The 72,089-nt window shown below is 38.3% G+C and overlaps 2 protein-coding genes across 2 annotated transcripts; one reads left to right on the forward strand and one right to left on the reverse strand.

Annotated features, from left to right (window-relative positions):
* Positions 1-19,105: 19,105 nt before the first annotated feature.
* LOC141500315 (UDP-GalNAc:beta-1,3-N-acetylgalactosaminyltransferase 1-like) lies at positions 19,106-57,427 on the reverse strand. The gene is made up of 3 exons (XM_074203394.1): positions 57,342-57,427; positions 55,769-56,365; positions 19,106-21,886 (listed from the first exon to the last, which is right to left on the reverse strand). The coding sequence occupies exons 2-3, from the start codon at positions 56,348-56,350 to the stop codon at positions 20,846-20,848; spliced, it is 1,623 nt and encodes a 540-aa protein (XP_074059495.1). The 5' UTR covers positions 56,351-56,365; positions 57,342-57,427; the 3' UTR covers positions 19,106-20,845.
* On the forward strand, positions 30,054-30,224 carry LOC141497006 (small ribosomal subunit protein uS14-like). The gene has a single exon (XM_074199585.1). It carries the CDS (start codon positions 30,054-30,056, stop codon positions 30,222-30,224), a length of 171 nt encoding a protein of 56 aa, XP_074055686.1.
* Positions 57,428-72,089: the final 14,662 nt, after the last annotated feature.

Genomic DNA, 72,089 nt, shown 5'->3' on the forward strand with positions numbered 1-72,089 from the left:
GCCAAGGGGTGGCTAGGTGGCACAGTGGATAGAGCACTGGCCCTGGAGTCAGGAGTACCTGAGTTCAAAATCTGACCTTAGACACTTAATAATTACTTAGCTGTGTGGCCTTGGGCAAGCCACTTAACCCCATTTGCCTTGCAAAAAAACTAAAAAAAAATAGAAATAAAAATTAAAAAAAATTTTAAAAAATAATGAAGGCCAAGAAACAACCAACAAGCCAATCACTACTGCTGCCATTACTGCCATTGCTGCTGCTGCTGCTGCTGCTGCTGCTGCTGCTGCTGCTGCTGCTGCTGCTGCTGCTGCTGCTGCTACTACTACTTCTGCGACAGCACTGGAAGTATATCTACTTCCTTAAATATTGTCCATCTAGAGATTAGGATCAGATTCCATTTAATTTTTGATTGCTTTGTTATTTGGGGTGAGGAAAGGGAAAATAAGATTTCAAGCTCTATATCCAAGACTTGACCCCATCCCCATCTACCATATTTCCCCACATATAAGAAGCACTCTTTTCCAAAAAATTTGGGGTCTAAAAACTGGAAGCGTCTTATACAGTGGTTGTAGATATTTTTACTTGTATTTCCCAGTTTTTCACACTTGTCTTTTAGTTCATTGTTTCACATTTGTTACCACTATATTAGGTGATGTTTTGCCATGTTCTGCCCAGAAATGGCTCAGAAAAGATTTTCATACAGTACTGAATTCAAGTTCAAAGTGATCCAGTTTGCAAAAGTGAGTGGAAATTGTGCTGCTGAACATAAGTTTGGTCCTCCTCCAACTGAGAAAACAATCTGAGACTGACTATGGGAAGAAGGAAACCTTACTGAAAATGTCATGGCAGAAGAAGGCCATGAGAGGCAAATCAGCCAAATGGCCTGATTTAGAGAGGGAATTAAAGATCTGGATTGAAGAGCAAGGGCCATTGGAATTCCTGTGTCCACAAATACTGTTCATCATGAAGCAAGAAGAATTGCTGATGAAAAAGAAGTGACTGATTTCAAAGGAGGACACAATTGGTGCTTCAGGTTCATGAAATGGAATGGACCATACATGTGTCCATGCACCAGACTTGCCCAAAAGATGCTTAAAAGCTATGAGCAGAAGGACCTTGAATTTCATGATGAATAAAACTTGAATTCAATAACTTTATGTAAAATTTTTTTTTCAAATTTCAGGCCCCAAAATTAAGTTGTATCTTTTACATGGTGAAATATGGTAATGCCCATCTACAGTGAACACATAGTAAATAGCAAAGAAACCCATTCATCCAAATTATATCAAAACAGAAATCAGAGAAGATATACAGAGGAGGATATACACCAAACAATAAAAAGTGAGGGAACTCTCCCTTTAGGAGAGATTATTCAACTCAACCAAGAGAAAGACCTGGATCTCATCCAAAGGGAAAATTCCCAACTTCTCAAGAGCAGTAAATTAATGGAGCATGGAAAAAATTACTATCAGATCTACAGTTAGGGGAAGAGTTCATGACCAAACAAGAGATGTAGAGCTTCACTAACAAATCAGTACAGCTAAAATTGGAAGAAAAAGCAAGAAACTGGGAAAAATCTTATAGTCCCAGTACCAGGAACCATGGCTATTTCTGTTACTTTACAAAATGAGGTTGTATGGTCACCAAAGGTAACAAATTGTACATAATAAATTTTTTATTGCAATCTATACTTGGAAAAGAAAAAGTTAAATGCTATGCTAGGGATTTTTTTCCCATTTATTTATTTATTTATTTATTCTTATTTTGTACAAATAATGTTTTTTATACATTACTAAAATATTCTTGTTTAAGAGTAAACATAATACCCCCTCCCCCCAAAAAATATAGACCCACATGAGCAATAAGTAAAGGGGAGAGAAAAAAATTAAAATTAGAATTAAATAATAATAATAATAATAATAATTTTAGGTATGGCCAGGTGGTGCAGTGGATGGAGCACCAGCCCTGGAGCCAGGAGCACCTGAGCCCAAATCCCGCCCCAGGCACCCAACAATCACCCAGCTGTATGACCCCATGCAAGCCACCCCAACCCCATTGCTCTGCAAAAACAAAAAAAACCCAAATAAAATAGTAATAATAATAGTAGGGGCAGCTGGGTGGCAGAGCACCCGGGTCCAAATCCGGCCTCAGACACCCAACAATCTACCCTGCTATGTGGCCCCAGGCAAGCCACCCAGCCCCATTTGCCCTGCAACCCCCCCCCAAAAAAATAATAACAATAAAAAATGTGCTTCAGTCTGTGTTTCAACACCACCAACTCTGTCACTGGTTGATCATATTCTTTAGGATAAGTCCATCACAAAAATTACTTCCATATTTTTCCACTGTTGCCATTGCTGATTGCCACTCCCTCCATTTGTACTTCTCTACTACCATGTACTATATTTTCTCTCTCCTTTCATTCTGTCTCTGCTGTAGGGTAGCTGAGTGGTACAGCAAACAGATCCCCGGCTCTGGGGCCAAAAGGACCCAAGCCCACATCCCACCCCTTAGGCCCAGCATCCACCCAGCACTATGGTCCTGGACAGGCCGTCCAATCCCAGCCCCTTGCAAGAAGTAAAAAAGAAAATGTGTTATATCTGACCACTCTCCCCCCATGGTCCATCCTCTCCTCCATCACTCACCTCCCCCCCTTCCCCATCCCCCCTCCTTCTTATTCCAGAGGTCTATACCCCATTGAGTATATATGCTGTTTCCTCTCCTAGCTATGCTAGGGATTTTTAAAGTGATCGTGTAAGAACCTGTTGTCTCCCTGTGCACTAAGACTTTGGCTGTCTGATTGGCACAACTTGTCTGCACAAATGGACTCTAGTTGAATTTGAGTCCTTACTATCTAGGAGAAGTGATTTTGACTCAAAACCATCACTACCATTTTAATCTGGATTATACATAATGACCTAGAAAGAGATCAATGGTTAATTCAATTGGAAAAGCCACTGTCCTTTTTATAAAAACCTATTAAACTTCCAGCTGAATTTGGGAGATTGTGTCACATCATTTTTTAAATTTATTTTTTCACATGACTACAATAGTCTTGTTGTGAAAGTAAACATAATCCATCCCCACACACATACACACAAAGAAAGAGCAGCCTCAAGAAAAATAAAATGAGAGAAAAAAATGTGTTTCAGTCTGTATTCAGATACCATCAGCTCTGTCTCTGAAATGGATAACATTCTTTATCATAAGTCCATCAGAGAAATTGTTTCAATATTTGTTTCCCCACACTTGCTACTATTAGCTATATTTCCCTCCATCCTATTCCTCCCCATCCCCAATTATTCTATTCTCTCTCTCTCTCCTTTCACTCTGTCCCTCCACAAGTGTTGTATCCGACTACACTCTCCCATGGTCTTGCCTTTCTTCTATAACCTATGCCCCCTTCCCTACCCCCTCTCTCTCACATCCCTTTCCTCTTCTAGTTTCCTCTACCATATTAAAAATTCCCAGCTCCTTATTAATGAGGGAAATTATCCAACAGGGAGAAGGAATATATATAAAGTCTTACATGTGGGTTTGAAAAAATCAGCTTTGCAAGCAAAGGACAGGGAAGGCATGATGAAGCAGCAGTTTGTCTGAAAAAGAGCTGAGGACTTTAGTAGAAGGCCAGATTTTATGCTAAATACTTTATAATTATTATATAATTTGATGCTCACAAAAAATCTAGGAGGTAGGTGCCATTATTATCCATTTTAAAAATGAGGAAACCAGGACCAAGAAAGGTTAAGTAACCTGCCCAGGTTCTTAGCTAGTAGCTAATAACTGAGAGACTGAATTTGAACTCAAGTCTTCCTGATTCCAGGTTCATTGATCCATCCATTATGCCATCTGGTTCTTGTCCTTCATTATCAAAGAAGACCAAAATAGGGGCAGCTAGGCAGCACAGTGGATAGAACACCGGCCCTGGAGTCAGGAGTACCTGAGTTCAAATCCAGCTTCAGACACTTAATAATCACCTATCTGTGTGACCTTGGGCAAGCCACTTAACCCCATTGCCTTGGGAAAAAAAACCTTAAAAAAAAAGAAGACCAAAATGACATCACCATGTTTAAGACAAATTGCAGTGTGTCTGACTGTGGCTGATCAAACCAATATGAGCTCAGAATGCACTATCACAGGTCAGGTTCAAATAGTCCTTGTGAACACCTGGGGTGAGTACTCTAAACTTAGGTATTTTGCGTTTCCTTTGAGCTACTACAATTCTACCTTCTCATATAGCACAGCACCCTTTCTGCTGTGGGTGCACCATGGGAAGTCCTGTACCAATGTCTCCCATGCTACACAATCAATTCCAAAGTTCTTAAGAGAAACCTTCAGAGTATCCTCATATCAATTTTCAGATTCCACTGTGTGAGTTCTTCAAAAAAATCAAAAATCGTCTTTTTGGCAAGTGTACATGACCAGTTCATCAGAATTGCACTCTCTTTAGTAGAGTTTAAATGCTTAGCAATTTTAGTTCAAGGAAAAAAATCCAGTTTCTAGTATCTTCTGCCAGGTGATCTTCAGAATCTTCCCAAGATAATTCAATCGAAGGGATTCAGCTTCCTGATACAGCACTGGGAGAGTGTCTGGGTTTCACAGGCATACATCGATGAGGTCAGCTCAATGGCTCTATCTTTCCTGCACTCCTTCCCCATTCTATCAACTGAAATTCAGATCCTTTTTTGTAACAAGCTAAATATCCCTGCTCCCTTCAAACAATCTCTACTCCAGTTATGTATTTAGCCTTTCTTTCACTTCTAACTTTGAGCTGTACGAGATGTCATTTTTTTTAACACAATTTACATCTTGGCCTAATTGTATTTAGTGTAGTCATAGTTTCCTCATCTAATTTTATATTGTCAAAGCCACATCACTATCTTTTCCATAAAAGTAATGAGAGTTCATCACTCCAAGTCCTTGCTCCATCCAGATCATAAAGCCTTCTCAAGACAAGTAGAGAGACTTTGGCCAAGATGGCGGAGAGAAGACAGGCACAGTTCTAAAGTCTCCTGATCTCTTCCCCATGTATCACATGAAACAAACCTCTTAAAAGAATTCCAAACCAGGAAACCCAGAAAGAAAAGCCAGGAGAGGAAAATCTACCTCAAGATTTGTCTCCTGCAGCAGCCTTGGCTGAGTACCGGCAGGTGAGTCTGGGCTCCGAGGGAAGATCAGCCCAGGATCAGCCAGATTAACAGCTGAATTGAAACCAGGAGTCTGAGGGCCAAAGACCCAGACCTGCTGGATCAGCAGGAGGTTGAAGAGGCACATGAAAAGGTAAAAAAAAGGGGGGGGGGGCGGTAAAAGGAAAAAAATGCATTCCAGTAAGTTGAAACTGGCTATATTCCAGCATGGGGGTGGGGTGGGGGAAGAGACTCTCATAAATCCTGAGAAATGTAACTCTAACAGAGAGAATACACCTATCCAGAAATGATGGACATCCATGACCTATCCATGAGACTGCTATCTAATGGGATGTAACTGGCTTTAACCCCACTTGGGAGAAAGACTCTAATAACTCTCAGGAATTTTGACTCTATCCAATAGAATATACTGAACTAGAAGGGACAGACACTCAGAATTTTCTATGACCTAGATAGAATGATCTAAAAAAATACACTACCTCCCTAAAAAGGGGGACAGGAAAGAGATGGGAGGAGGGAGGGGATTGAATGGGACAAATCTCATTACACTAAGAGGTACAAAAAACCTATGGTAATAGAGGGGAAGAAGGGAGCAGAGGAGAAACACCTGAATCTTCTTCTCATCAGACTTGGCTTAAAGTCAACCTACACATACTCAGTTAACTTATAAAACATCTAACCTTTCAAGTATTAAAAGGGAAAAAGGAGAGGGGGGACGGAGAAAGGGAAGGGGAGTGGGGGAAATAAGGGGAAATAACAAAAGAAAGGGAAGGGAAAAGGGAAAAAGGGAAAGGGGAAAGAAAGGGGAGGGTGTGATATAGGAGGGCAAACATACTAAAGGGGGTGGTATTCAAAAACAAAATACTGGGGAATATGGATAAGGGGGGGAAGGGGAAAAATACAAACAGAGGGAAGATAGCACAGAGGGCAATAAAGAATTAGTAATCATAACCTTGAATGTTAATGGGATGAACTCTCCCTTCAAACGTAAGCAAATAGCACAGTGGATTAAAAACCAGAATCTGACAATATGCTGCTTACAAGAAACTCATTTGAAGCAGAGAGATACATATGGAGTAAAGGTAAAAGGTTGGAACAAAATATATTTTGCTTCAGCTGATGTAAAAAAAGCAGGGGTAGCAATCCTTATCTCAGACAAAGCAGCAGCAAAAATAGATAGCATTAAAAGAGATAAGGAAGGAAACTTTATCCTCCTAAAAGGTACCATAGACAATAAAGTCATTTCAATATTGAATGTATATGCACCCAGTGGGACAACACCCAAATTCTTAGAGGAGAAGCTGAAAGAATTACAGGAAGACATAGACAGCAAAACTCTACTAGTGGGAGACCTCAACCTCCCACTATCAGATCTAGATAAATCGAATTATAAAACAAACAAGAAAGAAATTAGGGAGGTAAATAGATTGTTAGAAAAATTAGATATTGTAGATTTATGGAGGAAACTGAATGGGGATAGAAAGGAATATACCTTTTTCTCTGCAGTACATGGAACTTATACAAAAATTGACCATGTACTAGGACATAAAAACCTAATGATCAACTGCAGAAAGGCAGAAATAGTGAATACATCTTTCTCAGATCACAATGCAATAAAAGTCATATGTAATACTGGGCCAAGGAGATATAGACCCAGAGCAAATTGGAAACTGAATAACCTCATTTTAAAAAATGAGTGGACCAAAAAACAAATTATAGAAAGCATTAAACATTTTATCCTAGATAATGATAATAATGAAACAACATACCAAAACCTTTGGGATTCATTCAAAGCAACTCTCAGGGGATATATTATAGCTCTAAATGCTTATATGAATAAATTGGAGAAAGAGGAAATCAATGAACTAAACATGCGACTAAAAAAATTAGAGAAAGAACAAATCAAAAATCCCCAATCAAATACCAAATTAGAAATTCTAAAAATTAAAGAAGAAATTAATAAAATCAAAAGCAAAAAAACTATTGAATTAATAAATAAAACCAAAAGTTGGTATTATGAAAAAACCAATAAAATTGATAAACCTCTGGTAAATTTGATTAAAAAAAAGAAAGAAGAAAACCAAATTGCTAGTATTATAAATGAAAAAGGTGAACTCACCACCAATGAGGAGGAAATTAAAGTAATAATTCAAAATTATTTTGCCGAACTCTATGCCAATAAATTTGATAATCTAAGTGGAATGGATGAATATTTACAAAAATATAAGTTGCCCAGGTTAAATGAAGAAGAGATTAAATACCTAAACAACCCTATCTCAGAAAAAGAAATTCAACAAGCCATTATTGAACTCCCTAAAAAAAAATCTCCAGGGCCTGATGGAATCACAAGTGAATTCTACCAAACATTTAAGGAACAATTGGTTCCAATCCTATATAAACTCTTTGGAAAAATAGGGAAAGATGGAACTCTGCCTAACTCTTTCTATGAGACCAATATGTTACTGTTACCTAAACCAGGAAGAGTTAAAACAGAGAAAGAAAATTATAGACCTATTTCCCTGATGAATATAGATGCAAAAATCCTGAATAAAATCTTAGCAAAATGACTACAACAAGTCATCACTAGAATAATACATTATGATCAAGTAGGATTTATTCCAGGAATGCAGGGTTGGTTCAATATTAGGAAAACTGTTAGTATACTCAATTATATCAATAACAAACCTATCAGAAATCATATGATCATATCAATAGATGCTGAAAAAGCTTTTGACAAAATACAGCATCCATTCCTATTAAAAACACTAGAGAGAGTGTAGGAATAAATGGACTGTTCCTTAAAATAATTAGCAGTATCTATCTGAAACCATCAACAAGCATTATATTCAATGGGGAGAGGCTAGAGGCATTCCCAATAAGATCAGGGGTCAAACAAGGGTGCCCATTATCACCACTACTATTCATTATTGTATTAGAAATGTTAGCATCAGCAATTAGAGAAGAAAAAGAAATTTAAGGAATTAGAATTGGGAAGGAAGAGACAAAACGCTCACTCTTCGCAGATGACATGATGGTCTACCTAGAGAATCCCAAGAAATCATCTAAAAAACTACTGGAAACAATTAGCAATTTTAGCAAAGTTGCAGGTTATAAAATAAACCCTCATAAATTCTCAACTTTTCTATATATGTCTAGCAAGAAACAGCAGGAACAGCTAGAAAGAGAAATCCCATTCAAAGTAACCTCAGACAATATAAAATATTTGGGGGTCTATTTGCCAAGACAGACTCAGAATCTTTTTGAAAACAATTATAAAACACTTCTCACACAAATTAAATTAGATTTAAACAACTGGGCAAATATCAACTGCTCATGGATAGGTAGAGCTAATATAATAAAAATGATGATTCTACCAAAACTAAACTATCTGTTTAGTGCCCTACCAATCAAAATTCCAAAAAATTACTTTAATGAGTTAGAAAAAATTGTAAGTAAATTCATATGGAGAAATAAAAAGTCAAGAATTGCCAGGAGATTAATGAAAAAAAATGCAAACGTAGGTGACTTAGCACTACCCGATCTAAAATTATATTATACAGCATCAGTCATCAAAACTGTTTGGTATTGGCTAAGAAATAGAGTGGTGGACCAGTGGAATAGACTATGTGTAAAAGCAGGAGAGGAGTATAGTAATCTGCTGTTTGATAAACCCAAAGAGTCCGGCCACTGGGATAAAAACTCCCTCTTTGATAAAAACTACTGGGATAATTGGAAGTTAGTATGGAAGAAGCTTAGATTAGACCGACACCTCACACCCTTTACCAAGATAAGATCCAAATGGTTACAGGACATAGAAATAAAAAACCATACTATAAGCAAATTAGAAGATCAAGGACTAGTCTACCTGCCAGATCTATGGAAAGGGGAACAGTTTATGACTAAGGAAGAGTTGGAGAACATCACTAAAAACCAATTAGATGATTTCGATTACATTAAATTAAAAAACTTTTGTACAGATAAAACCAATGTAATCAAGATCAAAAGAAAAGTAGTAAATTGGGAAACAATCTTTACAATTAATGATTCTGACAAAGGGCTCATTTCTAAAATATACAGAGAACTGAGTCATATTTTTAAAACAAAAAGCCATTCCCCAATTGACAAATGGTCAAAGGATATGCAAAGACAATTTACAGATGAGGAGATCAAAGCAATCCATAGCCATATGAAAAAATGCTCTAAATCATTAATTATTAGAGAAATTCAAATTAAAGCTTCTCTGAGGTACCACCTCACACCTCTCAGATTGGCCAGTATGATCAGGAAGGATAATGATCATTGTTGGAAGGGATGTGGGAAATCTGAGACATTATTACACTGTTGGTGGAGCTGTGAACTCATCCAACCCTTCTGGAGAGCTATTTGGAACTATGCCCAAAGGGCAACAAAAATGTGCATACCCTTTGACCCAGCAATACCACTACTGGGTCTATACCCTGAAGAGATGAGGAAAAAGGGTAAAAACATGACTTGTACAAAAATATTTATAGCATCCCTGTTTGCGGTGGCAAAGAATTGGAAATCCAGTAAATGTCCTTCAATTGGGGAATGGTTTAGCAAACTGTGGTATATGTATGTCATGGAACACTATTGTTCTATTAGAAACCAGGAGGGACAGGATTTCAGGGAAACCTGGAGGGATTTGCATGAACTGATGCTGAGTGAGATGAGCAAAACCAGAAAAACACTGTACACACTAACAGCAACATGGCAGTGATGTTCAACCTTGAAGGACTTGCTCATTCCATCAGTGCAACAATCGGGAACAATTTTGGGCTGTCTGCAAAGGAGAGTACCATCTGTATCCAGATAAGGAGCTGTGGAGTTTAATTAATTCCCTTTAATTTGGGAAAAAAAAGCCAGATATCTTATTGTCTGATCTTGTTACCTCTGAGAATTCTGTTCTCTTTAAGGATATGATTTCTCTCTCATCACACCAAATTTGGATCAAGGTACAACATGGAAACAAAGTAAAGACTGACGGAGTGCAATCTGTGGGGTGGGGGTGGGGGGAGGGAAGCAAGATTGGGAGAAAATTGTAAAACTCAAATAATATCTTTAATAAAAAAAAGACAAGTAGAAAGACAAGAACTGCTCCCATGGATATTATTTTGCCATTGGAAAGTCTGTTCAGTCTTGGCCATGTGAGTGTGACCCAGCTTCAGAAGATACCATAAGTCCAATAGCATGCACCATTAGATCCTTACCAGAACTTTCTGGCACTGTTTTAACCATCCTCTGGGAGCAGGGGGAGAACTTTTGCAATGTTTCAAAGTGGAGAAGGGAACCAAAAAAAAAGTGGAGAAGGGAAAACTTTTTGCCAACCTGTCCAGTCTGATAAATAAATAGAATTAATTGCAGTTAGCAGTAGTGTCTGGGTGGCTTTTGTAACTATGTTTGGTCCATCCTGGTCCCATAAATATCTTTTTCCTGAAGATGGAAGATGCAAAAGGCAGAGAGAGAAAAGTAAAGTTCTCCTACATTATATTCATTATATTGGGTTGTGCCTCTGGGGAAGAAATTTAATTTTTTTTCAATATTTGTTGCCTTATCTATAAACTCTTGTAAATTCTAATTCCTACATCATAAGAATTGTTGTGAGGACCCATTGAGATAGCAAACATAAAGTGAAAAATATCACACACACACACACACACAAACTCATACACACAATCTATTATGACCCTTATAATATAAGAAAATCAAGTTGTAAATTTCAAAGTTGTCATACTTGTCTATGCTTTTTTTCCTAGGCTTCTGTTCTTTTTTCTGTATTTTTTATTTTATTTTTAAATTTTTACTTATTTTCACATTACTACAATAGTCTTGTTGTAAAAGTAAACATAATCCCCCCCTTGCCCCACAAAGATAGAGAAACCTCAAGAAAAATAAATGTCTTCTCTGTATTTTAAAGATGATTCCCCATGGTTGATCCTTCTGTCTTCTTCCCTTTCTTCCTCCCTCCCTCTTTTCCTCTCTTCCTCCCTTCTTACTTCCCCTTCAGTCTCATATTTCACCCCTCTCCAAAGGAAAAAGAGTCCTTACTAATATATAAAGTCAAGCAAAACAGATTCCTAAGTTTACTGTGTCAGAGCAAGTTCATCTTATTCTGCATCTTGACTCCATCACTTCTCTGTAAAGAGAAGCATAGCAACCTTTGAAAGAGTGATTTGTCTTTGGATCAATCAGCATTATCATCTTTCGAAGTCATTTTTCTTCATAGTACTGTAATATTTATACTATAATGCTAATGTTTATGTTACAATTTTATTATTTATACCACTATTTATATATTACACAATACCATAATATTTATACAATATACATCGTATAAATTGTTCTCCTGATTTGCTCACTTCACTCTGCATCATTTCATAGAGGTTTCCAAGCTTTCTCTAAAGCCATCTATTTCATCATATTTGATGTTGTACTAATGTTCTACTATAGTCATAAAATATATTGTTTTCTATTCCCCAATAGACAGACATTCCCGAGGTTTCAGTTCTTTGCCACTACAAATAGAGCTTCTATATTTTCATACACATTGGCATTTCTCTTCTTTCTTTCAACTCTTTGAGGTATAAACCTGACAGTGATCTGGTTCAAAAGTTAGTTACAGCTTAATGACTTTGAAGGGATAGTTCCAAATTATGGCTGCATCAGTCCATAACTCCATCAATAACTCACTTATGTGCCCATTTGTAAAGCCCCTTCAAAAATTATCTTTTCTTACCAATCTGATAGGTGTAAGATGTCATTCTGTAATCATGAGTGATTCAGAATAATTTTCCAAATCTTTTTTGATAGCGTTAATTTCTGTTTTTGAAAATTTTCTATTCTTTATCTTTGACCAGCTATCTAATCAGGAATGTTTACTGTTCTTATAAATTTGAATCAGACCCTTATCTATCCTAGAAATGAAACATTATCAGAGAAATTTGCTGCAAAGAGTTCTTTACAATTATGTTCCCCTTCTAATTTTAGCTATTTTGACTTCATCTTGTGATTCAGTTCTAGAACTAGCTCAGTTTAATTTCTATCCAATTATTGGTCTAGTTTCATTTTTGTTCTGTGAGAAAACTTTATTCAATTATAGGAACTGAGAGAAAATTTTATTTTATTAGTTGATCCTAGTCCTGTGTGGTTGGGAAGCTGAACCATTTCTACCTTAACCAAGGACCTATGCTAGACTGATCAGAAAGCAAGTCAGATTCAAAGACTGATGCAAGGAATTTTCTCACAATTATACATCTCAAGTTACCATGTCTTATCTGAAAACTAGTCCTGTACTAATCAATAAGTTATTATTCCTGCATTCCTTTGATTATTTACAGACACTTGCAGTGAGTAGGACACTTTCTTTTCTAATTTCAGGGAACTGTTGACTCTCCTCAATTTGGAAAGTCCATAATATATTATCACACACACACACACACACACACACACACACACACACACACACACACTCATGAAATTTTAATGGCCAATGTGGGAATTTGTTTTGCTTGATATTTATAATTAAGGTTTATTTTTCTTTCTTCATTGGGAGTAGGGAGGTAAGAGGGAGAGAATATGAATCTAAAAATAAAATAAAATAAAATAAAATAAAAATAAAATAAAGTTCTATTAGAAAATTTTTTAAAAGAATAAAACATACTTTAATATAAAAGTTTCTTTAAATTAGGAACAGTCTCCAGGTTGAGGGTTGCTTTGGCACTTAGAGTATGCAATAAGTATTAATAATAGCAGTAAAAGTAGAAACAACAATCAGAATAATCAAAAAAGGTTTAATGCATTATTTAGTCCCACTTCTACATACAGGGAGAAATTTACACACTAGAAGCATCTCACTGTGAAGTGGGTCATAGCCATTACCGTTCCTTCCCTCCCTGCTTTCCTCCTTCCTCCTTTGTTCTCTCTCTCTCTCTCTCTCTCTCTCTCTCTCTCTCTCTCCATCTGTCTCTGTCTCTCCCTTTCTGTGTCTCTCTCTGTCTGCCTCTCTCTCTTGAGTCACAGAGGGAGTTCCCTCAAAGTTCTTTTATATGAATGATATCTGGATGTAGAACCTACACATATATATAAAAAAACATATAAAGTCCTTTTCCTTAGTCATAGAAATAGTTTCTGTAAACCCTGAACACACATATACACACATGTATATAGAGTACACTTCATTTTATTGCACTTCACTTTATTGCATTTTGCAGATATTACAGGTTTAAAAAAAAAGACACCACAAATTGAAGACTGCAAAAAAGTCTCTTGGCACCATTTTTCCAGCAGCATGTGCTCTCATCATGTCTCAGTGACACAGTTTGGTCATTCTCACAACATTTCAAACATTTTCCTTCTATCTGTTATGGTGAGCTGTAATCTTTGATGTTACCATTATAACTGTTTGGGGGTACCACTAGTTGTGCCCACAAAAGATGGTGTTGGTGTGTTCTAACTGCTCCACCAACTGACCATTCCAGTTGGTGTGAGACTGTTTTGAGAAAGGAAGAGATTCACTTGTAGTTACTCTGACACAACTAAAATTGTGTGCACAAATCATTATATGTAGTTGTTTTATTATAGAATTCATTGTTAATAAACCACAGTTGACAATATTCCAGTTTACTTAACCCTAAAGGATTAAAAGATATAACAGAGATTGCCAGGTGGTTTCCTAGACAGTTCATGAATCAAGAAGAACTGGATGCAAATCCTGCCTCTGACACTCACTAATTGTGTGATGCAGGCCAGGGCTATCAAAAAACAGCCCGGGGGCCAGATGGGGCCCGCAGTGCGATTTTATGCAGCCCACCAGTGAGTTTTAATTTTCACAAGTGAAAAAATAAAAAAATAATCATTTTCATGGAATGCATATTCGATTTTTTAATTTCATCACTGATTAATAATCTTGTTGATGTTCATTTTCTTTGATGCTTTTAAACAGTATCATGGATGGAACATATTGCGTAGAATTTTCAATCGATATGAGATGCGTTCCGCCTATACAATACAGACACGTGTTCCTCCACTTTCTAAGTCTTAGAAAGTTTAGTAAATGGAGCCAAGCTATGGTAGAGCTCTCACTAAAATGGAAAATCAAAATATATTGTCTATTGTTTTAATAAAAATTTTTAAAAGTACAGTGTATTTTTTAGATCTATTTAGACGAGCTGTAGGGGAAAAGGAAGCTTTCGGTATATCTAGTGCTACCTCACCTCCTTCTGTCTCCATCTTTATATGAATAATTTGGGTTTCCTCCATATTTTAAAAAATCAAACTGATTTATTTATTTTATTCAGGTAGCTCTTTATGGAGGTTTTATGGGAGCACATAAGAATTGTACCGAATGAGAAAGCTTGATAGGTTGAGATCTGCACCACCAGAGGGAGTATTCTTATCAACAATAATTCATCATGAATCTATTCAGTTATCATTATCTGTATCTCTTATCACCCACTGAGGGTGTAGAAATCATGAGACCAGAGACTTTATCATATTTAAATTTGAATTTTCCTAGCCTATCCCGATGTTCTGTCTACTGTAGACTTAATAAATATGGCTTGACTATGGAGTGGAAGGATCACTAGACTCTGGAGTCAGAGGGTCTGGGTTCAAACCCCACCTCCACTGAATATTGGCTATGTGACCTTGGGTAAGTCATTTAACTTCCATTGCTCTCAGTTTCCTCACCATGCAAAATAAAAGGGTTATTTTAGATGGCCCCTGAAGTCTCTTTTAGATCTAGGTCTATAATGTTGTAAATTCAGTTTGAAAACCTTAGCTATTGTCTTTCCTATCTATGATAACTCTCTTAGGCTATGCCAAGCTGTTGAGGAATTCATGGATGTTGGATGGGTGGATGAAATGAATAAGACTTTGATATTTCCATATAAAATGAATGTTCATTGATCTACACCCCCCCACACTCCAAAGAAAATTATCTTTCCCAGTACCTGGGACAATGGAAGTTTGGAGAACAAAAGGAAGATGACAGAGTGCTGATTACATGGTCAGACTAGGACTGTCCCATCCCCAAGTATGTTTGCTTACAATAGGAATGTATATTCATGAGATGATGGGGAAAAGCAGTAAGGTCTATCTATGTGCTGGCTCATAAGTTGTAAGAGAGGAGAAAGTTATGATGAAGCAGAAGCAAATCGGATGCTCTCTTCTTCCTTCATGGGGGTCAATGAGATTCGGATGTTGCCTCCCTTGTTTGTCATATGGGAATGAAGAGGCGGAGGGCTTGAACAGAATGGGGCAGTTGACTGCCTATGGACTAGTGAAAAATCACCTTGGAAATCAGCATCATCAAATCATGACCCTGTGGTCAAGCCTGAGAGAGACTTCTTAGACTCCATTGAAGTGCAGGGTCAAGGAAAGCCAGGGTAGTTCAATTATGGAGCAGTTGCTGAGATTTGGATTCTTCTCTGTATAGATTGAATTTGACCAGGAGCCCAAGCAAGAAAATGGAAGCCAAGAGGCAAAGAACTGACTGGGTAGAGAACCAAAGGAGTTTTCAACAACAAATTGCAAGACCTCCCAATCATCCAGCACCTTCCTGTGTTTCCCCTGCTTTCTGGGGCTAACAGTCCCTGAAAGATGGCCCAGATATGCAATCCCTCCTTTAATCTCTCCCATCAGGAGGATGCTGTTCAGGAAAACTCTTCCATAATATCATAGACCTGAGAAGATGAACTGGAGGAAATCTGAAGATGATTGAGCAAAGGAAACTGCTTGACAATGTCATTGCAACTTTATTATGCTTAATAAATCATGTGGCCACAGGAAAAGTTGACTGTAAAATCAACATAGGTAATCCAGATCAAGTTTTGGTGCAGAGGATAGAGCACTGGCCTTAGCGTCAGGAGGACAGGAGTTCGAAATCAGCCTCAGACACTCGCCACTTACTAGATGTGTGACCTTGGGCAAGTCACTTAACACTGATTGCCCCACATCAAGGGCCATCTCCAGTTGTCCTGATTCATATCTGGCCACTGGACCCAGATGACTCCGGAGGAGAAAATGAGACTGATAACAGCACAGCACCCCTTCACTCAAATCTAATTCATGTGCTTGTCATGGTATCACCTCTCATGTCGTGGTCTTCTTTGAAGATTAAGGATAAACATCATCATCAGAAAAATCTCACATATAGCAGGGATAGGGGCTCTGAAACATTATGTTGTCCTGTTTCTCATAATCCCAAGGAATCATTTTGTAATATACCCTGAGATTTATTTAAAATCTAGATCAGCCAGGGGATCTTTCCTGCTAGGCTTTTTGGAAGTTGGAGAGTTGGTATAATTGAGTTGTTCACATATGCATATGGAGAGATCTTTGGGGAAGAGTAAAAAGGGACTGGAAAGAACAACCCGGGGATAAGTACCTAGAACAATTCTTTATCTGATGAGGAAAAATGATAAACTATTCTCACTTCCTGGAAGCAATGCTTTGTCTTTCTATAGACCCAGAGAGAATTCTTTAGAAACATTTTTAGGGTCCTTAGTAAAGACTAGATATTTATTAGCTATGTGACCCTGAGCAAGTCACTTAACCCTGTTTGCTTCAGTTTCCTCATCTGTAAAATGAGCTGGAGAAGAAAATGGCAAACCATTCTAGTATCTCTGCCAAGAAAACTACAAAGTGTCATAAAGAGTCAGATACAATTGAAAAATAACTGAGGGGCAGCTGGGTGGCACAGTGGAGAAGAGCACCGGCCCTGGAATCAGGGAGACCTGAGTTCAAATATGGCTTCAAACACTTAATAATTACCTAGCTGTGTGACTTGTTCACTTAACCCCATTGCCTTAAATAAATAAAAATTAAAAAAGAAAACCAATCGAGTAAGGGCTAAGAAGATTGGACATAAGTGATTATGAACTACTTTCAGTTACCAAAGTGTCATTTGAGATATACCAAGGGAATTCAAATTTACATAAGATGCCCAGAGAACTCCTTAAACCCACTTTTCACATGCCTCTGCCCAATCAGGGAATAGTAGCCCAAGAGGCTAGGAACATAATGGCAACTCTTTTCCCAAGATCCCATCCAGATTAGAGATCTGGGGAGGTTCCCAGAAGGCCTCTCTTCAGGATAAAAGCATTTAATAAGGATAAGGGGCGCGGGGCGGCTAGGTGGATAGAGCACTGGCCTTGGAGTCAGGAGCACCTGAGTTCAAATTCGGCTTCAGACACTTAATAATTACCTAGCTGTGTGGCCTTGGGCAAGTCACTTAACCCCATTGCCTTGAAAAAAAATCTAAAAACAAACAAACAAACAAAGGGTAAAGAGGGATGGTTTTCTTCCTTTTCTATTTCCCTACCTGCTGAATATCTGCTAGCTATCTCCAGAGCTGATGTGAAGGACAGGGATGGGGGGGAGGGGGAAGGGGAATATTGAGGTTCCCTATATGTCTGAGAGTTTCCTTTGGCTGGTCTGGACTATTACCTTGAATTCTTGTCAGGGAAAGGGTTCACTGGGATAATGATCTTTCTATTTGGTCATAAACTGGTGGTAATGAACCTTCCCCCTTCCCCTCCTCTCTCCTCTCTGAGAGAGACCCTGTGTATGCAACTACTATGGGTCAGATCACCTATTCCAAAGGGCTACATTTCTGGAAGGAATGGGGAACTGGAACAAACTCAGGATCCCATCACCAGCTGTTATTTATTCTGTATTGCCAAACTACCTAATCAGTCATGATAAAGATGTCTCAGACAATGCTTTTTAGAGACCAGCAGCTGGGCATTTGCCAAAGATAATTAATATCGAGAGATTCTTGGACAGAAGCACTGTCCTCCTCTTTTCCCTCACCACACTCCTTTATAACTTAACAGAGTCTAGATAAGAACCAGAAGGGAACTTTAGAGATCTTTTAGACTAGCCCCATTGTTTTTTTTTTTTTTTAATGAAATAACAAGGACCTGGGGAAAGAAGTGATTTGCTAATCAAAAGGGGTTGGTTGGGGCGGCTAGGTGGCGCAGTGAATAGAGCACTGACCTTGGAGTCAGGAGTACCTGCGTTCAAATCCAGCCTTAGACACTTAATAATTACCTAGCCATATGGCCTTGGGCAAGCCACTTAACCCCATTGCCTTGAAAAATCTAAAAAAAAAGGGGGGGGGTTGGTTTTACAAATGGTCAAAGGATATGGCAAAGGCAATCTTCAGCTGAGGAAATCAAAGTAATCTATAGTCATATGAAAAATTACTCCAAATCATTACTTATTAGATAAATGCAAATTAAAGCATCTCTGAGATACCACCTCACACCTCTCAGGCTGCAATATGACCAGAAAAGGCAATGATCAATGTTGAAAGGGATGTAGCAAATCTGGGACACTAATACATTGTCGGTGGAGCTGTGAACTCATCCAAACTTTCTGAAGAGCAATTTGGGATTATTCCCAAAGGGCACCAAAAATGGGCACACCCTTTGATCCAGCAATACCACTACTGGGTCTATACTCAAAAAAAAAAAAAAGATGATGATGAAAAAGGGTTAAAAACATTACTTGTACAAAAATATTTATAGCAGCCCTGTTTGTGGTGGCAAATAATTGGAAATTAAGTAAATGTCCTTCAATTGGGGAATGGCTTATCAAACTGTGGTATATGTATGTCCTGGAACACTATTGTTCTATTAGAACCCAAGAGGGATGGGAATTCAGGCAAACCTGGAAGGATTTGCATGAATTGATACTGAGCAGAACCAGAAAAACACTGTATACCCTAACAGCAACATAGGGGTGATGGTCAACCTTGATGGACTTGCTCATCCCTTCAGTGCAACAACCAGGGACAATTTGGGGCTATCTGCAATGGAGAATACTATCTGTAGCCAGAGAAAGAATTATGGACTTTGAACAAAGACCAAAGACTATTACCTTCAAATTAGAAAAAAAAAAAAAAAGCTGTTATCTTATGTAATTTTACTATCTCATACTTTATTTTTCTTCCTTAAGGATATGATTTCTTTGTCATCACATTCAACTGAGATCATTGTATAACATGGAACCAATGTAAAGACTAACAGATTGCCTTCTGTGGGGGGGGGGGGAACAAGAATGGTGAGAAATTTGTAAAACTCACAATAAATAAAATCTTTCTGGAAAAGGGGAGGGTTGGTCTTAGAATCCAGGTTTCCTGACTCCCAGAGAGATGCATCATTCAACAAATATTTATTAACCTCCTACTGGATAGTGGAGCTGGGGGAAGTTTTCTGATTATAGAAGAGAGTTTAGAGACTCTCTACTTTAATTCCACTATGTAAAATATAGGAAAACTGAGAGGGCATGCAAGCGACTTGCCCAAGATCACACTGGTAATAAAGACCAAAACTTGGATTCTAATCCATGTCTTCTTAATCCAAATCCAGAGTTCTTTATGTCTCACTCTGACTCCTCATTCCTGGAATTATAAAAAGATCTATGCTGATTTAGGGTGAGAGTAAATTCTACTGAAATTTTGCTTTTGGATAAACATATAAGAGACTGAATTTTGTTACACTGTCCTACCCTCTCCCAGTTATTTGTGTAGGAGAACAAAGAGGTTTCTGAATTGAGGACCTACACCCTTAACCTAAGGCAACCTTTAAAACAGACAGTACAATTTAAACATCAGAAATTCTCCAGGCAGCCAAGAATACTTTTTTGACCCTAGGCTAATGGGAAGTTTCTAATAGAGATAGGGACCTCAGTGACCAGGATATGCTGTTCAAAAATAGTAGATTTCAGCCTGAGGACACTCATTATCTGGGACTGCTCTGTATTTCAAAGAGCTTAATGCCTGAGGCAAGGACTCTGCTTCTAAGAGGAAGTGATCATTCTAGCTGTCTCCAAGAAACTGTTAGACCTTCTGGAAGAGAAGGGGGGGGAGAACTGCTAAGAACTTGTTTCACTAGTTTAATGCTCGAGCTCCAGTCTTCCACTTAAAAAGATGTATTAGTTAGCAGAATCTACTCAATCTCCTATAAAAAAGAGATAGCACCCAAGCTGAGAATTTCAGAAAAAAGTCTGAAGCTCTGCAGTTTTATGCCAAATGGAATCATGCCTAACATCATCAAGTTGAGACTAGGAGAACGACATATAAAATAATTATCTGAGAGCAGCCAGAATTAACACACAGCATGGAGCAGGTCCAATAGAAATAGCTCGATGACATCATCAGAGACATCATTGACTCTGTCCCACTAGGGTAATGAATTGCCCCGTGTTCCCTATGAGTCTGCCTTTCCATATTTGTGCTTTATGATCCTGAGGATTGGGGAAGGGAATTTTTTATTGCTAGTTTTCTTACTATTCTATTTCATTAATTACCTTTGTTTTGAATTGTGTCTTTGATCAGCTAGTTGAGGTAATTGGAGAGGGCTTATAAACTATGATCTTTGTAAGCTATGGCTACAGACACAGAGTACCTCGGATCACCTTGTTGGGTGATCACAACTCACTGCAAGACTTGGGGCATCCCAAAGTACAACTCTGAGCTTTCCCATCAAGGAATCCAAGCAGCTCTGGGAATATTGAAGAGGATGCTGAAAAGCTTGGGGAAGGGTCCGAACTTCAAATCCAGGGGATCCGAGGTCTTACATGTCCCAAAGGCAAATCCTAGAAAAATTTCTGGCCTGGGCTCGGTGACCATTGTCTTTGACCAGAATGAAGGGAAAAGGGAGTATATGTCAGTCCCTCATTCCATGGGACAAGTGTCATTGTCTGTCTGAAAGTCTGGCCATAACTGCAGCAGTTCCTGGGGCTTGAAATGGTGAACTAGGACGAGTTGGTGGAAGGCACAGTGTTCATACTCCTGCCTGATGATGGAGAAGGCATCAGGGGGGGCAGGTGTCGGTTTTATCCCCAACTCTTGGATGCACAATCCAATAAACACGTCCTCCAAGTAGATGGCCTTGATTCTCTGGGCCATAGCCAGGATCCGAATGGCCAGGGAGACAGACAGCACATAACCTGGGCCAGCACAATACACAGGATACCTGTCTTGGGGGTACACCTCAGGGGGCATGTACCATTTGTCCTCCAAGCTCCGCCGGGGTTCCGAGTCAAGGTAGATATAACCTGTGATAAAGTCTGGCCGTGTGGGTCGCTCAGGATGTAGCACCTGATGTATCAGGAAGCCGGGGTTTAAGAAGACATCATTGTCCACCTTGAGCACATAGTGGGCAGCGGGACAGTACTGAGCCATCCATTCTAGCCCCATGAGGACCTTGAGAGTCAAGTTGTGATATGTGTCTAGGAAGCCCACTTGGAGGAGATCTCCATGCTCCGTGTCCTCCTCCTCCAAGAGGGCCTGAACTTCTTGAGCAAAGAGAGGTTGGGGCAGGCCAAGAACAAATAGGCGGTGAATGACCACATTAGGTACCAAGGTCTCATTGCCCCATGTTTGCCGGATGATTTGACGCACCTCCACCTCCTGGGGCTGGGTCATCACCAGCATGAGCAGGAACGGGGCACCTTTGGGACCTTTACACTTGTGAGGATGGTTGATCAGGAAGGGGTAGGGATAAGGGTAATTGGGGTCCAAGAGGTGTGGTGTCTGAACCTGCCATTCAAACTTTCTCAAAGAGATCTTTGGGGATGGAGGCCTCAGATTCATTGAAGATGTCCAGGATTCTAACAGCTGACTCACCAGCAGCACCAGTAACCCCAAGAAGACTGTGCCCAACAGAGCCCCGAGCACCAGGCGTTGCCTTAATAACTTCATGGTATCAATGTCCTGGGCAGAAAGGAATGGGAGGTGGGTCAGTGATGGGTATAAGCATACACACAATACTGATACCTACCTAGGTCTCCATGCATCTTTAGGCAAGCCATTTTCTCGTGCAGGGGACATGAATTTGCAGATCTGGGGGACACTAAAAGAGATAAAGGCAGAAGGGAAGAAGGGTCCCCTACTTTGTGCCAGGTCAGCCACCAATTTGGCTGTATCAATACAGCGAGAGAGACAGGTGAGAGGGAACCTTCTCTGTATAGGAGAGAGTCCTGGGTCCCAGTTCCAGTGCCACTAACTTGTTAGATGGCCTTAATTAAATCATTTCCCCTCTTAGGGTTTTAGATTTCCCCCCATCTATGAAATGAAGCTGTTAAATAGAGTTTATGCAATATTCCTCTATTCCTATGACTGTTGTTTTTTAAGAGAAAAAGAGTGAGGGTCAAGAAGAAATCCAGTGTCTAAGTGGGAGTAATAAGGGACTTGTCACAGCTGGTTGTGCCAAAGCTGTCAGCAGGTGAAGGGAGGGGCTATACTTTGTTCCCTATACTGGGAATTGTGTTGTGAAGAATAGAAATTGTGGGTAGAATTTGTCTTAGTTTCCTAGAAAGAAAACTGTCTTCCGGAATTCTTCCTTGTCTGATGATCTGATCCTTCCCTCCCTAGCCAGAACCCCAGCCCCAAAACCTATAGAGAAACTGCTGGGAGACAGGATCTGGATCTAGAATTCTGGTCCTATTAAATCCCAAGCCTATCCTTTAAAAAAGCCTTCTCTCCATTCTTTCTTACCCTGTTCACAATTCCACACTTCCAGTTTCCCTTCTTAGAATGCTAGAAATCAGACTCTTGGATTGTTGCCATCAAAAAACCAGAACTGACCTGAGGAAGGTCCCTGCCACTCACCCTTGGTCCCTAACCCCAGAATCTCAAATTTTCCTTCAGTATAAAGGGAGACAGTGACATGCAAATAGCAAGTATTTGATAGACACTTCTTGAATTAAATTCTTCCCCTGAGAAATCTAGGGACCTGGCTTGGGGAGGTCTCCAAGTTTCTATTCCCAGATTCCCTCCCTTTATCTCCCCTCCCCTCTAGCCCAGATGGGTTGTGGTCCTCACCCTCTTCTCTGGCTGAGTCCTGGGATGCAAGTAGCACAGGAGGACAACTCAGAGGGAATGCCAGACACCTAGGTAGGGAGGGACAGATATGGGAGGAGTGTACAAGTGAGAAGGGGAGGGCACATGCCTGGCTACCTAACTTACTTGAAGTATTGGGTGGGGCAAATCACTCAAGCTACAGGGAAGGATGACCAGCCTGGCCCTGCCTGGAATTCAACTGATTAAAGCTCTTAGGTGGGAAACTGGCCATCAGCAGGGGTTAAACTCAGATATCTCAATTTCCAACAAAAACTTCGCCTGGGAGTATGTGGGGGTGGAATGAGAGAGGGATTGGATGATTTTATTAGGACCAACCACAAAGGAAAGCTGGAAAGGAACAAAACAGGGAATTCTAAAAATAGTTCACATTTTATAATGTTTTAGGTGTTACACACATTTTCTCTATGACTCCTGCCCCAACCTGGAACCTTTTTATTCTCCCCCAAACCCTGCCAAATTAGTGCAATAATTCCCATTTTATAGATGAGGTTGACAAGTTTAGTGACATCACCAAGGTCACACAAACAGTTCCAAATTTGAATTCAGCTCTTCCTGACTTCACGTCCTATACTCTAGCCATTGTGCCTCCTAGCTTTACCTATTTCTCTACCTTGTAGTTCCCACCTAGATGCAGCCAGCCAGGATCCAAAGAATGTGGGTGGAAGCAGGGAGGAGGTTTCCAGAAATTACCCAGAACCATGAACAGAATGGGACTATTGCAAAAAGTTATTCATCATATTGCTTTGGGATGTTAGAACTGCCTACTGGGAAACCGCTGAGCATCCAGTAAAGGTAAAATGGAGAGAGAACAGAGAAGTTAACCAACCATGAGGAATCGGATATGTATGTGTGTTTGGGTGGGGGGGGGTCACTCTGCCTATACCATAGAGCTGGCTATCACACCCCTTTTTCTCCCAGTCACCTGAAGCTCAACCTATGATTGGTGAGGGTTGTGCCCCCCTCCACTCTGCATCTACTGCTTTGCCTGGTTTCAGCTCCAAGAAACAAGTTACCCCCACATCTGGTATCTCCCCATTCCAACTTTCCTGCCTTCTATTGTTTCCTTTTCCCCGTTAGATGCTAAATTCCTTGAGGACAAAGATTGTATTTTTTTTTTATTAATTGTATTCCCAACATTTAACACATATCTAGTTTAATAAAGGTTTGGATTGTTTAGATACCAGAGATCATGGCATTTCAGACCTGCTAGAGCTAAGATGGGGAAGAAGCCAGAGGAAGTACATAGCAGAGAAGTGAGAAGGTTCTGGGAATGGGGTGCACATTGGGAGTAGGAAAGATAGCAAATGATTATCTCAAGTAAGGATAGGAAAAAACCTTTTGACTTTAAAAGCTCTGATGAGGGGCAGCTAGGTGATGTAGTGGATAGAGCACAGGCCCTGGAGTCAGGAGGCCTTGAATTCAAATTTGACCTTGGACACTTAATAATTACCTAATTGTGTGACCTTGGGCAGGTCACTTAACTTCATTGCCTTAAATAATTTTTTTTTTAAAAAAGAGAAAACTCTGATGAAAGACTTACTGAGTCAACAAAAGTCAGGGTAAATATTTTTCCTTTTCTCCCCATGAATCTGAAAAGTGAAATACCAAAAAAAAGTTTCCTAAATGAATATTTGAAGTGTTGAGAATAGCTGACTAACGAGTGGGAGCAAGGCAAGAGTGAAGATTTTCACAGATTTACCCGAGTGAAGACAGTTGTTAATGTGGCCACCATATATTTTCAAATTCCAGGGTCAAGCAGGGAATATATTCTAAATTTTAATGCAAATGTATTTTCGTTCTGTGTCACAAGAAGTTGGGAAGCAGTCAGGAAACTGAATGGGAAATGGGGACAAAATACTGGCCAATCAATAATCAATTTATGAAATTCTGTAGATTTATTTCACATATTAAACCTGATTGAACTGAGTTTAAACCCCATACTGAGACTCAGCCAAAGCATTGCATTGGGGGGCAGGAAGGCCAACAGGCTTCAGGACATTAGTGCTCAGACAAGTGTCTGTGTTTTCTTTTCTGGAGTTCGGAATAGTGAAATCAATTCACAACTTCACTATTGCTATAGTTGTCTGCCTGTTTTCTCCCAACCCCTCTCCAGTATTGACTATTTCTATATTTTGCCAGCTTTGCAGTTTGATGCATATGAAATAAAACCTCAGAATTATCTTCATGTGTATCTCTTTTCTTATATGGGGCAGATGTTTTGGGGAAAAAAAAATTATCTGCCGCAACAATATCAGTACTTTTACTTATGAGTAGAGGTTAGGGGGAGCCAACCATCTACACAGACTTTATATGAAAACATAGAGGCAGGAGATGGAGTTCAGGGAACAGTTAGTTGTCCAGTTTGGTAATAATGCAATGTGTGTGAAGAGGAGATGAATAAAACATATCTGAAAATGTGGGTAGAAACTAGATATTAGAACTTAACGACAGCATAAACTTCCACCCCTCTGATTTCTCCACCACTACCATCCCCACCAATTAGAGTGGGAAGACAAAAAAGGGAGTAATAGTGATATTGACTGAGTCTCTTCAAAGCCTTTGGTTAAAAGAGAGAGGGAAGAATCAAGGATGACTTCGAGGTTACAAATTTGGATGTGTGGGAGGATTGTGGCATCTTCAACAGGATAATGGAGTTTGCAAAAGGAGTGGATTAAAGGGGGGAAGTTGGTGAGTTCTTTGTTGGACAGATTGACTGTGAGATGAGTATCTTCAACAGTCCTGGCAATAGCCTTTGTGTTTTCTGAGAAACAGCCTAGTTAAGTTCAGAAAGGTTCATCACCATTTGGTTATGAGTCTTTTGGCCATGACAGCCCATGAAACAAAGAAAAATACAAAATGATTTTAAGTCTAATGTGGTCTCTCTTGGCTTCCTCTTTCTGTTTTTTTTTTGAAAGGCAAATGGGGTTACATGATCACTAAGTGTCTGAGGTCAGATCTGAACTCAGGTACTCCTGACTCCAGGGCTGGTGCTCTATCCACTGTGCCACCTAGCCTCCCCCCCCCCCTTAGCTTCTACAGGGATAGAAGCAGAGATAAAGGGTATGACAAGAGTCATACAGGTTTTAGTACTAACTTAGCTGTTGGCATATGAGGTCTTTATCCTATCAATGAATATACTACAGAGATACTGAACCATATTAATCTAGACAGTCTTGGTATTAATCAATCAATCAATCAATATTAAGCACTTTCTACATGCCAGGCACTATAAGTGTTGGGGGGATACAGAAAGAAGCAAAAAGTAGTCCCTGCCCTCAAGGAGCTTGTTGTCTAATGGGGGAGACAAGATATAAATAAACAAAGTAAACTACATACAAAAGTATATAGTAAAGTATATATAGTATATATATATATATAGTATAAAGTGTAAAGTATAAAATAAACTATATACAAAACTATATACAAAATATACAAAATAAACAGGAAATAATTCAAAGAGAGAAGGCACTTTAATTAAGAGGAGTTCAGGGAGGCTTCCTATAGAAGGTAGGATTTTAGATGGGACTTAAAGAATGCAAAAAGGGGGCAGCTAGGTGTCGTAGTGGATAAAGCACGGGCCTTGGAGTCAGGAGTACCTGGGTTCAAATTTGGTCTCAGACACTTAATAATTACCTAATTGTGTGGCCTTGGACAAGCCACTTAACACCATTTGCCTTGCAAAAGCCTAAAAAAAAAAAAGAATGCAAAAGGTGAAAATTGTAAGGGAATGAAAGAATAATTCATAGGTTTTGCTTGGAGAAGTAAATTGAAGAGCTGATGAAATTGATTTTATTGTGAGTCTAAGGGCAATAGGAAGTATATTTTCATAAGATATTTGGCCGATCCTTTTTAATATTATTGTCTTTTGTTTTTATGTTATATTCATTTCCAACTATATTCCCCTTACAAGTCATCCCTTATAATAAAATTTTTTTTAAAAAAAGAAAAAATTCAATTCAGCAAAATTAATGTCATATCAGTCACTTTGTGGAATACATGCTATATCTCACATCCATAACTTCTTCCTTCCTCCTCTTCCTTCCCCTCCCAACTAAAGCAGGGAGGTACATTTTCTTAACTCTTCTGGGACCAAGGTAGATCATTATATTATGAAACTTCTAGTTTTGTTTTGTTTTTTGTTCATGTCATTGACATTGTTGTAGCCATTGTATAAATAATTTTCCTGGTTTTGCTTACTTTATTTGTTATAAATTCTGATAAGTATCCCCATGTTTCTTGGAATTCATATTCTTTATTTCTTATGACACAGTAATGTTCCATTGTAGTATAAGAAAGGGGCTTGAGAGGTGACTGGAATCCTGGGATTTGTAGTTCAGAGGAACAAGGTTTCCTTCTCAACTCTTAGAGCAATTTAGGCCTATCACAATCTTTCAGCTATAAGGTGGATTAGAGTCATGCCTCTGAGTCCTTAGAGGAACATAGGCAATCTGTAAGACACAGACCAGGAGAAAGGAATGGAGGCTGCAACAACTGGGCTGCTATGTCCCTGGTTTACCATGGTGGGAAAGCTTAGTGAGTTGAACTGGAAAGAATTGGTAGCTCAGGAGCAACAGGCTAAAGGAGAAACTGAACAGACTGAAAGGAGAAAGTGAAAGGAGGAGTGAGATTTTCTGATTGTGAGGTTAAACTTTGTAATTTAGTGTAACCAGGTGGTGCAGTGGATAAATTCAAATCCAGCCTCAGACACTTACTAGCTTCCTGACCTTGGGCAAGTCACTTAACTCTATTACCTCAAGAGAAAAAAGACTTTATGGTTACTTTGATTTGTATTTCTAATATAACTAGTAATTTGAAACAAACTTTCATATGGTTGTTAATAGACTGAAATTCTTTTGAGAACTGTTTGTCCATAGCTTTTGAATGCTTCTAGGGCTTACATGTTAGTGTTAATTCCCTGCATATCTTGGATATTGGATGTGCATCTGAGATATTTAATTCCAAGATTTCTTTTCCCAATAGATATCTTCATCTTCTTATCCTAGCTTCATTTGTTTTGTTAATAAAAAAAGTTTTTAAAATGTAATATTTGAAATTATTAATTATTCCTTGTATAATTAAGAACAACTCTCTCCCTTAGCCATAATTGTGAATGACCTGAAAAAGAAATTTCAAGATACTAGTCAATCATCTATTCTCCTGACTCTCAGTCAACAATTTTCTTGGAGGCAGTATCAATCACTTGAGGCCAATCGAAGGAGTTCTGTGTCCTCTCAGCAAAGGTTCATGACATGTTTGCCTTTATTAGGGATGCTGTGATGTGTGAAAAAATGAAATGCTTGAGTAAACAAGGGTTCAAACTTCCAAGTATATCAATTTATTAAGCAATGCATGCCAATTGTCTAACAAATCAGAACCAGGCCCCTTCCTCAGCTTAGGGATGGACCTCAATTATAGGGGAAGACATATTTTTATACTTTAAAAATAATCAAATAAGGTCAATTTATTAATTAAAGACCAATTAACTAATTAAGTAAGATCAATTAACCAGGATACAACATTAAATAATCTAATTTCTAATTGAATGAAAGATTAGGGACTTTTCAAATTGGGAGTGAACAGATGCAATTTCTTTATAGGAAAAAGCAGTGACGAATTCCACTCAGGTGTCTGTTAATGGTCAAAGTTGGAACCTGAAAACAGTAACTGATTAATCAGCTTGGGGTCAATTTTCAGATAAAGCATATGGTTGACTTGAGATATATAATTACGAAAAAATTCTGCATCAGTCTTAAGATCTGATTTGGTTTCTGGTCAGTTAACCAAGATTCTTAGTCGGAAAGTAGAGGTGATTTAGCATACCAGCCATGCAGATCAAAGAGTCAATAGGATTTTCTCCCAGTTTCCACAACATAAGACAGAACTTGAACTAGATCTATAAATAAACAGAAAGGAAACTGAAATAGATCCAGAATTTAGTCGCAAGATGGAGTCACTGTAGTTCACTCCATTACTACCATCATTTGCTGCTCCAATTCCCTCAGTTCTCTGGGTGCCCTTGCAACAAAAGTCCATGCTCCCCAGTTAGAGGATTAAAATTGGTCAAGAATTAATTAATCAGGCGGCTAGGTGGTGCAGTGGATAAAGCACCGGCCCTGGAGTCAGGAGTACCTGGGTTCAAATCCGGCCTCAGACAATAATTACCTAGCTGTGTGGCCTTGGGCAAACCACTTAACCCCTTTTGCCTTGCAAAAAAAAAGAATTAATTGATCAATTCTATTAGAATAATAAGAAATAATTAATGTAAAGAATTCAGAGAAACATGGAAAGATTTATATGAACTGACAAATGAAGAAGTAAACAGTACCAGGAAAACAATATGCCAATATGCAATATAACAATATAAATTTAAAGAAAAAAATGAAAACTGAAATTTGTAATTATAATAACCAAGCTTAGCCCCAGAGAATAGGTGAGATAATGTACCTTTTTTCATATTGCTAAGATGGGGATACTATGAGAATGGAATATTTTATGCACTGCCAGAAATACTAAAGTGTTGGTTAATTTGACTGATTTATTTTTTATCTTTTTTAAATGTTTGTTACAAAGAATAATTCATTGAGTGAGGTAAAAAGAGAGATAAATTCAGAAATGAATATGATATAAAATGATATTAATAGAAATGAGATAAATTATTTTTAAAAAGAAAAATAGGCTTAGATAAACATATTACATGATGTGTCACAATAATGAATATTGCACTTAAATATACAAGGTGACATGATTTTTTAAATGGAAGGAAATGAACTGATGTTTTCACAACTATAAATTATTATGAAAGAAAAGGGGTAGGATTCTTAATCAAACAAAGGACAGAACATATCACAAAAAAAGAGAAAATAAATTATTTCGATTGCATGAAATTGAAAATATGCTTAAATGAAATGAGTACATTCAGGACAAAAACAGAAACCATAAACTGTGAATAAGTCTTTGCATCAAACATTACTGAAAAAAGGTTTGAGCCTTTTTGTCTCGCGTCTTTGCTAGTGGCGCCATGGGTCACCAACAGCTCTACTGGAGCCCCCCTCCTAAATTCCGACAGGGGTCTCGGTCGTGCCGCGTCTGTTCGAACCGCTACAGCCTGATCCGCAAATATGGCCTGAACATGTGCCGCCAGGGCTTCCGGCAGCATGCGAAAGACATGGGCTTCATCAAGGTGGACTAAGTCGTATTTCCGGACCTCTGCTTCATTAATTACTCTATCAGTGGCCACCATTGGATTTCAGTCTGTACAACTATCTGATCTACCCACCTGAAGATTGATTCTGTTGTGCCTGCAATGCTAATTTGTATATATAATTTAAAAAGTCATCTCAGTTATGACTAAAATTTAGTGTGGAAAAAAGATTTAATATCAAGAAATGTAGGGAATTAAAACAAATAACTGCCTTCATAATCACTAATGCCCCTTCTGGGATATTCTTGCCTCAGAGATACAGGTTGGGTTGCTTAGGGCAAACTATTCCCAAGTTAAAAGTACATTCTAGATATTCATTCTCAAAACTAGAGCTCACAAGCTCCTATCAATATGTTTACCTTCAATAGTCAGAGTTATCTTAAAGCACAGATATTTACTAAAGTGTTAGTAACAAGATCTTCTCTCATATATATCTGAGGCATACAAATATGTATAGTTTTAGTGGGAGAAAAGTGGATAGTAGAATAGTACCAGAGAGAAATAGAGAGATGCACATAGAGGGACAATAGGTGACTTATCTCTCTGGTGTAGCCACCACTCCCAAATCAACCCATGCCCTTTCTCTTGTAGTGGTAGCCTTTAGCTGCTTCCCTTTTCTGTCTTTCTACCATATGCCTCTCCTCAGTTCATCATCTCTGCAGTTAGACTATCACTCTCTGGGGTATTCCCTCATGGAAATGGCATCTCTCATTGAGTAAATTATCCACTTCAAGACCATTGCTGATAGAGATGAGTGACAGGAGGGAGAATTTTTTTTTTTTCTCTTTCCCACTGTACTCAGGAAGAGGTAGAAAAGAAAAGGCAAAGTGTGATTTTTCTTTCAAGAGGTGGGTTCTTCCTTCAAAATTGATTCCTTCTTCCACTTTCAGGAACAATTATCCTGTCAAAGTTGACTTTTTTTTTTTTTAGGTTTTTGCAAGGCAAATAGGGTTAAGTGGCTTGCCCAAGGCCACACAGCTAGGTAATTACTAAGTGTCTGAGATCAGATTTGAACCCAGGTACTCCTGACTCCAGGGCTAGTGCTTTCTCCACTACGCCACCTAGCCGCCCCAAAAGCTGACTTTTCTTAACTGACTGTATAGTTGGATATTCCATTTTAAAACCAGCTGAATTTAATAAAGGAAATTCTTGTCTGTAAATTGAGAACAAGTTCTCCTCCTCATATTGTACAAAACTCTTAAGGACTCTTCTCCTGAAACCAAAGTCTGTCTTTATAGCATTAACAATCCAAAAAATCATGGAATAATTCCATAATTCTATTCTATAGTTATTCCATAAGGGAATAGTTCATTTCAGAATTAAAGTTAAGGATTATTTGAAAGGTAATAGAGAAAATTATGGTGAACAAGAGTAGATCACAACATTACCAACGAAGCTCTACTCAGAGAAGCAGCACTAAGAATATGTCAGAATGATGCATGCCTGGAAAGGGAGATAGGGTAATCAGTAGAAAGATCAAGGACTAACTGATGGACCACTCATGTATTACACTGATGCACAGTCAATTACATAAGACCAAGATGAAGGCCTAAGGCACAATGGGGAATTTACAGTAAGATATAGTCTAGAGTCACATGGATGAGTTGCAATTTGCACTATTGCAAAGAATAACAACATCAATGAATTGAAGTATTCGTCCAAATGATATCAAAGGAAAAATTTGAGATGTCTTTGAAACTTACAGAAGAATATATCCTTAAGGAAATTAATGCTATATAAAGCAAAAAAGGAGAGCTTAGAGATGAATGGATAGGTCGATTTGTGAGGCTCTCTATATAAAATGGTAACACTTGGATTCATGTTAACCAATATCTCCAAGAGAGGGAAGATAGTGAGAGTAGAGGTAAATAAAATTCTGCTGAACACATGCTTCAAAGGGGGAGGAGATGAAATATATTTCAGCAAAGGAGACTGAAAAGGATCAGTCTCTCCTATGAGAGCTAGGAGAGAGCAAGGTGATAGAAGCTAAAGGAAAGAGTGCTCAGGAGTCAGGATAGTCAACAATATAAAAAACATCAAAGTCATTGAGAATGAAAGCTAGTAATTAATATATTTTTAATAACCTTAAAGAAAAGATTTTCAGTTAAGTGATAGAATCAGAAGCCAGGATGAAAAAATGAGTGGGTGGTAAAGCAGTGGAGGCACTGAGTGAAAATTGTTCTTTCCACAAATTTGACAGTAAAAGGAAGGTAAGACATAACTTGATAAGCTGAGACAATGGCTGGGTCAAATAAAGATTTTTTTAAAGGATGGAGTAGACCTGAGAATGCTAATGGGAAGAAGGGAAGGAGTTAAGAAAAAGATTGAAAATGAGAGAGACAACATAATTTTTACTACAATTCTTTTATTTTATATCTTTTAAGTTTAAATTTAATATTTTCATGAATGAAATACATTTTCTATTCTTCTCAAACCTCTCATTGGAAAAAAGAAGAAAAACAAAACTCTTCTAATAAATGTACATTGTCAAGCAAAACAACTTGCCACATTGGCCATGTCCAAAAAATATGCTTTGATTTTCATGGAGTCTATCACCTCTGTGTCAGGAGGCAGGTTGAAGGTTTCATCATTAAACCTCTGAATTCATGATTGGTCACTGTGTTGATCAGAGTTCTTAAGTCTTTCAAAATTGTTTGTCTTTATATTGTTGTTACTGAACAAATAGTTTTGATGGTTCTACTCACTTCCTACTGTAATGGTTCATCCAAGTCTTCCTAGATTTCTCTGAAACATTTCTTTTCTTATTATTTCTATGAGATATTCTACAAGAACATTCATTATATTTGTAAACCATAATATGTCTAACCCTTATATTTGGGAATTGGTGGGTATTCTCCTAGATATTTCCACTGGTATTTCCAGTTCTTTGCTAACACACACACACACACACACACACACACACACACACACACACACACACAAACACGGATCTTTTTCCCCTTTCTTTGGGGTATAGGTCTGCTAATGGTATGGTTAGGTCAAAAGATATACATAATTTTGTAACTTCTGATTCTAGTTCCAAATAACTTTTCAGAATGATCAATCACTGCTCATCTCTACCAATAGTATACTAATGTAATTTTTCCAAAAGTCCCTTCAACATTCATCATTTCCCTTTTTTGTAAGCTTTTCCAATCTGATGGATATGAGGCAGAACCTTGGAATTGCTTTAATTTGCATTTCTCTTATAGTAATTTAGAGCACTTTTTCATGTAGTTTTGATCATTTGGATTTCTTCCTTAGAAAACCACTTGAGGGGCGGCTAGGTGGCGCAGTGGATAAAGCACCAGCCCTGAAGTCAGGAGTACCTGGGTTCAAATCCGATCTCAGACACTTAATAATTATTTAGCTGTGTGGCCTTGGGCAAGCCACTTAACCCCATTTGCCTTGTAAAAATCTAAAAAAAAAATCACTTGAGTAAGTCATTTGACTGTTTATCAATAGGGTAGGTAATAGGTCTTATTCTTATAAATTTGAGTGAATTCTTTTTATCTTGAAAATGAGAACCTTATTATCTTGAAAATGAGAAGCTTATCAAAGAAACACTGCAAATATGTTCCCCCAGTTATGTATTTCTCTTCTAATTTTATCTGTATTTGATTTCTTTGTGCAAAAAAATTAATTTTATGTAATTAAAATTCTGTTTTATTGCATGTGATACCGAAAGAAGACATAATGAAAAGGGGAAGCTTCTGAGGGAGAGAAAAGGGGATGTGATCTAAGACATAGGTAGTGGAGATGGCCTGGGCAAGGATATAAGCCACTTCTTCCTCAGTCAGAAGCCAAAAAGAGGGCAATTAAAAATAAAAAGGGAGTGGTTTGTGGTATTTAAAGGGAAAAGAGGAGATTCATCTGAATCTCATCTATTTTCTTAGTAAAGGAGAGGGTACATAAGTATTCAGGGATTAAGAAAGGAAGAGATTAACTGGAAGAGTTGCTGAGAGGAATTCAAAGGATGACTAAAGTTTTGCTGTATAGCAATGAAAATCCAGTTAAGATTAGTAAGCATGAATTTGTAGTGGATCCAGGCTGCAAAGTATTGTTGCTTCCTCCATTAGTTATCAGCAGTTCTGGAGAAGAGTTAGAAAAGGAAGATAGGGACAGGATGCTAATGCAGGATTGATAAGGAATTAATGAAGGTTTAATAGGACAAAGGGGTCAAGGATTCAAGGAAGGACATTGTACACTTGAGCTGTACATAATATCAAGAGTGAAGAAAGGAAAATAATGGCAGAACAGGACTGATTGGTGGAGAAGGATTTCAGTTTCCTATTGATTTAGGTGAAGTGTGGAAGAGGGAGAGATGGAAAAATTAGAAATTATGATGATAGAGGCTCACAGAAACACTTAAGATGCCTGAGTATCATTCTGTGAGCCTCAAAAATTCTTTTAGGAATGCCCTGAGACCTTTCATCTTGGCAGTGGCTATGTCCTTCATAACCTCTAGAGATAGTCTTAGTCACTTTAAACCTACTAGGGACCCTTGACTTCTCTTAGGGATGTTCTGAACCTCTCATACACATGAAAAACAATTCCTGGCCCTTATATGTTCTAGGAATAGCCTTTATACTCTGACAACATATAGGAATATCTCAGACCCCTGACTAATCCTAGAAATGCTCCAGAGCCCTCACATCAGAGTAGGAATCACTTTGTGTCTATTGCTTTGCCTGGTTTCAACTCCAGGAAACAAGATACTCCTTCTAAGAAAACCTTCTAAACTCACCACAAAGCTGGTAAGTGAAACCTAGATTGATACTACTTTCTTCAGATTCTTCTTCCCTCTGTTTGAAGCACAGACCGAAGTCCTCCCATTGCCTTCCTTTATAGAGGGCAGGAAATGGACTTCAACTCATTCAACTTTTCACCTACTGCTTTATGCTCTGTTCTGGTACCTCTTGGTGTCCTTCCCATTTTCCTGCTTCCTCATCTGTATTCTATCTCCTTTTGAATAGTAAACTACAGGAGATCGAGGTCTATCTTTTTTATTGAATTCCTAGTGCTTAGCACATTACCTGGAATATTTTAGACACCAATATTTACTGGATTGAATTGTATTGGGATGACCAAAGCTCCCTATCTCCAGATGTATCTTAAGCTTCTCATATCTCTTATACAGCTCACATATCTTGGCTAGAGAGCAGATAAGTCTACATAAAATTGTTCTAGAAATCCCATTATAACACACACATGGACATAAACATACATTTTTCTCAGGGGAAAGGAAGTTATTTCAGTGAATCTACTTCTTCAATTCTATCTGATTGAATTATAGCTTTTGGAATGTCATGTGGACCTATCCAGGTTTCTGACATATGGGATGATGGAAAAAAATTCTGAACATAAAGTTGAAAAACTGTATTTCTTTTTTTTTAATTTATTTTTATTAAAGATATTATTTGAGTTTTACATTTTCCCCCCAATCTTGCTTCCCTCCCCCCTCCACAGAAAGCACTCCGTCAGTCTTTACTTTGTTTCCATGTTGTACCTTGTTCCAAATTTGGTGTGATGAGAGAGAAATCATATCCTTAAAGAGAAGAGAAGTCTAAGAGGTAACAAGATCAGTCAATAAGCTATCTGGTTTTTTTTTTTTTTTCTAAATTAAAGGGAATAGTCCTTGCACTTTGTTCAAACTCCACAGCTCCTTATCTGGATACATATGGCACTCTCCTTTGCAGACAACCCAAAATTGTTCCCGATTGTTGCACTGATGGAATGAGCAAGTCCTTCAAGGTTGAACATCACTCCCATGTTGCTGTTAGTGTGTACAGTGTTTTTCTGGTTCTGCTCATCTCACTCAGCATCAGTTCATGCAAATCCCTCCAGGTTTGCCTGAAAACCCATCCCTCCTGGTTTCTAATAGAACAATAGTGTTCCATGACATACCTATACCAGAGTTTGCTAAGCCATTCCCCAATTGAAGGACATTTACTGAATTTCCAATTCTTTGCCACCACAAACAGGGCTGCTATAAATATTTTTGTACAAGTAATGTTTTTACCCCTTTTCCTCATCTCTTCAGGGTATAGACTCAATAGTGGTATTGCTGGGTCAAAGGGTATGCACATTTTTGTTGCCCTTTGGGCATAGTTCCAAATAGCTCTCCAGAAGGATGAATTTACAGCTCCACCAACAGTGTAATACTGTCCCAGATTTCCCACATCCCTTCCAACAATGATCATTATCCTTCCTGGTCATACTGGCCAATCTGAGAGGTGTGAGGTGGTACCTCAGAGAAGCTTTAATTTGCATTTCTCTAATAATTAATGATTTAGAACATTTTTTCATATGGCTATGGATTACTTTGATCTCCTCATCTGTAAATTGTCTTTGCGTATCCTTTGACCATTTGTCAATTGGGGAATGGCTTTTTGTTTTAAAAATATGTCTCAGTTCTCTGTATATTAGAAATGAGTCCTTTGTCAGAATCATTGGTTGTAAAGATTGTTTCCCAATTTACTACATTTCTTTTGATCTTGGTTACATTGGTTTCTATCTGTGCAAAAGCTTTTTAATTTAATGTAATCAAAATCATCTAATTGGTTTTTGGTGATATTCTCCAACTATTCCTTAGTCATAAACTGTTCCCCTTTCCATAGATCTGGCAGGTAGACTAGGCCTTGATCTTCTAATTTGCTTATAGTATTGTTTTTTATGTCTATGTCCTGTAACCATTTGGATCTTATCTTGGTAAAGGGTGTGAGGTGTTGGTCTAATCTAAGTTTCTTCCATACTAACTTCCAATTTTCCCAGCAATTTTTATCAAAGAGGGAGTTTTTATCCCAATGGCCAGACTCTTTGGGTTTAACAAACAGCAGATTACTATAATCATCTCCTGCTTTTACACCTAGTCTATTCCACTGGTCCACCACTCTATTTCTTAGCCAATACCAAACAGTTTTGATGACTGATGCTTTATAATATAATTTTAGATTGGGTAGTGCTAAGCCACCTTCGTTTGCATTTTTTTTTCATTAAGCTCCTGGCAATTCTTGACTTTTTATTTCTCCATATGAATTTACTTAAAATTTTTTCTAACTCATTAAAGTAATTTTTTGGAATTTTGATTGGTAGGGCACTAAACAGATAGTTTAGTTTTGGTAGAATCATCATTTTTATTATATTAGCTCTCCCTATCCACGAGCAGTTGATATTTGCCCAGTTGTTTAAATCTAATTTAATTGGTGTGAGAAGTGTTTTATAATTGTTTTCAAAAAGATTCTGAGTCTGTCTTGGCAAATAGACTCCCAAATATTTTATATTGTCTGAGGTTACTTTGAATGGGATTTCTCTTTCTAGCTCTTCCTGCTGTTTCTTGCAGACATATATAGAAAAGTTGAGGATTTATGAGAGTTTATTTTATAACCTGCAACTTTGCTAAAATTGTAATTGTTTCCAGTAGTTTTTTAGATGATTTCTTGGGATTCTCTAGGTAGACTATCATGTCATCTGCAAAGAGTGAGAATTTTGTCTCTTCCTTCCCAATTCTAATTCCTTTAATTTCTTTTTCTTCTCTAATTGCTGATGCTAACATTTCTAATACAATATTGAATAGTAGTGGTGATAATGGGCACCCATGTTTAACCCCTGATCTTACTGGGAATGCCTCTAGCCTCTCCCCATTGAGTATAATGCTTGTTGATGGTTTCAGATAGATACTGCTAATTATTTTAAGGAACAGTCCATTTATTCCTACACTTTCTAGTGTTTTTTAATAGGAATGGATACTATATTTTGTCAAAAGCTTTTTCAGCATCTATTGATATGATTATATGATTTCTGATAGGTTTGTTGTTGATATAATTAAGTATACTAACAGTGAAAAACTGTATTTCTAATCTTCTCTCTGACACTTACAATCTATGAGACCCAATAAAAATTCTTTCCCCACTATGACCCTCAACTTCCTCATCTATAAAATGGGAATAACTATTGTATACTTCACAGTTATGGAAAATGTACTTTGTTAACCTTAAAATGCTAGAGAAATTAAAGTTATCCCTTATAGATTTCCCATCCAAGGCTCAACTGAACCTTCAGTTCACCCTAAAACTCCTTTCCTAGTCCTTCAAGGGAAAGCTTAGGGTTTAGACTGCCCCACCCCAAACTGGAGAAGATTGGGAGGTTCAGCACCAAGGACAGGGGGAAGCTACTACAGAATCTAGAATAGAATTGAAAAGGACTTTAGGGACCAATCTAATCCAATCCACAACTTTTTCCAACTGTTCAGAGTCCTTATAATGAGAGGCAAGGGCACGCAATTCCTCTCTTCCAGCAGCATTTCTGTGTGTGCTGTTAATATTTTTTTTTAAGTTTTCTGTAATGCTGAAATCATTGCTGATTAAATCAAGGGGAGGTGGGATTATAGCTAAATGAAAACTTTTCCATATATTCCAGTTCAATGACTTAAAATATGACTAGTTTAAAAATATTTTCAAGCCATTGAAATAAGGTACTGGGAAGGTTTTTTTTTTCATCATCACTTTTATTTGGCTTCACAGAAAATATTAACATCGTAACAAAAGTCTGCCCTTCCCCTATCTCCTCATCCTCCTCCCACAAAAAAAAAGCTCTACTAAAACTTAAATGACATTAAGAAAAGGATAGTGCCCAGAAAATGAGTAGTAACACTCACACCCTACTCCACCTGCTCAGACCACATTCAATCTATCATATTCAATTGTGAGGTGCACATTTTAGGAGATTGTGCAGAGAGAGAAAAACAAAAATGTTTAAGGACTTTGAGACCATTAGATATCAGAAATGGATGAAGGAACTCTTGAAATGATCCAGCCAGCCTACTCTGCACTATCATCTACTTCTTGAACAACTTTGCCATGGACACTTCCCCTTGGTTGCTCTTGGTGAGGTAGACCTAATGGAATCTCATAGAACACATCACTATCTGGCACAAGGCTGAACCACAAGGGAGAGCCTTAAACAGTCTAGACATCTACTTCTTCCCACGGACCTTTCTCCAACCAGTGGTACTCTGTTTGGAATCATTTCCCAGTTGGTTACATACTCCCATGGTCTCCCAACCAGTGATTCTGAACTTCTAATTATCACTTTAAAAAAAACAAAAACATAAAAGTATCTACAACTGCCAATGCCCTTAATTTATATTCTTTTCAACTTTATCCCAATATTCTACTTCAGAACCCGCTCCTGACTGTCCCATGAACAAGACCTATCTCTTGGTTCTGGATATCTTCTCTGATTATCCCCCACACCTGGAACTATCTCCTTAATTCCATCTCCTGATTTATCTTGCTTTCTTTAAAGAATCAACTAAAATCCCTATGTGTTTTTCCAATAAAAATCCATAACTAAGAGAAACTGAGGCACAAAGTTCTGAGCATAATCAATTTGTTAGCAATGTTAGAAGTTACCAAAAAGAGAGATCCAAAACTTCCCAGTAGTCAAGAATGCCTCGGAGCAGCCATTTATGGAATTGGTTATATAAGGTCCAAATATGCAATTGGTCTACAATAGAGGTGGAGGTGGCTGTCAAAGTCTGCTTTGCTCCCTCTAATAATAATTATAGATCTGAGTGTAAATATGCCAGTTTCCTCTTTCGAAAATGAAAGGCTTGATTGATTATCTTTATAAGATCTTTGTTGTATTACAATTACAGAATAGCACAAACATCTTGTTAAAGGGAGTCTTATTATGGTATAGAAATCTGTAGGTCCTGATTTCCTGAGTGAAGGTAAGACATTCTTCCCCCTCCATGGGATCCTGACAGACATGACATGATGCACACATTCTAAATTAGGAAAGGAAATTATGATGTATGCTGTGACATTTCATTGACAATAATTTTATGGTCCTTTGTCTACTTCCTAAAAATACATGTCCAAAGATCTGATTCTGGGGACCCAGTTTCAAGCAAGAACCCTCATGCATATTCACTTGATTACAGAGCTTAAAAAAACTATTAAACATGTATGTTAACCAAATTTCTGTTGTTCTTTCTTAAGAACAGTTTCTGGGAGCTAACACAAGTTTACCTAATACTGTTTGTTCCTTATTAGGGAAAACTCTGCAAGTTAATATGTGCAATTTAATTCTTTATTGGGGCTAAAACTCAAAGTTTGTTGCCAGGGAGCACATATTGTTCAATCATGCTCTCTGTAAAAGAGGGTCTCCCAAATCTATGACAATGCGAGAGACAGAATTAGTCAATATTCTTTGGATATTTCCATATTAATCATTTACCCAGCACCAGATGCTAGTCTTATCATCAGATGACTCATCTTCCTTATCTCCTCCCTTCTAAGGCATTGAATCCAGAAAATTGAAGACCATAAACTAATAAGCTCTACCACTAAGACCCAACAGATCTAAATCTGATCCATAAATACTGATTGCAGTGATTAACCATAAGTCTTAATTATTCAATCAATAATCTAAATTTCACGCTTTAAAGGAATAAGGAATCTAAATTTCACATTTTCCCAACCCTTCTAAATTTTAGTGTCTTTTCTCTATTATTTCCTATTTATTCTATTGTTCACATACATTTGTTTCATGTTGTCTCCCTTATCAAACTGTGAGCTCTTTTAGTCCAGGGGCAATCTTTGGTGTCCTATTGAATCCCTAAAGCTGTGCCTGGCATATAGTAGATGCTTAATAAATGTTTGTTGACTGACCAAACAATTGTTTGTCTTGGGAAAAAGAAGACGGGGGCAGGCCAGGAAGAAGATGTGGATTGATTTGATGGGTCTGATGGAAGAAGAAAGATTTGCTCTGCATAGCCAGAGGGCGGAAAGCTAATTGGAGGAAATTGTCTACAGGCAAATAATTTAGCTCCAAGGCTAGGAAAGCCAGTTGCTTGCCCTATTTACATAATAAAAATAGCAATTTGAAACAAAGAACTGAGGGGGAGGGTAATACCTAGAAGTACCCTTTCTCTTCTGACCTTATTTTCCCCTGTGCCTTTTCCTCTCCCTTTCATTTGTGTATTGAGGCTTATACTCACTCCCTGGGGTGAGTCCTTTGAGACTGGGATTAAATCATGCTTTGAGCAGTGAGATTTTGCTTGAGGGAGGATAATATGGTCTTTCCCCTTTGATCCATATTCTCTCAAGAAAGATGATCCATAAAGCTGGAAGAAGGGAAGGATGCCCTGGTGGATTATTCCTTTATTTTTCATCATTGTGACTAGGAATAAAGGGATACTAAAAAAAGGGGGATCCTAGCTGGGAACAAGGTGGACCTTGAGGCTGCAGCTTCCTTCTCTGGTGATGACCTTGGCAGGGATCTGAAGGAGGAAACAGAAGAGAAGAAAATGAACCAGAGCAAGTAGATGAGTCTGGCAGTAGCTTAAGAAACCCTCTACTTGTGGTGAAAAAGAGCAGGGAACAGTTCCAATCTCTGGCCCTTACCTCTGGCTCAGTCTCTTCTCTGAATACATGCTAGCCAATCTAGGTAAATTTTGAACCTACAAACTCTTCCCTAATCCATCTTTCCTTCCCCAGAGAAGACAGAGGGTGGAGGATGAAAGCCAAGAGTCAAAGGGAAAGAAATGAGCAAAAGACAGTTCTACCCTCAAGGAGTTTGCAATCTAATGAGGGAAAATAACAAAATTCAATTCAATAAACCTTTATTAAACTCCTACTGTATGCCAGGCACTGTGTTAATTACTAGACTGTGAAAATTAGATAAAGTTCCTGCCCTCAAGTCGTTTACAATCTAATGGGAAGAAGGCACATTAAAAGAAGATGGGGGGGGGGGGGGTATACCAACGTAGAGGCATGTGCTCTCAAAACAAGGAGATTTGCGAAGAAAAATTAAGATGGAATTTGGAAGTCCTAATCCTGCCCTCTAAAAATGAAAGCATTGAATGGAGTTTGATACTCCACCTTCCAGTCATCCAATCAGAAAAGAGGAGGCTGAGGGAGTTGGGAAGGTGTAGAGAGTGTCTCAGACTGAGTTAACAACATGGAGATGAGAGTTCACCCAATCAGCTTATCCTGGGAGGTGTATCTTGTTCCATGGAGTTCAAACCAAGCAGAACTGTGAATTAAAAAAGAAGAACCTGAAAGGGGGGGGGGGGGAATTGAAAGCCAGATGGCCCCCAGGGTGTGGGGACATGATTTTTATGGGGTCTTAGCAGAGTAGCTGGTGGGAAAGGAAGACTTGACTGGAAAAATCTGAACCTTTTTTTTTTAGGTTTTTGTTTGTTTGTTTTTGGTTTTTTTGCAAGGCAAATGGAGTTAAGTGGCTTGCCCAAGGCCACACAGCTAGGTAATTATTAAGTGAGACAGGATTTGAACCCAGGTATTCCTGACTCCCGGGCCAGTGCTCTATCCACTATGCCACCTAGCCGCCCCTGAACCTTTTTTAAAGGGAGAATTTGGGAGGAGTTCTGTGCTCTTCCCTTCAACTCTTCAGAGTGAAGAGGCAGCTGAAGTATTAGAATTTGCTGCATCTGACTCTTCATGACCCTATGAGGTTTTCTTGACAAGGATGCTGGAGTGGTTTTGCCACTTCCTTCTCCAGCTCATTTTACAGATGAAGAAACTGTGACAAATAGGTTTAAGTGACTTCTTCAGGGTCACACAGCTATTAAGTGTCTAAGGTTGAATTTGCATAATTCCTGACAGCAGGTCTGGCAATCTATCTATTGAACCACCTAGCTGCAGTCCAAGCCAATCTGAAGGAAATCTTTGGCTCATTAACAATTACCTTAGTGTGTTTCCATATGCCATGTTATTAAAAAAAGAAATCATCCTGGTAGAAATTACAAGTTCAACAGATGCGTCCAGAGGAGCAGCAGGCAGCAGTTATACATGAAAAGCTGAGGCAAAGTGGAGACAGTGTGATGACTTTGGCAGCCCTGTAATATCAGAGGTGTGAGGTACACCTTCACAAATGCATCCTGGCCACTAATATTCCTCTTGTGTTCCTATTCTTCCCACTAGATGCTGTGTGGGGAGAATTAGTGGGGAGGTGATGAGCTGATACTTTTCTTACCACACCATTTCATTAAATGCCTCTGCTTTGAAAAAGAAAAAATAAATCTCTCAGTCCTAAGAATAAAGTCACTATGTAATGGGAGGTTTCTCAAATGGAAGATGAAAGTAGAATCATGTAAAAATTTACAAAATTCCCATTACTCAGAGCAATATTCTATTTTCTTTTCCCATAGACAATTTTGAGTGTGAAGGCCACTAATTCACCCAACACCCAGGAAAAGAGGAGGGAATCTCTTAGTGTAAGCATTAGAGACACCCTTTCCAAGGCCCATCATGGTCAGTAACTAAAGTACAGCCACATTCATATGCTCCCTTGATATTTATTCTTTAATTGGTAGCTGGTTTTCCTTGTAAAACTCAGGAGAATAAGGCAGGTATGCCTGTGGAAATCTTCAATAACTCCACAAGAAGTACATCCAGTGGGAATTCAGGGAAGCCTGGAAGGATTTGCATGAACTGATGCTGAGCTCAATAAGCAGAACCAGAAAAACATTGTATACCCTAACAGCAACATGGGGGTGATCATCAATCTTGTTGGACTTGCTCACTCCATCAGGGCAACAATCAGGGACAATTTGGGGTTGTCTGCAATGGAGAATACCATCTGTATCCAGAGAAAGAATTGCAGAGTTTGAACAAAGACCAGAGACTATTACCTTCAATTTAGAGGAAAAAAACCATTATCTTATTATGTAATTTTGCTATCTTTTATAATTTATTTCTCTTCCAGGGGCGGCTAGGTGGCACAGTAGATAGAGCACCAGTCCTGGAGTCAGGAGTACCAGGGTTCAAATCTGGTCTCAGACACTTAATAATTACCTAGCTGTGTGACCTTAGGCAAGCCACTTAACCCCATTTGCCTTGCAAAAAAAAACCCCAGAAAAAAATTATTTCTCTTCCTCAAGGATATGATTTCTCTCATCACATTCAACTTAGATCAATGTATACCATGGAAACAATGTACTACCTTCTGGGGGAGGGGTGTAGAGGGAGGGAAGCAAGAATAGGGGTAAAATTGTAAAACTCAAAATAAATAAAATGTTTCTTTAAAAAAATCACATTGAGAAGCCACTCTGTCATAGTGACATGGGAGACCAAAGTCTCAGATTTAAGAAAATGGAGCAGCTTCAGAATCACATTAAGTCTCAGAAGTTTGATGGAAGGGCAGTCCCTAAAATGATGTTGAATGGGAATATCCAATTAATATTTTGTCCCAGAGGAATGGGATAGTAGCAAAGTCAGACCCAACAAGCCCTTCCTTTACTGTAACCTTCACTTGATGGACCACCAGTACAGTACCCAGTGGCCATTGGACAAATACCTTCCCAGGAGGACTTTTAAGACCAGATGTGACTGGAAGGTGGTAACTTGGATTTTGTTGATAGGAGGGAGGCAAAATTGTCTGTCTGTGTCTCAAGAAAAAAGAGAGGACATTTCCTCAGAAGAATGTGCTAAGAAGCAAAGATTTTTGTCTTCCCTCCATGGGATAGCCATGGGGAAAGGGGTAAGGTTGGCTGATGGGACAGGTAATATTGACTATTATAATTCACCTATACAAGGGAATTCTCAGCACCTGGGACAGATAGAATGCAATATGGTACCTTACTGAAGCTACTTCTGATATGTAAAAGGGATAATTGCTAGTATTATATCTGTGCTAAGGCCCCCATTTTGGTGGATAATAATGGCATCTATTTGTTAAGATTGTTGTGACCATCAAATGAGATGATATCTGTAAAGTGCTTGGCACCAGATGTTTAATTAAATGCTCATTTCCCTCCTTGTTCCATTTTTGGTCATTCTTTCAGGGGGACCTTGGTCCTGCTTGTGTTTTTGCTTTGAGGAGTGCTTATAACTTCTTTTTTTTGCTCTTCAGAAAACATTAAAGCTTTGGAGAGTAAAGATAGACACATTGAAATGTCAGAGGAGAGAGCAGTATCTCTGACTCTCCCCAGACTCACTAGGATGATGAAGGTCCTTGATCATACCATATTCAATTCAATTTAATTCAACCAACATTTATTAAATACCTATTCTGCAACAAGTACAAATTCAAACAGTCCTGGCACTTTGGGATTTTGCTTTTCATTGGTAGGTTACATGTCCTCAAGTAAGTGCCATAGCAGGAATTTTTCCTCCTCCCATGAATACTTGCTTTATAAGGACATCAGAGAAAGAAAGGGCATTCAAAGTCCAAGTGTGGGTGACTGGAATAACCACTCACCATGCTATCTCTAGGTAACCCACTGAGTATCTCTACAAGCCCTGAGCTACTAGCTTAAGTCCCCTTGTTGTTCATTCTTCATTTTTTGAAGAAGGAGCAGCTAGGTGAATAGAGCACCAGTCCTGCAGTTGGAGGATCTGAGTTCAAAATTGACCTCAGACACTTAATAATTCTCTGCATGACCTTGGACAAGCCACTTAACCCCATTGCCTTGCCAGATTTTTAAAAAAAAAAAAAAACAAAAAAAAATAAAATAAAATGTCTCTGCATTCAATAAGTATGATTGGCAGAATTTTTGGATGAGGGGAAATGACATTACAAGATGATGTTTTGATTTGTATATTAATTGGATTTAAGTGAGGCAAAATTACACAAAGTCTTCAACCTCAATCTTTTTTCCAGAGCCATCAAGGTCCAGTCACATATGATTTGCATTTGAACTGTAACTTCCAGTCTTCATTTGGTATCCTAGGAATCCTATGTTCCACCTCATCTAATCAAGAGCATGGAATGCTGAAATCCCCAACCAGAGCAATTAATGGAAAGAAGGTTGGATTTCTAATGGGAAGACCTACTTTTGAGTTCTGATTCTTTCATCTGCTATATGTGTTACCTTAGGTCATTTACCAGTCTATCTTCAGTTTTTTCATCTGTGGAAGGAAGAAATTGGACTAGATAACTTCTAGAGTCTTGTTCCAAATTTATAATTCAACAAGTCTATGAACTCATTTATCAAAATGGCTTATATAATCTTCCCATTAGATTCTTTTTTTTTTGTTCCCAGTCTTTTTGCTTTCTAAATGAATTACTCGATCACACATATAGTAGGTTAAAGGGACTTTTGGCTAACTGAATAGAAATTCACCAAGTATTGCTTTAAAGGGGAATCCAAAAGAGTGGTTTTCTGCAGAACTCCTCCCACTCTCTCCCATGATCGGTCTCATTATACTCATAGACCAAAAAGAAGCCCTGCACCCAGAAAATGCAATGGGTTTCTTATTGCCCTTCTCAATATCAAGTCCTAAGAAAGTCAAAGGATCCAGCTCACTATATGTCTAGGGTTGATTCTCTACCCTGACTCTAGTAGGGTGATATTCACCAGAGCAAAGTTCTTTGTTCCTTGTGATTCAGCAGAGTGATGCTTAGTGGTTCATCAGAGGAGGCTTTTGCTAATTAGACAAAGTGACCCTGACCCTACTGTGTGTTTCACATGTTATCTTCCTAGGTCCTCAACTGGTGGTTTCGAGTTGAGCTTCCTTTAAGGCAAGGAACTCTTTGTTTTAAAAAGTGGCATAGCATTGGATGAGCATAAGCAATGTTGTTTATATTAAATTCCTGCATAATTACATTTCTGCTTCTCTCCTACTGGGTATTAAGTCAGGCTACAATCACTGAGACAACCCTAATATAGCCTACCTCAACACATAGTAAGATAGCCCTTCTCTGGGGTCTTCAAACAAAGCCTTGGTATATTATAGAATAAATCCTTACTTATGTCCACTTTGGTCTAGAGGGCTTCTGGGGTCCCTTTTGTCTGAAGTCATATTTGAACTCAGTTCTTCCTGATTCCGTGACCACTTAGGTTATTCACCAAGATCCTGTGTTGCCTGAAGAAGAGTCTGAATGATATTTTTTTGATTCTGTGAAAATTCATCTCCTCCAAGAAACCTTCCCTATGCCCTTCCTTCAAAGGACCTTCTTCTTTGGAGCTCACACAGCACTTTGGTTTGCCCTTCTCTAATGTACTTACCACACAATATTGTATATTACGCTTACCTATAAAACCTGTTAAAGTGCAGCCTGAGGACTCTCCAGAAGTGGGCTCATAAAGTTCAAGAGCACTTAGGGTTGGTCAGCTTCTATTAAAGTTGCACTTCCCATGGGTGCTTTTCTTTTTAATAGACCAAAGCCAAGGACAAATTAACTTAAATCAAAGGCATTTAATTAAACAAAATGACCAAGGAATACTATTCTCCTTTCCCCCCAACTACAGAGATGGCATCCCAGCTATAACACTTTTTCATTTAAATTACTCTCAACTCACTATCTTGGATGTGCAGAACTGACGGCCTCTGTTGGACTGCTCCTTGACCACTGAGCTGCTATTGCCATCTACTGGTTCTTTCCCAAATTGCAGCTACTAGGTTGGCACTGATCACCCCAGAGTATATATGCATAGCCTTAGGGCAGGTGGATGATACAATGGATAAAGTACCAGTCCTGGGATCTGAAGGATCTGAGTTCAAATTTGACCTCAGACATTTGAGATTTCCTGGCTATGTCTTACCTGGGCAGTATACTTTCCAGGGAGGTCCACTATGACGTGCATTGCCCGAGTTAGCTCAATATTTGGGAGGCTTCAAAAGAAAGTGTCAGAGAGAAGAGGAGAGAAGAAGAGAGAAGACTGACTACCAAGCTGAAGGTCTACAGAGTCGTTGTGCTGACCTCATTGCTAGATGCCTGTGAAACCTGGACAATCTACCAGCACCATGTCAGGAAACTGAATCGCTTCATTTAGTTTTAGAAAGACTGTGAAGATCACCTGGTAGGAGAAGACACCAGATACTGAGGTCTTTTCTTGAGCTAAACTGCCAAGTATTCAAATGTTACTAGAGTATAACTACCATGGTCTGTCCACATTGTTCACTTACCAAAAAGATTATTTTAGGAATTCACACAGGCAAGTGCTCACAGGGGGTCAGAAGAAGTGATACTGGGACACCCTGAAGATCTCTGTTAAGAACTTTGGAATTGATTGTTCAGCCTGGGAGACATTGGCACAGGACCATCCACCATGGCATGCCCTCACTGTGCTCTGTGACCAAGAGAGAATGGAACGTCTCAAAGGATCGTAAGTTTAGAGAACCCACCTCAGGTGTTCATATGGACTTTTTGTGTCCAACCTGTGATAACAGCATTCCAAGTTTGTACTGATCAGCCATGGTAGGACATACTATAACTTGTCTCTAATATAGTGGTAATGTTTTTGGTCTTCTTTGATAACAAAGGACAAGAATCAATTAGCTGGAAAATCAATTAGCTGTGTGATCTTGTGCAAGTCACTTAATCCTGGTTATCTGTCCTCCAGGGCCATCTCCATTTATACTCATTTATATCTGGCCATTGGACTCATTTGGTTCCAAAGGAGAAAGTGAAGTTGATGACTTAGCACAGCACCCCCTCACACAAATCCAGTTCATGTGCATGTCATGACATCACCTCCCTGATGTCATGGTTTTCTTTGAGAGGAAGTGCTAACACCATCATCATCACACATAGTGCAGACATTGGTTCAAACTTCTTTATCGTTAGCAACTGGTTATTGTAGTGGATAGAACATGGGAAGAACAGTCAGGAAGCTCAGAGTTTAAATCCAACCTCAAACACTTCTGGCTTAGGCACTTAATCACTATCTGCTTTATTTTCTAGAACTAAGATGAAGACTTATTTCTCAGGGTTATTGTGAGGATTAAATGAGATAATACTTGTAAAATGACTGGTTTATAGTGGACATTTAATAAACATGTGTTCTCTTCCTTATGTGACTCAAACAGAACAGAAAAAAATCCCTTAGCTGAAAAATCACTTTTTAAATTGTTTTGCATTTTTAGGGACAATTCTCCTGAGTCTAATCTATTTAGTTAAACAGAAGAAATTCCTTTCAACTCCTCTCATGCTCCTGGATTCTTAGACTAAGACTTGCAAATTATCCTGCAAATGCTTTCACTTTAGCAGGGGTTACCTGCAGCTGGCAACATTTGTCCTTCATTCCAGCAGGTATAGCAAAATTTTTAATTATTACTCTCCTTAGAGGACATAGCATTAAAAAGAAAAAAAAAACCTTTAGGAAGGATCTCAATCCCAGGACATATACTCTATGGAAGATTTATCAGAGGATATGAGTTATATTATACAAAATGAGAAAGCACTGATAGGTTGGAACTTATGCTGATGGAGAGTGTATCTACATTGATGAGAGATGATAGAACTATTGAGGGATATGACAGGTGCTAGCAGTATATGAACATTACAGTGCTGTTAGACCTGGTTCATTCCCCTGCTTTCTGCACTCCTCAGAGAGCAAGCAGGCTGCCATTTAGCAAATTAATTAGTCACCCAGTTAAGGATGAAGGATATTATTTAATCCCCAAGTAAGACAACATTAGAAGCCAGTCAATGTGCATTCACTTTTTAAAATGACTGTAGTCTTCCTCACTATTCACCAGATGGCACTCTGACTACACATAAGTAACTAATTGTCTACCCGTGGCCTGATTGACTGGATTTGGTCCCAGATTTTGTTTAAATCTAGGAATATGATATGAAATATGCTCAAAATTTACTCCAAAAGGACACTGACACATTGTTGATGGAGTTGTGAACTGATCCAACATTCTGGAAAGCAATCTGGAACTGTGACCAAAGGGCTATAAAACTGCACTCTTTTCATCCTACAATGCCACCATAGATCTATATCCGAAAAAGATCATAAAAAAGGGGGAAAGGAAAAATATTTGTAGCAGCATTTTCTTGTAGCGGAAAAAAATTAGAAATTGAGGGGATATTAATTAATTGAGAAATAACTGAACAGATTGTGGTATGTAAAGGTGATGGAGTACTATTGTTGTATTAAAAAAAATCATCAAAACCTGAAAAGACTTATATGAACAAATACTGAGTGAAGTGAACATAACCAGGAGAACATTGAAAACAATAACAGCAAAATTATGTGATGATCAACTATGATGGATTTAGCTCTCCTCAGTAGTACAAAAATCAAAGACAATTCTAAAGGACTTCTGATGGAAAATGCCATCCACACCCAGAGAAAGAACTCTGAAGCAAGAATGTAGACCAAATTATTTTCCATTTTAAAAAATTGCTTTATACTTTATGCTTTGTATGCTTTGTTTTTTGCCCTCTCATGATTTTTGGTTCCCTTCTGTTTTTGATTCTTTTTTCACAACTTAACTAATCGGGAAAGAGGTTTAATGTGGTTTTACATGTATTACTAGCTATTAAGGGAAAGGGGGAGGGAAAGGAAGGAGGGAGAAAAATGTGGAAATCAAAATCTTACCAAAAAGTGGATGTTCAAAACTATCTTTGCATGTAGTTGGAAAAATAAATAAATATATATTTTTTTAAATTTACCCAAAAAAAGGAAGTTTTCCTCATCTCTACTCCAAATCCTTATTTCCTGCATTATCTTTTCATTTATGTCTTTAATGCATAGAATTTAACAATTCATTCTAAAAAATGTTTTGATTATTTTATGCTTGACAAACACCAACCAACTGAGTATTTTCACATAAAAAGGAAAAAAGGTTATATGAAACCAGATAGTCAACAGTCAATAAACTAAATGCCAATTTTATAGGTACTAAGTGCTGAGGAGGCATTGAAAGACAGAAAACAGTCTCTGTCTTCAAGTAGCTGACACTCTAAAGGAGAAGACACCATGCCATTCATGTACATTCATGTACAAATAACATACGTATAGAATAAATTGGAAATTATCAACAGAAGGAAGATACTAGTAAGAAAGATTGGGAGGGAGCAGTTAGGTGGTACCATGTAAAGAGAGAATCAGCCCTGGAGTCAGGAGGACCTGAGTTCAAATCTGACCTCAAACACTTAATAATTGCCTAGCTGTGTGAACTTGGGAAAGTCATTTAACTCCATTGCCTTAAATAAAATTTTTAAAAAAAGAAAAAGAAAAAGAGGGAGGGAATGGAGGAATTAAAAAAGGGAAGAGGAAATAGAAGGAAGTAGAGAGGGAGAACAAAAAGGAAGGAAGGAAGGAAGGAAGGAAGGAAGGAAGGAAGGAAGGAAGGAAGGAAGGAAGGAAGTCAATTGTGATGACAGATTAGTAGACGAGGTCAGGAAATTCTGTCCTCTTTTGGGTTATTTTAGGTGAGTTTATAAGACATTCCCAGACTTGAATGACAAGGATCCAGCCACAAGAGGGAGGTTGGAACCATCCAGGTAGCATTCATACCATACACGGAGTTGGAACTTAGCTTTTAAAGGAATCAAGTTACCTGGTGTGTTGAATTCTTATCCTTTCCCTTGGTTCTCAATCCATTCTTCCCTTATAGGTCAGTGTATCTAACTGGAGATATTTGATATTACTGAAAAACAAACATAAAGAGGACTGAACCACAGTCCCTAGGTATTATCTTTTAAGCTCTCCAGGTTTAGACCAGGGCAGAGACCCTGGGATGTGGCATCATGGGTCCAGAAATCCCCCTTCAGTTCTAAACTTTTGAGAAGGGATGATGAAGGGAGAACTACTTAGTTCAATCCCACTTCCAAGTCCTCTCACAAGTAAATGTCTTTTATCTGCCTCTATGGCTGATGACAAGGGCTAAGGAGTGGTTAAACTTTTTATTTCTCTGGGTTGACCTGTTACTCCAGAGTACTGTCAGAGAGGAAGGAGTTATTTGATGAGATGGGTAATGAACCACCTTCTCTTGCCACACCTGGAAAAATTAAAGAGCTACATTTCTAAAGAAGTAATCATCAAATTGTGATAAACCTATCAGGCCTGAGAAAGGCACTTCTGTCTCAGAAGGGCCTGAAAGCTAAGCCTCCCCAAAGTTTATTTATCCTGAGAGTAGGACCACTTTTTTTTTTGCAAGGCAATGGGGTTAAGTAGCTTGCCCAAGACCACACAGTTAGGTAATTATTAAGTGTATGAGGCCAGATTTGAATTCAGGTGTTCCTGACTCCAGGGCTGGTGCTCTATCCACTGCACCACCTAGCCGCGCCCCCCCCCCCTTTTTAAATTTATTTTAGGCAATGGGGTTAAGTGACTTGCCCAAGGTCACACAGCTAGGCAATTATTAAGTGTCTGGGGCCATATTTGAAATCTGGTCCTCCTGACTCCAAGGCCAATGCTCTATCCACCATGCTACCTAGCTGCCCCCCACTTCCTTCTAACTAAACCACCCCCTTTTCCCTGAAACTGAGTTTGAGTTGAAGCTGGTAGTGATTTCAGGGATTATTTAGCCATTTATAAATTAGACAAAGATCAGAGACTAGGGCTAATATTACCCAGCTCATATTTATATGGTCTCAAAGTATTCTACATATCCTTTCATCTGATTCTCATGACAGTCCTTTGAGATGTAGGGCATCCAAGGCCCAGAGAAGTTAAATGATTTGTCCATCTCCTAAGTATAAGTCTTATATCGTGACTTACCTGAAGTCATACAGGAAGAGGATGGTCTTAGGACACCTAGGTGAGCTTGGTGAGTTGGGACCTTAGGAAGAGGGGAAGGTTTTGGAGAAAGATAATGGGTTCAGATTTGGATGAGTTGAGTTTTAGATATTTACAAGGATATTCAGTTCAAGATGTCTAAAGTAGGCAGTTAGAGATGTGAGAGTACAAGTAAGGAGAGAGGTTAGGGCTGGACAAATAGATCTGAGGAATCTGCATAATAACCGAAACTATGGAAGTTAATGCAATCACCAAGTGAATAACATAAAATGAGGAGAGATGAGGACCTAAGACCAGCCTTCAGGAGACCCTCAATATTAAAAGGCAAACAAGTGATCATTAATCTTTGTTTGAAAATCTCATGAGAAGGAGAGGCCACTATCTCCTGAAAAAAAAAAGTCCATTTATCTCTAAAAGCCTTATTTTTAAAAATTCAATATTTATTTTTTAACATCATTTAAAAAAATTGGGTTCAGAATTCTGTCCCTTGTTCTCTCTACCTCCAAATGTAAAGAGAAGAAATGTAATATCAATTAAAACAGGCAAAATCATATAAAACCTATTTCCATATTAACCAAGTTGCCCAAAAGAGCATGAAAAATAAACAGAAAAATTATGCTTCAATTTGCATTCATACTCCATCAGTTCATTCCCTAGAGGTAGATAGTATTTTCCATCATCAGTCCTTCAAAATTGTCTTGGATCACTGTACTGATTAGAATAGATGTCATTCACTTGATCATCATACATTATTGTTGTTACTATGTACAAAGTTCACCTTTTCTACTTCTCTTTGCATCAATTCATTTATATCTTCACAAGTTTTTCTGAAAGTATCTTATTTATCATTTTATAGCACAATAGTATTCTATCACAATCATACCACAAGTTTAGCCATTCCCCAAATGAAAAGCATTCCCTCAATTTCCAATTCTTTGACACTACAAAAAATGCTGCTATTCATACTTTATACATATAGATCCTTTTGCTTCTTCTTTCATCTCTCAGAGACCAATCTTATCATGGTTTTGCTTGGTCAAAGGGTATGCACAGTTTCCAAATTGTTCTCCAAAAGGGCGGGATTAGTTCACAATTTCATCAACAATGCATTAAGTATCCCAGTTTTCCCACATCTCCTCTAACATTTGTTATTTTCCTTTTCTGTTATATCAGTCAGTCTGGTAGGTATAAATAAGATGGTACCTCAGAGTTGCTTTAATTTACATTTCTCTAATCAGTGGTGAGTTTGAGCATTTTTACCCATGGGGAGATAATTTTGATTTCTCCTTCTGAAAATTGCCTAATTTCTATCCTTTACCCATTTGTCAAATGGGAAAGGACTGTATTCTTATAAATTTGATTCTCTATATAGATGAGAAACAAGGCTTTTTTTTTATCAGACAAACTTGTTGGAAAGAAATTTTTCTGTAGCTATTGAGATAATCATATGATTTTTATTGGGTTTGTTTATTGACATGGTCAAATATCCAGGTAGTTTTCCTAATATTGAACTAGCCCTATATCCCTGATAAAAATCTTGTATGATCTTTGAGATATATTTCTATAATCTCCTTGTTAATGCTTTCTTTAAAATTTTTCATTAAGGAAATTAGTCTATAGTTTTCTTTCTCTGTTTTTGCTTTTCCTGGTTTAGGTATCAACATCATATATGTATCATAAAAAGAACTTTGTGGGATTCCTTCTTAAGACAATTCTTAGGGTCAGCTAAGTGGCACAGTGAATAGAGCACCAGCCCAGGAGTCAGGAGGACTTGAGTTCAAATCTGATCTCAGACACTTAATACTTAGCTGTGTGACCTTGGGCAAGTCACTTTACCCAATTGCCTTGCAAATATCCTAAAAAAAAATCAAAGACATTTCTTATTGTTATATTGCTTTAAAATTAAAAAACTAAAGCTTAAAAAAAAAAGAAAAGAGGAGAACTTTAGAACCTAGACTCCCTGTTAGAGAGGTTCTTTCTACTTCTCCACATTGCCTCTTATCATCCAATCATTTGGACATTTATTATGCACAGCCTATTTATAAAGAATTAGCAGTAGGGGACCATAGGATTTAGAACTGGAAAGAAGCTTGGAGATCAGTAACTTTTCAGCTTTAAATACAGGAAAAAAATAACGTCCAAAAAAGGTATATGATTTGTCTGTAATCAGATAGGTAGCAACTCCGAGAGTTGGGATTCTGACTTCTGATTCCAAATTCAAGTATTTTGCTTTCTCCAAAATCCTAAAATCCAGAATTTCCCCTTAGGATTGAGGGTAAATTCACAATTGATTCAGGGTTTCCCCATGAAGAGGCCTAGACAGGGAGGAAACTCTGAAGGATTGGCCCTGACTGAGATGGGGGAGGTGGGACCCTGAGTTAGGATTCATATTCATGAACTCATTTGTCCATCTGTTTTAGGGGATAGGGGTTGACCCAGAATACTCTCTGGGAGGTCAGTGGCCATAATCTTTACTCTACTCTGAGGAGTGGGGTAGAAGATGAAGCAAGAAGAGGATTTGTAAATCCAGTAACTATAGGAAAAATAAGGGCAGGGAAATAAGGACAAAAAAGGTTTCCCCCACTACTTTGTGCTAGGTCCTTGATCTAGCCCCTCATGCCCTGGGACAGGTAATATTGGTTTTCTGGAAGTCTGGCCAAATTTGCAGCAGCTTCTGGGGCTGGAATTGGTGAACCAGGGCAAGTCGGTGGAAGACACAGTGTTCATATTCTATTGGAAACATCATGAAGGCTTTGGGGGAAGGAGTGGGCTTCACCCCCAGCTGATCTAGGCACATGCCCACATACACATCCTCCAAATAGATGACCTTAAGAGTCTGAGCCACAGCGAGGACCCTGAGTGCTAAGGATCCAGACAGAACATAACCAGGCCCCCCACAATAGGGGGGGTACTTGTCCCGCAAGTACAGCTCTGGGGGCATGTACCATTTGTAAGCTGGATTCCGAAGAGGGCCTGTATTTCTGTAGATGTAACCGGTCATAAAGTCGGGCTGTGGGGGTCTATTAGGCCGAAGCACCTCCTGTACCAGAAAACTGGGGTTTAGAAATACATCACCATCTACCTTGAGCACATAGCGGGCACTGGAACAGTACTGGGCCATCCATTCCAGTCCCATGAGGACCTTGAGAGTCAAGTTGCGATATGTATCCCGGAAGCCCACCTGGAGGAGATCCCCATGCTCTCTGTCCTCTTCTTCTAGGAGACCATGAAGTTCCTTGGTGAAAAGGGGTGGGGGTAGACCAAGAACAAAGAGACGGTGGATGATCACACCCTGTACCAAGGTCTCATTGCCCCAAGTTTGTCGGATGGCTTGGCGCACTCCCACATCCTGGGGCTGGGTCATCACCAGCATGAGCAGAAAGGGAGCACCTCTGGAATCCTTACACTTGGCAGGGTGGTTGCGTAGGAAAGGATAGGGGTAAGGGTACTTCAGGTCCAACGGATGTGGTGTCCGAGCTTGCCACTCAAACTTTCTTAAAGGAAGACTCAAAGAATCCCCAGGCAACTCTGTAGAGACCAATGGTCTCAAATCCATGGAAGGAGCCTGGAATTCCACCAACTGACTCCTCAGTAGCACCAGCAACCCCCCAAAGGCTGTGCTCAGTAGAACCCCCAGCACCAGGCGTACCCTGATCAGCTTCATAGTGCCAATGTTGTCCTGGGTAGGAAGGAGCCAGAGACCTGGTCAGTGCTGGGGGCAGGGTTCCACACCCCAGTTTCTGCTCTGCTATCCAGGCCCTTCCCCTCCCTCTATGGGTCAGCAGTTTCCTGGTGTGGGGGGCCCCGGATTTGTAGATCCGGTAACAATAGGAAAGATAAGGGCAGGGGAACAAGGAAAAAAGGCTTCCCCCCCTCCACTTTGTGCTAGGCCAGCTGCCAATTGAACACTGAAGGAGCAAATTGAGGGGCAGGTCAGAAAGGTTTGGGAGCCTGCCCCCATAGAGGGTGGGGGTGGGAAAAGCCCTGAGCTGGGAGTTGAGAGCACTGGGTTTTAGTCTCAGCTCTGCCACTGACTCACCTTGGACAGGTCACTCTTCCTCTTGGGGCTTTGGGTTTCCCCATTTGAGAAATGAGGGAAGTTAACCTGAATGACTTTTAAGGTCCCCTCCAGCTGTGAGAGTATGATTTTGTAAGCCTAAAGGACTAAGGGCTGGAGGGGCCTCAATGTGTCTGTGTGGGAACCTGAACAAAGAGGTTTGGGGCAGAGAAAGTCAGGGGCTGACCCTGTGGTCCCCTTCAGAGAACTCTAGTGTGAATAATAAGAATCTTACGAATTTGCCCCTGTTTCTTGCTTTGCTCATTCTTCTCCTGCCTTAAGTTCTCCCTCCCAGACCTAGAACTAGCCACAGCCCCTGAGTCCCAAGTTCATCTTGGGGAGATGAGATCTAGCCCTGAAAAAGCCAAAGTTTTTCTTGAAAATAACCCCTGCCTTTCCCCTAGCCCATTCCCATCTAGCCCAGCTTCAATTTTCCAGAGTTTCCCTGGTAGGAGGCAGACTCTTGGGTTATTGGGTTATTGCTCTGAAAACCCCAGAACCTGGGCTATTGATATCTCCACCACGCTCCCTCTCCTAGGTCTCCTCCCTTGATTCCCCCCTTTGGTTTCCCTCCCCTGTAGCCCAGCAAGATCCTCACCCTCTTCTCTGGCCTGGGATGTGATGTCAGCAGGAGGACAACTCAGAGGGGACTGCCAGGCATCTGTCCAGGTAGGTGCGGATATGGGAGGAGTGAGAAAGTTGGGGTGGGAGGGAACCTAACTCCCAACACACTAGCAAATGTGGGGTGGGGCAGATCACCCAGCTGAATGGAGATTGGAAGCAGCTGAAGTCCAGGCTGCCCATTGGGGGGGGCGGGGATGGGCAGAAAGGTGATGTGGGGGAGGAGGGCTAAGGAGAGGAGAAATCTGCCACCAAAGGGAAAGGGGAGAAAACAGAATTGCTATAACAACATCAACAACAATAAATCAGTCAATATTTATACAGTGCTTTAAGGTGGACAGAATGCTTAACCTACATTAGCTCTTTTAATCTCCCCAAAACCAACATAATAAACCCCTTTGAGGTAGGCTCTACAAGGTCTTCTAACCACATTTTGCATGTAGAGGGGGAGGCTCCCCAACATTCCAAAGGATTTGCTGCTGTGGCAATTTTCTGCTCCTGAGCTGATGTACCCGTTCCTACCTGGGAAATAGAAAAGATAGGTAAGTTAGTACCAAGGCCAGTCTGGACCCTTACCTCCAAGTACACTGACCCTCACCTTCACTTAGGCTCAGTCTAGGGTTTAAAATGTAAAATCATTCTATATGGTGTCCTAAAAAAGTCTTATTGTAATTTTAAGCTACTAGATCCTAAAATACAATACTTAAAAATATAATCTTTTAATTTCCTTTTTTTTAATATAATATTTTATAAATTTATCTAGCTTGTTTTGTCTTTGGTCCCTAATTCTCAGGAATGTACATTTTTATCCCCTTCCCAACTTCTTGGGTCCCAAAAAGAGAACATATTCACATTTTGGTTTAAAATATATTCCTTCTATAAAATTAGATTTTTTTTTTTAAACTAGAGTATTAAAACTTCCAGATTGCTAGCAATCTGTCTCTTTTAGGGCTGAAGCAAATGGCATTAAAGTCTATTTGTTTTATTTTTTAACAAATTAAATTTAAGATAATATCCTGTTCCAAAATTCTTTATCTTATATGAATCAAAGAGCTAATCAGCCTTCCCAGATTTTGAGTGATCTCAATTCTAGTTGTCTTTTTGTTCAATCCAATTAAGAAATTTCCCTTTGTTGTGAAGTTGATTTCAGGAAGCTATTTTCTCCATGGGTGTGCAGCCATCAAAGTTATTATTGCCCTTCACATAAAGTTAGTGTTTCCTATAAACAAAATTGATTGCAAATGTTCATCTGTTAATGTTAACCTGTAATGAATTTTATATGTTTCATCTCTGAAAATGTGTTTTCTCCTTCCATCAGGGCAACAATTAGGGATAGTTTGGGGCTGTCTTCGATGGAGAATACCATCTGCATCCAGAGAAACAACTGCGGAGTTTGAACAAAGACCAAGGACTACTACCTTAAATTTAGAAAAAAAAAAAAACAACTGATGGGGGCAGCTAGGTGGCACAGTGGATAGACCCTGAAGTCAGGAGTATCTGAGTTCAAATCCAACCTCAGACACTTAAATAATTACCTAGCTGTGTGGCCTTGAGCAAGCCACTTAACCTAACCCCATTTGCCTTGCAAAAAAACTGATATTTTATTGTCTGATCTTGCTATCTCTTATACTTTATGTTTCTTCTTTAAGGATGTGATTCCTCTCTCTTCACACTCAATTTGGATCAACGTATACCATGGAAACAATGTAAACACTGACAAATTGCCTTCTGTGGGGGTGGGGGAAGGGAAGTAAGATGGGGAAAAATTATAAAACTCGAAATAAATAAAATCTTTAATTTAAAAAAAAAGAAAATGTGTTTTCACACAGATGGGTATTGCAATATACTGATATCAAACCATGTATGCATGTTTTTTTGGTTTTGTTGTTTTTGTTTTATTGTGTAAATCTTTTTTACTTTATTTTTTGTTACATTTTAAACTCTGAACTGTCTCCCTTTTTTCTTCCCCATCCCACTAGAGAAGGTCATCATTTAACAGATCGATATATAGTTAGATGTATAGCTATATAGTTAGCTAGATAGCTAGATGTATAATACCTTTACTTTTCAGTTCTTTCTTTGGACATGGGTAACATCTTTCTTCACAGACTCTTTGTAGTTACTTTGAGTATTTAAAATACTCAAAATAACTTAGTCATTCACAATTGTCCTTCTACCAATATTGCTAATATTGTATATAATGTCTTCTTTTTATACATTTTTTGCCACGTTTTTCTAAGAGCACATGATTTTAAGTGAACACTTTCATAGCTTAGAAGATATTTGTAGACTTCTTTTAAATTGCTCTCTGGAAAATTGCTTTTTAGTATGCTATTTCATAGCAGCTTAATCTTTTTTCTTTTTTTTTAAATTTAAAGCAATGGGATTAAGTGACTTGTCCAAGATCACACAACTAGGCAATTATTAAGTGTCTGGGGTCAGATCTGAATATGGAATACTTCAAATAGGTCTTTTACATATATAAATCAAAGTCTTCATGGCTGGAACTATAGATTGAGCTCATATATCCATTGCAAATTTGCATATTCAAATCTGACCATCACCTTATTGGGGATGATTAGAGGTGGGACTCTCTTTCAATCCAGAAGTTATCAAATTATATATTATTGTTTGTTTCTAGTTTATCTGTTTACATGGATGTTTGCCTCTTGTCAAACTGTACATACCCTTTAACTCAGTTATACCACTACTAGATATTTTAAATTAATTTTTATTAAAGATATTATTTGAGTTTTACAATTTTCCCCCCAATCTTACTTCCCTCCTCCCACTCCCCCAAGGAAAATAATCTGTCAACCTTTACTTTGTTTCCATGTTGTACCTTGATCCGAATTGGGTGTGATGAGAGAGAAATCATATCCTTAGAGATCAGACAATAAGATATCTAAGCAAGTCCATCAAGGTTGACCTTCACCCCCATGTTGCTGTTAGGATGTACAGTGTTTTTCTGGTTCGGCTCATCTCACTCAGCATCAATTCATGCAAATCCTTCCAGGCGTCCCTGAAATCCCATCCCTCCTGGTTTCTAATAGAACAATAGTATTCCATGACATACATATACCACAGTTTGCTAAGCCATTCCCCAGTTGAAGGACATTTACTTGATTTCCAATTCTTTGCCACCACAAACAGGGCTGCTATAAATATTTTTGTACAAGTGATGTTTTTACCCTTTTTCATCATCTCTTCGGGATATAGACCCAGTAGTGGTATTGCTGGGTCAAAGGGTATAGATATTTTTTAAAAAGGGAAAAAGACCAAAGTTCAAAAATATTTATAGCGCTCTTTTTGTGGTGGCACAGCATTGGAAATCAAGGGGATGACCATCAATTGGAATGGCAAGATCAAGGGGATGACTATCCTCTCAGGTATAACTGAATTGTGAAGAAGGTCGTGAGAAATTAGAAAAACTGAAGAACTTGGAGGTTAGTGTGTGAGAGGTCTATCAATATTCATATTGAAGTCTCCTCAGTACTAGAGCAGGATTTGCCCTCAGAGAGAAAGGAAAGGGCGAGACTGTTAAGTTAGGCTAAACTCTTTGAGAAAACTAGAGAGAATAGCTATCAGAATCTTGTTTGGGAGGTAAATATGGATTGAATGAATACCAAGGGACAAAAGATTCCTGAATGATAATGGTAAAGAGGTGGAAATGACAATGACAATTAAGGAGTTTGCAAATTCCCCCCACCTCCTACCCCTTCCCCACCCCCAACATGGCTAGTGATTTGAGAGATACCAGTGAAGGGAAGCCAGGAACCTGCCTCCTCAGGAGGGAGCCAAGGAAATGGAGGGAGCAAGGAAAAAAATGTATGGAATGAAAGCTAGTTTGTTACCTGTGGAGCAGACATTTCTGAGAGCTCTGTGGAAGGAGTCAGTGGCTTTAGAATGGCAAATCTGAAGGAGATAGGAATAATGGAGTAGTCAGTAATGGATGGCAAAAGGGATTTGATTTGAACAATGGCAACTAAGGGATATTTCTTGAAATATCGACTGCTGTGTTATTCCAGGGTTCTGGGGATAGGCTGGGGACCTGCAAATTTTCAGGGCATTCCCAGAGTGATCCAGGGCAAAGTCTGATTATTACCCCTCTGGTCTGAGCTCTGCACATTCCTAAACTGCCTTCAGGTCTATGCAGGAGTAGATTGCAGGGGGCAGTTAGGTGGCACACTTAGGTGGATAGAGCACCTGCCCTGGAGTCAGGAGGAACTGAGTTCAAATCCAGCCTCAGACATATAATAATTACCTAGCTGTGTGATCTTGGGCAGGTCACTTAACTCCAGTGCCTTAAATGAATAAATTTTTTTTTCAGAAAAGTAGATTGCCAGATTGTTAGATTGCTATCATCCAACTAGAAAGTTCAATTGGTTCAAAGTGGCAGGATTGAAGGCTCCCCTTTGGTCTGAGATTCTTGTCTTTGTTATCATCCTCTACAGGTTGACTAGATGCTGAAATTGAAATTTTGCTGCTACTCCTGTTGCTGCTATTATCTTCTCTGAGCTTCCTCCTTTCTTGGTACATTTCTCAATACCTTCCTGCTGGAAATATCACTGTTGGGCAAAGGTTTCCTTCTTATTCTATGCTGAATCTACAACCAGGGACTAGGTAATAGGTAAAAATTGGCCCTTGTCCCTGACAAAGGACCTCAGTGTGGGTTGTAGGATGCCCCAGTATGAATCTGGACTTTTTTTTAATGCTACTATACAGCCTCTCTCTGCATGCCCCAATCCTGCTGATATGGGCCAAAATACTCACTCAGTCTGTTGCATTTTATAAATCTATTTAGAAGAGATTGTGATCTCATGCTCAGCAGTACTGCTTCCACCATTTTAATTCTGCCCTTCTCAGAAAAGATATCGAAAACACAAAATAAATGCTAAACTAGAATAGCTACTTATTTCCTTTACTATGAAAGAAATGGTTAAGCCATAAAAGACTCATTAGAGCCTACTAACATTATTATTATTTCTTTTTTTGTGAGACAATGGTCCAAGGTCACACAGCTAAGTATTGATGTCTGAGGTTAGATTTGAACTCAGGTCCTCCTGACTCCAGGGTTGATGCCCTCTCCACTGCATTACCTAACTACCCTTAATATTTTTTATTTACATCTTTCTAATTAGGTAAAAACAAAACACGTTCAATGCCATTGCAAAAGGGAAAGAGTTAAAATGATTAGTCTTTGAAGGTTGAGTTCAGATGTCAACTCCACGAAGACTGCCCTGATACTTCATGCTAAGAATGTTCCAATTCCTCTTCCCACAGACTGTATTTTGCATTTCTTAAGATCCCTTCTCTTTTAGGTCCTTTTGGCCCTTGTCATTTTGTACCATTACTCATATACCAGACTAATATTAATATTTGAAAGCTAAAACAATAATCTATTTACATCATTAGAGTCATTCAGAGGGTCTACTGAATAGACATCTCACTTTCAATTCAAGCTGTAGCTGCCATTGTTACTGGAGGGGACCATAAAGAGAATTACACCCCTCTTCTGATAATGTCAGCTGGTTCACACCTGTTTGGCAGAACCAATACCTAATTTTATGTTGAGTTTGGCAAACCAGTTTGTTAAAATGGCACTTGTAATCAAAGTTCTTTCCAAGGTGGGAGATTAGACAACTGCCCAACGTGGAAATCACAAATTTACATTCCTTACTCTTTTTTAACATGTTTTCTAAGCCCATAGTAATATTCATTCTGTCCATAGATGAAAAAAATGGATAGAATTCCGCTTGTAATATTTATTTATTCATTTCTTAAAACTCATTATACCTTTGATAGGATACATTTTAATTCTATTTTTTTGTTGTTGTTAATTTAGTAAACAAACATAATATATAGAAAAAGTACCAAACAACCAGGGGGTGACAAGCTGTTATTTATTTCTTCTTTGTGTTATGCCCCAAATTCCCTCAAGTTATTATGAGTGCACTGGCATTCCCTGAAAGGTGAAATCAATAAGAAACTGGGACACAATGAACCAATAGAAATATAGATTTCAAGAGTTATCTTATCCCCCATTTTAGAAGCCATGGAAGTAGAAGAAAAAGAGTTAGAATAAGTAGAATTGTTTTGTTTCTGCATATGTTCCAACATTGGCTGCTATGATCACATAGTTGCTATTGTGGTAATTTTTTTGTGAGTATTATAATCTAATTTAGTTTTGTATATCTCTTTTATTGTTCTTATTTGAGTATTAAATGCATGAAATATTAAATTACCTTTCAGTATATATTTTTGTTTACTTAAAACAGTCATTAGGGCAGAAAACCAGTTGTTAATTTATTTGAGTCCCACCACTGCTCCAAGGGAAGTACTCAGCAAGCCTTCAGGTAGAAGAAGAGGAAGCAGAAGCAGAAGGCACAGAATCTGTCAGGACACCCAACCCCACCCTACCCCTTCTCAATTGAAAGATTAGAGTAATTGTTTCTAAATTGGCTAAGAGAGCCAGCTGAAGCCAAATAGATTCATCAATTGTTGGGAACTTACTAGAGAGCTGTATAGCTTCTGAAAGCTATTTGGAAGAAAACAGAACTCTCTTCTTGTGTGAAGATGGCTTAAGTGGTTTCCCTTAGGTACCATCTACAGCTTAAGAGAGAAATCTTAAAGGCTTCTCTGCATTGCCCTTTACATCTCTCTGTGGTTCTAAAGGGAGAAAACAAACTTTATATACATTATGCTGTGAGTTGACTAGATTGGAAAACTGTTGCTTTGCTTCAGACTTGTATAACAGATGATATTTGGGTTTTTTTTTTCAAGGCAATAGGGTTGTGACTTGCCCAAGGTCACACAGCTAGGCAATTATTAAGTATATGAGGCTGGATTTGAACTCAGGTTGTCCTGACTCCAAGGCAGTGCTCTATCTACTGTACCACCTAGCCACCTTGTAAAGCAGATGATATTTAGCCTGGATGTGAACTTCCCTTAGTCTTGGCTAGCCAGATAAAAAGGTTATATTTGGATATTCAGTTAGTAATGATTATATAATAAAACTGGACATACAATCCTTATATGAAATCCAGATGTAGCTAGATTGCACACCTTATTTATATGTGGATGCTTATGGAAGTCTCAGATGTGTCATGATGCTGGTTTTGTTTTAGGCCCCTTTAAATGTCCAGGCTACAGGGCAGACTGTATGGGACAAGCAGAAAGTGGAAATGTGGCTGGGAAAGTGAAAGCAAGTGGACTTACTATAAGCAAATAAAGGAGAGAAATGGACTGGGAACTTGGGGAATCATAAGCAAACTTGGGCTATGAAGATAGATTTATGTGTGTGGACTTGACCCTGCATTACTAAAGTAGTACAATAAAAAAGGTATAAATCTCTCCAAGATCCACAGGATTCCCTTGGTCTCTCTCGGAATAAGGAAACTGCAAAGCAACCAGGAGAAAAACCTTCAAAGCTCCTACCTTACAATTGATGTTCCTGGCAGGATTTGTCTGAGGTTAAAACCTCCTGGACTTTCAATTGGCATTGAAGGGGTTGTTTGAAACATCCTGCTCCCTTCCATTGGATTTACAAGACTGAATGCAGAAAAACAAGTGTTTTGCTAGTATGAAGAACTGGCTAGGGGAAAGCAGCTGTTTATAGCTTAAGAGAGAAAAACCACTCATAACCCATAGAAAACAGATTTGATTAGCTGGATTTAGAAAAAGAACAAACTATTTGGGGTGCAGAATATTCCAATAAAGAAATTACTAATATATAGTCCAGAGTTATGAGTTGCCCCAGAAATATTAATTTCCCTAGCCATGTGTCTTATCACCAGGTTTCTATAAGTATGTGCTAATTCTGCACATCCCCTCCAATATTCTATACATTGATGGATATAACTCAGGTGGACTATATATTATGATTACTCTTGTAGTTGCGTTGTTTTCAAGGCAACTAGGTAAAATAGTGGCTAGAACGGTGGCTAGTACCAGGAAGATCAAAAGTTCAAATCTGCTCCTAGATACATATTAGTTGTGTAACCCTGAGCAAGTCATTTAAATCTCTGTATGCTTCTGTTTCTTCATGTGTAAAATATGGATAACAATAATAGCACCTACCTCCTAGTTAGAAGTATCAAGTGCCATGTTTGTAGAATGCTTGTTTCCTTCCTTCTATTGAGTAAATGTTATGACTATTATTTCTTTGCCTTTTTTAGTAAATATTTTATTTTTGAGTTAATACTATCATCATAATTGCTTTAGGTAAATAAGAAGCATTCTCAGGAGAGTTCAGGAGATACTGTGGTGACTATAAGATTGAACAAGCATGTACACCCACAAACACTCCAGGCTTATTCTCCAGGCTCCTAAGAGTGACAGATGTGGTCATCTGTCCACTTCAGGAGAGCCCACCCCTCCAGACTTGTCAGTTTGACAATAGATTGGCATGACTGAGCAAATATAGAAAAAGAAAAGGGCATAGGGGTGCTGTGCCATTTAACCAGGTTCAATGGCCATCGTGCTTGGATTGGCTCCTTATGGTGGTTACATTTCAATCATTTGCTTGCATGAATTAATGTTCTGATGTAGGGCAGTTTTGTAAAACATGCAACCCACAGGCTACGTGCAAAGTGGGACCAAAAGCAAATTAAAATGTAATTGGGAATATTTAATAAAGTAAATAAGAATATAGTAAACCAGATAATATCTCATTTTAAAAACTAAGTCAATTTGCAGTGGCAGAAATACTTACTACAAATCAGTAATCCCTCATGAGTTTGATACCAATAATATAGGACATTCTAACGGGTGAAGTATGGAGAAAACTCTGAGTATCAACCTATAGTCATCTTTGTGGATGAGGTAATGATTCTGGAGATGGGAAAAAAAGGTAAATTCCCCCCCTGAAGAAATCTGGAACTTTTTTTCTTTGTTTGCTTTTTTTGTTTGTTTGTTTGTTTTCAGGTTTTTGCAAGGTTAATGGGTTAAGTGGCTTGCCCAAGGCCACACAGCTAGATAATAATTAAGTGTCTGAGGTCTGATTTGAATTTAGGTACTCCTGACTCCAGCGCCAGTGCACTGCGCCACCTAGCTACCCTGTTTGTTTGTTTGTTTTTATAGATTGAAATGAAACCTGTGCAAGGGAGTTTCTCAAATAACCATTCCGAGGCCCTTCTTCTGAAAGAAACAGTTTAGAAACAGAACCCTAGGTTAACTCCAAATCCAAACCTATGACCTTTTCCATTTTCCTTTTTTACCTACTTTTTCCTTCCCTGGGTTCTATTAACTAGTCTAAAAGACTTTGATATTTGACAAGATTGACTTGTTTTCCCCAAAGTGATCTTGCTTCATGTTTGGCATAATTCATGGGAACAAAGGTAGAAATTGGTATTAACTGGTATTACTGCAGTCCCTAAATTGGATGCAAAACTCTAAATTTTCTTTAAATAGTCCAATAATATTACTTACCTCATCTACCAGGTACACAGGAGTGTGCTGGTAAATGTCTAATTGACCAGTTCTTCAAAAAAAAAAACCACAGCCACAAATTTTTTAAAGCTTAATCTGCATTATTAAAAATAGATTAAACTTTTAAAAACATGCTATATATATATATTTTTTTTTAAAGTTAAATCTACATTTTATATATAAGAGCAGGTAGATGGCAAGTAGATGCTAGCCCTGAAGTCAGGGAAACCTGGCTGAATTCAAATCCAGTCTCAGACACTCACTGTGTGATCCTGGACAAGTCATTTAACTCTGCCTCAGTTCCTAGAGAAGGAAATGGCAAACCATACCAATAAGTCAAGAAAAAGACCCCAAAAATTGCTACTAAGAGTCAGACAAGACTAATCAACTAAACAGCAACTGCATTATTAACAATTTTTCCATTTCTTCCTTGAATCTAGACAATCAACAAACCAACAAGCCCTGATTTTTAGCATTTGCCAACTTATGAGGTGCAAATGTGGCTCCAACACACTCCTGAAGGCAACAGAATGTGGGGAAACCAATTAAGAGAAAGAAAGCATCAAGCTTTTGTTATGGGAGAAATATCATATCTCTGAGTTAATGTGGTGGGTAACTGCTGCCAAAAATGTCTTTTCCCTCAGTGAAGAAATTATAGAGATAAAAACCTAGGTTTTATTATTATGCTCAAGCATAGGTTCTGGTCTCAGAGAAAGCCTAAACAACCATGAAGATTCTGATATATTACATCAGAGTGTTAGAAAAATAATTCTTTTACATATTGCAATCTTGTACATTCTGCTTGAGTGGCTAGGTCACACAATGGATAGCTAACACAATGGATAGATAGCTCACAGAATTTAGAATCAGGAAGACATCTTCATAAATTCAAATCCAGCCTCAGACATTTAACTAGCTGTGTGACCTCAGACAAGTCATTTAACCCTGCTTGCCACAGTTTCATCAGTAAAATGAGCTGGAGAAGGAATTGGCAAAGCACTCCAATATCTCTGGCAAGACAACTGCAAATGGAGTCATGGAAGTCAGACATTACCAGACTCAAAAACAATAGAGAAAATAGATCTAGAATGTCATAGAATTGAACACATTTAGTTAAACAGAGTTATAATCTTATACATTCCTTAAGGAAACAAACCTCATTAAACAAACTCTATAGGTAAACTAAGTAAGGTTACAGATTAAACTACATTTAGAGAAATCACAAATAGGCTACTTGAGAAGAAGGATTTTACATATTGTCAAGCAATCAGGGCCAGTTGAGATTCTTCTTCTAGCCTCTTCTCTCTCTCTCTCTCTTTTTTTCTTCTTTCTTTTTTTTTCAATTTTTTTCCTAGCCTCTTCTCAAAGGAATTTTTGAGAAAATTTTATATCCTGTGGGATAGATTTTGGTCAGGTAAGGTTAATATTCAGAGAAACTTTTAGTTAAGCAAAATTTGCAGGAGAAAAGGTCCAGACTCCCAAATATTTAAAAGAAATAAAAAATTCTCATAAAATACATGATGGGTTTTTTCTTCATTAATATATGTATTCATTTTATTCAAATGACCAAATGCTATAATTATGAATATATTCCTGTTATAGAATATATGTTTTCGGGATGTTCTAATACTTAAATAGACTCCAAAGCAGTCAGTCCCTACCTTTCCCCCTTTGAAAGACTTCATGGTCAGATGCTGTAAACCACCGTAACTATTGCCAAAAGCCAAGGCCTTCAATCTTACATCCCCCTGTAAAAGAATTTTTGTTTCTAAGGAGTATGTGGCAAAAAGACAGATTAACTATATCTCCTACTCCTCCCCACCAGAAAATAATTTTCTAGTCAAAGAAAAGATGACTCATAGGTGACAATGTTAATTATCTCCAGGTTAGGAAGGTCATATGTTAATTCCCTATGGCTAATTCTGATAAATTCCTTTCTAGAAGGACAAGAAAAAGGCTTAGCTACAACTGTGTAATCTATTGTTAGCTAATTTTGAAGCATCTAATTTTTTCATTGTTATGTACCTCTGCAAACCATTTTCTAACTCAGAGGAAAGAAATGTCTTTCAAGAAGGGATTTGAGTGCAGCAACTAATGATTCTGACAAAGGACTCATTTCTAAAATATACAGAGAACTGAGTCATATTTAAAAAAAAAAGCCATTCCCCAATTGACAAATGGTCAAATGATATGCAAAGGCAATTTACAGATGAGATCAAAGCAATCCATAGCCATATGAAAAATTTCTCTAAATCATTAATTATTAGAGAAATGCAAATCAAAGCTTCTCTGAGGTACCACTTCACACCTCTCAGAATAGCCAGTATGACCAGAAAGGATAATGATCATTGTTGGAAGGGTTGTGGGAAATCTGGGACACTATTACACTGTTGGTGGAGCTGTGAACTCATCCAACCTTTCTGGAGAGAAATTTGGAACTACGCCCAAAGGGTAACAAAAATGAGCATACCCTTTGATCCAGCAATACCACTACTGGGTCTATACCCTGAAGAGATGAGGAAAAAGGCTAAAAACATCACTTGTACAAAAATATTTATAGCAGCCCTGTTTGTGGTGGCAAAGAATTGGAAATCAAGGAAATGTATTTCAATTGAGGAATAACTTAGCAAACTGTGGTATATGTATGTGATGGAACACTATTGTTCTATTAGAAACCAGGAGGGACGGGAATTCAGCGAAGCCTGGAGGGATTTGCATGAACTGATGCTGAGTGAGATGAGCAGAACCAGAAAAACACTGTATGCCCTAATAGTAACATGGGGGTGATGTTCAACCTTGATGGATTTGCTCGTTCCATCAGTGTGACAACCAGGGACAATTTGGGGCTGTCTGCAAAGGAGAGTGCCATCTGTATCCAGATAAAGAGCCATGGAGTTTGAACAAAGTTCAAGGACTATTCCCCTTAATTTAGAAAAAAGAACTTGATATCTTATTGTCTGATCTTGTTATCTCTTATGCTTTTTGTTTCTTCCTTAAGGATATGACTTCTCTCTCATCACACTCAATTTGGATCAGTGTATAACATGGAAACAAAATAAAGAATGACAGATTGCTTTGGGGGGGGAAGTAAGATTGGGAGAAAAATTGTAAAACTCAAATAAAATATTTTTTAAAAAAAGAAGGGATTTGATAAGTTTGCATCCTGGGATATAAAATATCCATAATTATTGGAGTATAAATTGCTACTCCTGATTTCCATACAGTTCTTTCTAATGATGTTGCTGTATTACTTTATTACTTTATCATGATATTTTGTGTTTTATAATGGAATAGACTATAGACCTAATTCCCCATAAAGGTGATCTAAATGAGGTGAGACCCTATTTCTGTCTTATCACAGAATCTAAAATTGGAAAAGATAGTCATTGTTTGCTAATGCTGTTCTAAGGACTAGAAAATTAATTTTCCTTTCTTTAATTTGTTGTTTCTAATAATCTCATTGATTCAAGTAATCACCTACTTAAATTTGGCATACTTAGATTTAATAACTTGGAGCCCTGACTAATACCTGATTAGCAACTCGTTATCTAGAAGATTTATATGGTTGCTATTGTTCATCTTCCATTTTTAAAGAGGACCAATGGCATCCTGGGGCATCCTGGGGCATCATCTTGACTAGTGTGTGAACTGAATTCAAGTGAGACAGAGTTGTCAGGTAGTGAAATGAATAGGGCATTGAACCTAGAATGAGGAAGACTGAAGTTCAAATGTGGTCTCAGACACTTTCTGACTGTGTGACCCTGGGCAAGTCACTTACCTCAGTTTCTTCATCTGTAAAATGGTGACAATAATAGCACCTGCTTCTCAGGGTTGTTGTGAGGATTATTGTAAAGTGTAAATAATCATAAAATGCTTAGCACATATAAATCCTATCTAAAATGAAGAGGTAAGAGAGATTTAATTGAACATCTCCGGGATAATTACAATACTGTGGACAGTACTTGATACAATTAGAATAAATCACTCTCTAGAGACCAGGCAAGAGGGTGGAGTAGAAGGAAGCAATATAAGCCAGCTCTCCCTCACAACTAGTCCACTGAAAACAGACTGAGTCCTAAATAGGAAGTCCAATGAAAAATCAAGAGTCATTTTCCCAGCATAAGTGAGCATAGGAAAACAGTGTCAACAGCAATCCAATTTCATTCTGGATCAGACAGTTTTGAATAAACTGAAAACTTACAAATTCCCAGTCTGAGCAACCTCAGAGATCCTTGGAGAATATAGCATTCAGTACCCAAAGATGGCAACAACAGGACCCAAAAGAATATAGAAAAGATCAAGTGATATTCCCTCTAGAAATTTACAGAACCTAGCCCTAATGCAAAGATAAGGAAATGAAGACTGGAAAAGTGAATAAATTTTTTAAAAAAGAAACCCAACATAAAATAAAATCATGTGATAATGATGACCCTAGGCATAAAATGCAGAAGAACAGAATGACTCCAAAACATCTTTAAGGGAAGCCTCAATGAAAAACACAGCTTGGGCAAAAGTTCAACAGAAATCTTGGAAGAAATGAAACCAAAGTTTATTTTTTGTTTTTTAAAGAGTTATAAATGATCTTATAAATGAACTAAGAACACTACAGGAAAGAACTAGAAAATAAATGAGAGTTATAGAGAAAAGAATCAGTATAAAAATTATTGGGGGTTGGGAGTGGGGAAGTTTCAAAACCTAACTCAAGGAACTTAATCCTTGAAAATTGGAATGGATCAAATAAAAGCTAACAACTCATTAAGTCAACAGGAAATAGTAAAACAAAGCCAAAAGACTGGGGAAAAAAAGAAGAAAAATAGAGCAAGAAAAAATAATTTAAGAATTCAAAATAAAAATTCTAGGACATAATAAAAATCCAGAGCTTCTTGGTTAAAGGGGAAAACATACTTCAAGCAATCAGAGGGAAAGAATTCAAATAATTACCAAAAAACAAACAAGAAAAGAATTCAAGTACCAAGGATCTCAGTTAGAATCATACATCTAGCTACTACCATTATTAAGAAGCAGAAATCTTAGAATATGATATTCTGAAAAGCAAAAGAAATAAATACAATCAAGAATAATTTATTCAACAAAACTTAAAAAGCAATCCTCTTGGAGGGGATAGGGGAAAAGAGGAGTACAGTCTTTTAATGGAATGGAAAAATTCTTGATGAAAAAACCAGAGCTGAATAGAAATTTTGAATATAAATGCAACAGTCCAGAGAAATAAAAAAAGGGCAAGTACAAATGAGTAAACATAAGGGATTAAAGATAAACTTTTCATTCTAAAATAGAG

Source organism: Macrotis lagotis, chromosome X (assembly GCF_037893015.1).
Source record: "Macrotis lagotis isolate mMagLag1 chromosome X, bilby.v1.9.chrom.fasta, whole genome shotgun sequence".
Lineage (NCBI taxonomy): Eukaryota > Metazoa > Chordata > Mammalia > Peramelemorphia > Peramelidae > Macrotis > Macrotis lagotis.

Bases quoted from the DNA above. Each gene is read 5' to 3' on its own strand.
- LOC141497006 (XM_074199585.1), top strand. From the start codon at position 30,054: ATGGGTCACCAACAGCTCTACTGGAGCCCCCCTCCTAAATTCCGACAG.
- LOC141500315 (XM_074203394.1), bottom strand. From the start codon at position 56,350: ATGAAGCTGATCAGGGTACGCCTGGTGCTGGGGGTTCTACTGAGCACA. The intron at 21,887-55,768 runs GTAGATGGTGAT...CTTTCTGCCCAG, and splicing joins GTGCCCGCTATGTGCTCAAG to GACATTGATACCATGAAGTT.